This window comes from Panthera uncia (assembly GCF_023721935.1).
Source record: "Panthera uncia isolate 11264 chromosome A1 unlocalized genomic scaffold, Puncia_PCG_1.0 HiC_scaffold_17, whole genome shotgun sequence".
In the NCBI taxonomy this organism is placed as follows: domain Eukaryota; kingdom Metazoa; phylum Chordata; class Mammalia; order Carnivora; family Felidae; genus Panthera; species Panthera uncia.
The window spans coordinates 106,932,036-107,003,944 of record NW_026057577.1 but is presented as its reverse complement, the minus strand read 5'-3'; the positions used below and the strand labels follow the sequence as shown (position 1 = coordinate 107,003,944).

The 71,909-nt window shown below is 47.4% G+C and overlaps 2 long non-coding RNA genes across 3 annotated transcripts in view; one reads left to right on the top strand and one right to left on the bottom strand.

The window, feature by feature from the left end:
* The window catches only part of LOC125934514 (uncharacterized), a 3,936-nt gene extending 675 nt beyond the window's left edge, over positions 1-3,261 (bottom strand). The window contains exons 1-2 of one of the 2 annotated variants that reach the window (XR_007461442.1): positions 2,458-3,261; positions 2,139-2,247 (exon numbers count right to left, since the gene is read on the bottom strand). This is a non-coding gene — a long non-coding RNA (uncharacterized LOC125934514). The remainder of the gene's footprint in view (positions 1-2,138; positions 2,248-2,457) is intronic. The other variant, XR_007461441.1, reaches the window with a different exon arrangement.
* Positions 3,262-13,675: 10,414 nt separating this feature from the next.
* LOC125934513 (uncharacterized) lies at positions 13,676-46,216 on the top strand. Its single transcript, XR_007461440.1, has 6 exons — positions 13,676-14,358; positions 22,920-23,087; positions 36,578-36,725; positions 38,474-38,580; positions 44,970-45,127; positions 45,954-46,216. It is a non-coding gene; the product is annotated as an uncharacterized LOC125934513 (long non-coding RNA).
* Positions 46,217-71,909: the final 25,693 nt, after the last annotated feature.

Genomic DNA, 71,909 nt, shown 5'->3' with positions numbered 1-71,909 from the left:
CAGGGTGATCTTTTCAAAATGTAAATCTCATCGGGCTCTCCCTGGCTCACAAGCCACCAGTGGCTTCCCTTGCAGTTGAGTAAACATCAGGTTCCTTACAAAGGGCCTCTGAGGCCCCATGGAACCTCCCCCTGCCTGACACTGGACCCTCTGCTCCAAGCACCTCATCCTCTAAGACCTGCTTTCCCTCCCGCTCCTCAAGCAAGCCTGCCACGGGGTGCCCCTGACGGTCCCCTCCCTGAGGCCCCCCTAGCCACCCTCCTGGCTCCCATCGGATTTGGGATCATATGTATATTTGTTTGCTTGCCCTTGTCATCTCCATTTCCACTGGGGCGGGGGCGGCGTCTGCTTTCTGCCTCAGCATGCCCCCAGCCCCGGGCATGAGGCTTGCCACGTGGAAGTCTCTGAACAAATATTTCCTCAGTGAACGAACGACTGGCCGTGGGAAGAAATGATATCTGAAAATGGACAGTCAGAACCAGCTGGGGGGTCAGAGAAGGCTTCTGGGGAGACGGCAGTACAGCCAAGTCTTGCTGATTAGGAAGCCTGAACGGCGGAGACAAGAAAAGAGGAAGGACAGTGTTTAGGCTGTTGGGGGGCAGGGGGTGGCAGCGGGCACTGGGGGGGGGCACTTCAGGGAGGGCAGCACAGTGCAGTGGGGAGACTGACGCTCCCAATTCAGCCACCTTGGCCAAGTCACTTCAGCCCTCTGAATCTCAGTTCCTGAAAAATGGAGGTGATGATACCTATTCACAGACAGAGCATGCAAGGAGCAAATTGGGGTACGTGGGTAAGCCCCCAGTCAGAGCTCGGTAGATGGTAAGCATCACAATTACAGATTTTCAGCTCATGGCCATGCCACTCTGAAGAAGGAGGTATCACTGTCGGCATCGTTTTCCCGTAGTAAACTCATTTGATTTGTTTTTAATGCTACATATATTTTCAATGCTGAAAGAATCTCAGGTTTACAGAAAAGTCACAAGTACAACACATGGAAGTTTTCCCCCTGAACCAGTTGAGAAGCAGTTGCTGATAGGATGCCCCCTCTCATCTGAATACTCTTGTGTGTATTTCCAACAAACATGGGCAATCTCCGACCACCCATAATACAGCCATCACTGTTGGGACATTAACGCATCCCTACCATAGAATCCTCAGACCCCATCAGAGATTCTGCCCTGGGCTAGAATCACATGTGGCATTTAATTGTGGAGGCTCCTTGGTCCCCCTCTTCCCCCCCACCCCCGCCCCCCACCACGGATGAGGGTGCTGAGCTCCCAGCTTCCTCTAGGTGGCATACAACTCTCTGAGGAAAGGAGGGAACCCTAGGTGAATTAATTCCAAGAGAAGGAAGGGTGATTTTAGACCGAGTAAGCCCTGTCTGTGGGGTAGAGTCCTCCAAAGGAGTCATCATTGCACCCCTGCTCCCACTAGAGGGGGAACCAGTATTCATTCATTCACTCATTCATTCGTTCATGGGTCAACAGGCATTTCTCAGTGCCTCCTCTGCTGATAGCTAAGGCTCAGCCTTCTGAAGGTCACAGCACAAAGAGCAAGGTCACTGGACTCAGAGGTCAGGACACCGAGGTTCAGGCCCAGCTTTTGCTCCTGATTTGCTGTGGGACTTTGAGCATCCCCCTGGGTTCCAGCAGTTTAAAAAATGCAGGTGTCAGCTTGGCTAGATTAGGGTTCTGTTTCATCACCCCATGCCCATCCCCCTGCATCTTGAACCCATCTCTAAATGCACCTGGCCCTCTGCTCCAGACCCCTCCTCTTTCCCATAAAAAAGCAACCAAGGTGTGGTAAGAAAGACCGCTCACAGGCAGGTGAGAATATAGTTTGAAAGGACCCGGGGGTGTTAGCATGGTGGGGGAGGGGCTAGCACCAAACAGAAAAATCTCTAGCCCCAGGGACGGGGAAGGGGGAGGGAGAAGGAGCTAGAAGGCTGGGGGGCTATCTTCCCCCACCCCTCTCCTAGAGCAGAATGGTGCCTCTGCCCCCGCTCTTCAACTTCTGTCTCCCGTGGCTGACTTAGCAGGGGTGTCTTGCCCACTTGGAAACTACAGCAAGGGGTATGACTGTCTGTTTTCAGATCCCCCCTTGGCCACAAACTGCATCCTCTACAGCAAATGACTTACTTTGCTGTGCCTCAGTTTCTTCATCTGTTAAATGGGTGCCAAACAAAGCCTTTCTCCTAGGGAGATGTAGCCACACTGTTGATTCAAATGCTTCCATACGCTTCTGTTCCTAAGAGCAGGACAGATGGAAGGAAGGTATGAGGAGTCTCAGAACCCTGACTCAAAACGAAGATCCTGTGGGGGAAAGGGGGCCCAAAGGGTGCTTATCACAGATGAGGAGCCTGTTGGTGCTTTCTGTGTCACCTCCACTACTAATTCTTCAGCCACAGACAGCAAACTCCCTGCAGTGTCCAAAGCACTGCCATATCCATGACCTCACCTGGTCTTCATCTCGATGGGCAGGGAAACTGAGGCTGGGGAAAGGAGGTGCGGCATCTGGCTAGCTGCAGAGTCAAGCTGTAGAAGAGAGAATCAGACAGTCCTGGATTTAAATCCTGCTCTGTCATGCTCAAGCTGTGTGACTTCAGGCAAATCACTTTACCTCTCTGAGTTTCAGCTTCTTCATTTATCCAATGGGGATAGCTGAAAATTGTTTTGAGGGTTATATTAAATATGTAGCATGAGAGGTAGGGTTTCATCTTGGTTTTGGTAATTTTCAGAGTGAGACAAACCTTTCCTGGTTCTAAGTGACCATCTTTGGGGAGTAGGATTTTTCTTTTTCTCATCCCACCTGTCTCTTCTCACCGATGTTTTCCCTGGCTCCTCCTCCTCCCCCATTGTCTCAAATCACAGTCTCTTCCTGATGACTTCCTGGTTCAGCTGTAAGCACCATGAAGTCAGGGATCCGGTGTGCCTGTCTTTAGTCCATCTGGGCTGCCGTAACAAAGTTCCGTGGACTGGGTGGCTTATAAACATCAGAAATTTATCTCTCGCAGTTCTGGCGGCCAGAAGTCCAAGGTCAGGTGCCAGCGTGGTCCGCTCTGGTGAGGACGCTCTTCCCAGATGCAGACTGCAGACTGCCAGCTTCTCGTTGTCTCCTCATGTGAGAGGGCTCTCTGGGGTCACTTTTGTAAGAACGCTCATCTCATTCATGAGGGCTCCGCTCTTGCGACCCAATCAGCTCCCCCAAACTCTACCTCCTGATACCATCACCTTGGGGATTAGGATCTCAACATACGGATTTTCGAGGACACAAACATTCTGTCCACAACATTTGCCATTGTGAGCCCAGCAGGTAGCACAGAGCCTTGCCCTGAGTAATGGTGGCATTTCAAGTGCTGGCCTGGCCACGTGCCAGTCCAGGCTCTTCTCCTCACAACCCTCCAAGGCAGAGGCCACTACTCTCACCCCCATCACACCGATGATGGGACTGCAGTTCAGAAAAGGGAAGTAACATGCCCAACAGAGACGGGTCTAGGCTGGGGCAAGAGAGGCACCCAGGGTGCACAAATTTAGGGACGCTCAGTCTCAGGGTCACACCTCCCTCAATTCCGAACGCTAGGCTCTCACTTCATGCTAGCCCTGCTGCACAGGGTCACACAGCTAGGAAGTGGGGATGCAGTGATTCGAACTCAGGCCTGCTTAATTCCAGGCCTCTTAACCACAGTGGGCTCAGCAACTGTTGGCTGTTTACAGAGCACGTGGTGCCTGGGAACACTGGCCACTAGATCCACGTGGCTATTACATGACTGTCAACGATTGCCTTCTAATCCTCAGTCCCTCCTTCTGACATCCAGCTTTAGGTTGCCCCCACCCACGTCCCACCAAAGCCAGCTTCTTGGGACCTTTCCTAGCTAGGCGGGGTGAGCTGTGCTAACCGTTTCCCAAGTTCTGTTACTCAATTTTTATCTTCCCTGCCAGGACCAACTCCCGTGTGCTATTACTGTGGCTGACATCTTGGCCAACTGCCCACACAAGCAGCAGAAACCTTCAGTCCTGCCCCAGAAGGCCCGAGAAATGTCTCTGTGCCCAGAGGTCTTTGAGAAAGCAAACCACTTCAAGGGGAGTTATGAGGGTGAGACTGCCCCCCACCTCCCTGATCCCCACCCACTACCCTGGGCCCTTCATCTGGACAATAACAGCTCCTGTCTCCAGAAACCATTCCCACAGGTCTCAGCTGAGTGGCAGGATTATACTACAGGGTGGCAATTAGCCTGATAAAGCGATGACCTCACCCTCTGCCTCTGGCCAGAGCAGAGAGACCAGCTAGCTGGAGCCTGCCCCTTAGAGGTTCTCCCTCGCCCCCCGCCAACAAACATGGGGACTGCCTTGCTGTACGTAGAGTTGGGGACCCTAGTTCAAGGCCTTGGGCAAGTCTCTTCCCCTGTCCAGGCCTCAGATTGCCCATCTGTGAAATGGAGCATGTTCTGACCTTCATGGGCTTGTGGGAAAGTAATAATAAGTAGACTAATAAGTAGAATAGAATAATAAGTGAGAAATTGCTTTGGCCTGGGACTTCTAACCACAAACAATCCTAGGACTTTTTCTGGAATATTCCTGAAGGAACAAATAAAAGGGCACCTGGCCAGGGAGTGAGAAGGACCTGAATTCTGAGTCCTGGCTCCCGTGTTCACCAGTTATAGGCTCCCAGGCAAGCTACCTCTGTTTCCTCCTCTGTAAGATGTGGCACAATGCCTGTGCCTTCCCCTCCTTGCATGTGGTTATGAGAAACAGGGACACGTGAGGCAGGAGAGCCAGCTGCTTAGGGTAACAGCTTTCAGGTCAAATAGACCTGGCTTCAAGTGCTGCCTCAGCCACTTGTTAGCTGTGTGCCCTTGGGTAAGTTACTTAACCTCTCTGAGCCTCTGTTTCCCAACCATTCAATGGACAGAATAATAGTTCCTACGTATAGGCCTGTCATGAGGATTAAATTAAACAAAGCAAGTAAAGTATTCGGCATGGTGCCCGGAAAATGGTGAAGGGACATGGGGACAGCTGTGTGATCTTGAGCATGTGTGTGACTCTTTCTGAATTTGGTCTCCTCACCTGAGAAGTGACAGCAAGACAGCACAGGCAAAGCTAAGAACAGCACACTAGGTTTCAAGAACATTCCGTGGAATGGCAGAAGGGCTCCAGCCATTCTCAACTCAGAGTCGGGTGTCACTCTGTACCTTGTATCCAAAGGCCTCTGTCCCTTCTCTGCTTAATGTAGAGGCAACGAGTGTCGGCCATGAAGCCAACTTAGCAGCTGTGTGACCCTGGTCAATTTAGTGAACCTCTCTGTGCCTCATTTTCCTCACCTGGAAAATGGGATAATAGTTCTCCCTAACTCACCCAGGTGTTTTGAGGACTAAACACATTAATGTTTTTAAAGCGATTGAAACAGTGCCTGACACCCAGTGTGTGCTCAATACACATTAGCTTGTATTTGTGTTATTTTGAAGTACCTGTTTCCCCCTCATCTCAAGTTGCCTTTGTAGCAGCTGGTGCTCGGCGAATTCCCTAGAAGTGCATGGAGAAGCCGCAGAGGGTCAGGGAGGAGCGTGAAGCCTGGCCCTGACCTTTACATATTCGGTGTCTCTGGCAAGTCCTCTCCCCATTCAGGGCCTGTTTCCTCAAGTGGGAGGATGAGAGGGCGAGACTGAGAACATTCCAGAATTCTAGGTCTCAGGGTGGCTTAGTCCCTGGCGAGGACTCCTGAGGGACTGTTTGCTCACTAGCCTCCAGGAGACCTGGCAGAACTGAGGTTCTTGCCTTGGTGGCCCCTTTGTCTCCTTCACTCCACAGCTCCAGCCCTGAGAGAAAGTGGACCGTGCCTGGGCCATCCCATGGGTGCAAAATCCCTCAAGCTCTCACACAGACAGATACAAACTGCACTTGACACATGGATGGGCGTGCAGGCATGCAGTCAGACAGCGCATGCCCCCCAACACCTCCCTGAGATGGCCACAGACAGGCCAGTCCCCCCCCAACCCCTTGATGTGGAAGGACTTGGCCTGGTGCTTTGCACATAGTGGCCCTAAGCAGATGTTTGTTGACTGACTAAACAAATGAAACCTTCCTGGAGGGGTGCCTGTCCTCAAACAGCCCCAGCCAGACCAGGGTTTCCAAGAGCACAGAATCTCAGCCACCGGAGGTACAGAGGATTTTAGATCGCTCTGGGTGAGCCCATTCTAACTCTGCTAGTTACACATTCACTGAAACATGCCTTAGATAAAATGCTACCAGTGGTTACAATGAAATGACAGAGTAATAGAAATTTTCCTTGGGGCGCCTGGTAGCTCGTTTGGTTGAGAGTCCACCTCTTCTTGATTTCGGCTCAGGCCATGATCTCATGGTTCACGAGTTCGAGTCCCATGTCAGACTCTGCGTTGACAGCATGGAGCCTGCTTGGGATTCTCTCTCCCCTCTCTCTCTCCCCATGCCCACATGCGTGCTCATTCTCTCTCTCTCAAAACAAACAAACAAACAAACAAACAAACATTTTTTAAAAATTCCTGATTTTTAGAAGCTTCGTTTCAAAACAAAACTTGTTTAATTAAAAAAAATCCTTTACATAAAAATTTTGCCAATAATGATACAGATGGAACTCAGACGTGGCTTCACCTCGGATGCCTAGGACTTGGGGCACTGCTGACACACTCACCATCCAGTCTATACCTCTCTTTACCATTTTACGAACAGGGAAGCTGAACTGGGGCTCAGCTCAGGGAAGGGTCTTTCCCAAGATAACATTTATTTGGATTCCCAGAGAACAGGGCTCTTGGTTTTGCCTCTGACTGACCTTGTGACAGTGCAGTTCATCCCTGGCCTCAGATTTCTCAAGTGTAAAATCAGGGAAATTTAGCCCCACACTGCTTGCCTCCCAAGGTGGCTGTGAAGATCTTGAGATGATGGGAGGCAAAGAGTAAGAAAGCACTTTGCAAACAGATTTAGGGCATTGCCTTAGTCAGAGGCAGAGCTGAGTCTAGAACTCAGCTCTCCTAGGCTCCCATTCAGGCCTTGCTCAGGGCAGGACACAGCATGGTGAAGGGAGACTGTAGGTTTGGGAGCCAGGCAGATAGGTGCCTAAGTTCAGTCTCTACCGGTTTCTTCTCTCCTTCAACGTTTTTTGAAAAGTTTATTTATTTATCTGAGAGAGAGTGAGAAGAGGAGGGGCAGAGAGAGAGAGGGAGAGAGAGACGATCCCAGGTGGGCTCTGTGCTGCCAGCACCAAGCCCGATGCGGGGCTCGAATTCACAAACTGAGATCATGACCTGAGCTGCAGCCATGAGTCAGACACTCAACCGACTGAACCACCCAGATGTCCCATAATTCCTTCAACATTTTTTTGAGTACTGAACACTCAAACAGTACTAAATACTAGGAAGACAATGGAGAGCTGAGGGAGGCAGGCATTAGTCAAAAAATTATACAAATAAATGTAATATTAAAAGTGCAGGAAGTGCAACACAGCATAGGTTCACAGTGTGGGAAGGCTATTTGTCAGGTAGGTCAGCACATGCTTCCCCAGGAATGATGCTCAGACTGAGGCTGAAGAAGTAGAGGACATAAAGTGACAAAGAGGCAGGAAAAGCATTGCAGGTAGAGGAAACGACCAGTGCAAAGGCCCTGGGGCAGGAGGGGCAGGTTCACTGGAGCGACTTTAACATGGCTAAAGTATGGAGTCCCAGGTGACGTGTCCTCAGCCAACTGAAGCTGGAAACCTGGCAGAGGCAAGCATGCAACATTCAAGGCCGGTTAGGATTTGGGCCATAATTGTAACAGCAGTGGGAATCCATTAAAGGCTTTTAAGCAGGGAGTGATATCCATTTTGATAAGCTCACTGGCTGCAAGTCAAGTGTGAAAGAAAAGAACATAAGAGAGGACTTCCTTTACAGAAACCAGAACATACAATCAAGTCCCTAAAATAAGATCGTTGTAGTATTGGGAAAGGCACAGGCAAACAGACCCATGGAACGTGACAAATGATCCAGAATTAGATTCCAGGATACAGATGTTAACATTTGACAAAAGAGATACCTCATGTCAGTGGGAAAAGGATAGTTTATTTCCCAAATGGTGCAGGCCCCAAAATACAACGCCCCAGAATAAATAAAAGTGAATCCCCATCTTACACCGTAAAATGCTATATTTCAAAATGGATCAAATATTTAAATGTGAGAGTTAAAATATTGCAAGAGATTCTAGGAGCCTGCATGTGTGAGTAGAGCAGGAGTCAGCAAACTTCTGTCCATGGGCCAAATCCAGCTGGCTGCCTTCTGTTTTGCTTTGCTTTATTTTGTTTTGTTTTGTTTTTCATAACAGCTTTATTGAGATATAATTCACATACCATATAATATACCCGTTTAAAGTGTACAGTTACATGGCTTTTAGTATATTCACATACCTGTGCAACCATCACCAAAGTCAATTCTAGAACATTTTCATAACCTCAAAAAGAAACCCCATACCCATTGGCTATCAACCCCCTATCTCCTATCCTCCCCCTACCCCCTGGCAACCACTGATCTTTCTGTCTCTATGGATTTGCCTCTTCTAGACATTTCACAAAAATACAATCTAACAATAGGTGAGCTTTGGTATCTGGCTTCTTTCACTCATAATGTTTTCAAGGTTTATCCATGTTGTAGCATGTATCGGTATTTCATTCATTTTTATAGGTGTATGGCTATACCACATTTTTTGATCCTTCATCAGTTCCAGTGATCGCCATCCGTTGATCGACATTTGGGTTGTTTCTGCCTTTTGGCTATCGTGATTAGTGATGCTATGAACTCCCTGTACAAGTTTCTGTGTGGACTTATGCTTTCGTCTCTCTTGGGTAGATACCTAGAGTGGGATTGCTAATGCCTATCTTTGTAAATAATGTTTCATTGGAATACTTTTCTTAACATATTGTCTATGGCTGCTTTCTTGCTATAATGGCAGTGTTAAGCATTGCAACAGAGAACATATGCCCTGGGAAGTCTGTCCTTTTACAGAAAAAGTTACCAACTCCTGATACGGAGGCAGAGGAAACCTTACATTTCAAGGCCGAAAGTGAAAAGGATGTTTTGTTTAATGTTTCTTTATTTCTGAGACAGAGAGAGACAAAGCAGGAGTGGGGGAGGGGCAGAGAGAGAGGGAGACACAGAATCAGAAGCAGGCTCCAGGCTCTGAGATGTCAGCACAGAGCCCGACGCGGGGCTCGAACTCACAAACCGTGAGATCATGACCTGAGCTGAAGTCAGTAGCTCAACTGACTGAGCCACCCAGGCGCCCCAGGAAGCTATTTTTTTTCATGTGTGTGTATTCATATAGATTTGCAATCTTTATTTAGTATGGCAAAAGATACTAAAAGTCATTAGGCAAAAAATAGAGCTTGAAAAAAAATAACTCGAGGGGCACCTGGGTGGTTGAATATTCCACTGACTCTTAAGTTCAGCTCATGATGTCACAGTTTGTGAGTTTGAGCCCCATGTCGGGTTCTGTGCTGATGCTGGATGAAATCTATTTCTGATCACTTCAAGGTGTTTATGTAAACTATATGTATATACATATGCATGTGTTATGGGCAAATGCATAAAGAAGTTAACAGGTTTGTAAAACAAAAAGTCAGCAGTAGGACAGACCTGCAGGGGTCACAGAGGTGGCAGGGAGACCAGCTGGGAGCCTGTGGCGTCTTTCCAGGCAAGAGGCAATGGGAGCTCAGGCCAGCGTGGTGGCAGTGGGCATGGAGGGGAAAGAATGGGTTTGAAAAGCACTGCAGATCAAATGGTCTAGATGGGGAATGGTGAGCTTAAATTCCTGTTTCCTCATCTATAAACTGGGTAAAATGATACCCCCTATTTATCAGCATTATGAGGATGATATAAAGTCATATATGAAATGTCCAGTGAAGTGTATGCCCGTCACTGCTTCACCCAGTAAGAGTCCCCCAGGAGCCAGCCACCTAAAGGCCAGAGCCTGCCTGGTGGGGTGTCACCATGACCCCACAGACCACATGCTCTATGCGTTACCCAGTGGAGGCTAAAGTCTGGGACGTTCTGGGCATCAGGGCGAGGTGGGGTTGTTGGAGAAGGTCCAGGGCTGGATGGAAAAGGAGGCTCACATATCTTTGCTGTTACAGTAGAGGTGAAGTGGCTCTCCAGAGGAGAGTCCTCTCCAAGGTCAGAGGCACCTGAAGGCAGGGAATTCAGATCCCAGGGGCCCACGACATAGCCTCTTGTCTCCGTGCCCTGATTTGGGCATTAGAACTGCACCTGTCAGTTCAGTTACTGAGTGCCCACTGTGTGTAAGAAAGTCCCTCAGAGAGTTTTCTTTAACAGAAAAAAAATCGAGGTGAGGAAAAGAGCCCCAGAAATCCATAAATACCAAATAGTGGTGATCAAGCCAAATGAACTGAGCAGATAGTGGGTTATGGGATTCCAAAAGACGGAGAATCCCACTTATATTAAAGAGTGCTCTTAGAAGGCTTTTGGGAGGAAGTGGCTTTTGAAGAAGAGGAGGTTGGAAATGTAGAAGAGGGCAGATTTTTTTTTTTTTTTTGGCAGATTTCTTTTTTAATCTTCCCTTTTATTTTTGAAGGAAATTCTTCCCATTCTTAATGGATCAGCTCAAAAGCTGCCTTCCTGCTTACTGGATCCTGCTGGTTGGAATTATTCATGTTTTCCTAGTGCCCCCATTAACAGAGCTTTCTCAACAACGCAAACTGTGTGCTTTTGGCTAGGCATCTTCCTGTCCAGCTGGGAGGTTTGAGCAGCTTGAGGGCAGGGGCAGTGTCTTCAGTGTTATTTCCCTAGAGCCACGTGGTGCCCCTGCCCTTAGGATTCCAAACACGGTGTTGAATAAGGGAAGCGTAAGCAGTCTTGCAGCTAGTATTCATTTGACCCCCCAAGTTCTTGGAGAAATCCATACTTTCCTCTATTTAAGAACCCAGCAAGCATTTCCCAGTATCTTTATTTCCTAAATCAGACCATGAAAATATGTTTCTGAGAAACAAGGAATAGGAGCCAGTGTATTAAGCCTTTACCAGACATCCGGCACTGTACAAAGTGCTTTACAGATCTCATCCATATAACCCTCAAAGCCGTTCTTTAAGAAGAAGCTTTTGCCTATGCCCATTTCACAACTGAGAAAAAAACTGAGGTAAGTAAGCCCAGAAATTTCTATGGTCATGGCAGAGGTAAGATCAGAACCCCAAACACTTGGGTGCTGTCCCTCACATATATATAGGACTCTGTGTCCGTGCACATGCATGAAGAGTTCCCCAATTTGTAAAATTAGGGATTGGTCTCGATGACCTTGGACAGCAACTTGTGCCCTGAAAAGCCAAGGATTCAATTCCATGAATACAAAGATGGTCACTTAAACTTGACTCTCAGGTGTGATTCCCCACTGGGCAGTTGAGAAAACAGCCTTGGTAAGGCTCTGTGGCTGGCACAAGCCCTCGGGCTTCTTGGTAGTGTGGGGCCAGGTGCAGGACCTGCCTTTTCTGCTCCTTGGCCCATTCTCTTTCCCCCAGTGCTTTGTTTGGCATCTTCCAGCCACCCTTAGTGTGGTCCATGAGATGGCTATGATCTGCTCTTGGGGTCTTGGAGGAGATGTGGGCCATTCTTCATTACATGCATGTATGATCCCTTTTTTTTTTTTTTTTTTTTTTTTTAAATAACACTGAGTGCCATGGGCCAGGCACTGTGCAAAACACTTCACAGGCAGTGTGCTTTACCATTCACTAAAATCCCATGGGGTAGGCATTTATGTTATTCCCAGTGAATACACAGGGTGCTGAGGCTTGGAGGGGTTGAGTGGCTTCCCCAGCTTACTTAAGTAGGGAGAAGAGCTGGGATTTGATCTCAGGTCTGCCTGATCCAGAGATACTCACAGCCACAGCTGGGTCAAGGCCTCCGCTAAGGGTCTGAGTGGTAGAGAGCATGCTTTTGCAAACTCACACTGGGGCCTTGGAATTTAAACATCTATCCTTGTGCCCAAAGCCTTGGGGGTGAGACACTGCTCTTTGTGGCAACTCCAGGTCCTGAGGAGTATTTTATGGGAGGAGGACAGTGAATAGGTGAGTAGAGTAGGAGACAGCAATAGATGTAAAGGTTGCTAGCACTTAATAAATATTCCATTCCTTCCTTCCTTTCTCCCCTCCCTCTTTCCCCTGGATGATTAAGAGCCAGACTTTGAAGTCAGGCTGACCTGACTTAAAATGCTGGTCGAGCAACTGACTAGCTATGTGGTCTTGGACAAGCCACTTAACCTCAGCTTCAGCTCCCTCATCTGCAAAATCGGGACAGTGACAGACACCACCTCATTGTTACGTGAATCGGGAAATCTGAATAATGGGCTTAGCCAAGGGCTGAGTGCAGAGTAAATGCTCATTAAATAGGCAGCTCCCAGTCCAGCCCCTAAATGGCTGCATGACCTTGGGTAAGACCCTTCCTCTATGGGCCTCAACTTCCCAATTTGTATAATAAACATGTTCCACCAGGTCAGTGGTTCCCAAATTGTGGTACACTAGTGGTAAGCTAGATAATTTTATATAACACAAAGTGAACATTTGTTGTTTTACCTTGTGAATATATTTTAATGTAGAAAAGAATTAAACTAAGATACCAAATACCTGATTTCATGGATATTGTCTGGATTGAAGCTAAGTAAAAAAAAAAAAAAAAAAAAAAAAAAGGTACTGATTTAAAGTAAATGCCATTAAATAAATAATAGATCAGGTGGTACCAGGATATGGCAGAAATTGAGAAGGTGGTCCTTGAACAGCTGGGCGTGGGGAAGTCTAAACTAGACGATCTGGCTTTGATTATATGGCTGCCCAGAGAAACTCAGGCTCATGATTGACTTGCCAGAGGGATACCTTTTCCCCCCCTATATTTTTAAGTGGCCAGGTTGCTGTAAGCCCCGTTGCCAGCAGTTTGGGCTAATGCCCTTTCAGTACGCAGCACAAAAATAATATAAATAACTCATCCTAGGACTTCAAACATGCCACCTCAGATGTATGGTGGGAGATTACAGGTTCCCAGGACGCAGCCCCTCCATCATTCCCCTGGCTTAGAAACTTGCTGGAGAGCAGACATCAATGCTTTGGTTTTATGGGCAGCCGGGCCACGTGACTAGGCCCCAAATCCTTTGCTTTATGGGTTGTTTACACATTCCTGGTGAGAAACGGTTTACATTCTGGGCCCTGAGCACACTCCTAAATCAGCTGCCGGGTTCTTGCAGATGGAGGTGAAAGAGACCTGTGTGTCGGTGGGCACCAGGAGGCAGGCTAGAGGAGGCCTGGGGAGGGGGCCCCTCCGCTTCCTGTCTGTGGCACCTGGAACCTATTTCTGAGTCAGTGGGGGGCGCTGTGCAAGGGCCCGAAGTGGGGAGGACCCCGAGGGGGTTCCAGATGCACAGTTACTCCAGGTGTGCTGGGCTCTCACTCCATCCGGGCACTTGGCACGCATTAGCTCACTAGGTTCTCACAGCCCTGGGAGGTAGGAATCCTTCTCGTTTTCAGATGAGGTAGAGGCTCAGAGACGAGAAGTGTCCTGTTCCCTATTACACAGCTGGGGAGTGTCAGGGAAGGATTCAAACCCACTCTGACGGAGGCGAAGGCTGAGGTCTCACCGCCGTACTTTCTTGTCACTAGGGCTCCATAGAAACCATTTGGGCTGGAATTTAGGAGGTGTCTCCTGGCTCGGGGAGGGAGGATTAGGAGATGACAATTTCTGTCTGGGTTTTGCTGCTGACTTAGCTAAGTCACCGTCTGAGAATCCCACGTCACAGAGTTGACCTTATGACCAACGCACAAGATGCCCTGGGAATCATCTGGGCAAGTTCAGGACATCCGGTGGGCCCCTGCTTGCCCCTCCCACTCCACCCCTCTCCTTCCTTCCTCCCTCCTTCCTCTACCTTCTTCCAGGCCCCTTCTCCTATCCCCCTGCACCCTGAAACAGCCCTCAGTGTCTATGGGTTTCTCTTGTATCTACCTCCTTGTGGTTTGTACCCACCGGCCCCCGCTCTGGCGTTGGCAGCTGCATGGGCTGCTCCCAGGAAGGTGCCCGGATGTTGGGGGCGCCTCTCAGCTCCAAGCCTTCTCCAAGCCACCCCAGTGCCTTCAGGAATTCCCCACGTGACGTCATCTCAAGCCTCTTCCTCCTCTTGGCTGCTGCCTTTTGAGCTCAGGGCAGGAAGGTGACCCAAAGCTCAAGAGGGAAGGTAGCTAGCAGCCTGGGTTAAGGAATCTCCTTCTCCCTCTGGATTGAGAGGCAATTAGGTCTTGCCGAAATCCTGCGGGCTCTGTGCTAAGGAAGACGTGGATTACAGTCCCGTCCAACATTGGATCACCTCACTCAAAGCGGTAACATTTCAGCCTCTGCTTTCTCCTTTGTAAAATGGTAGTGATGATTGCAGTAGACAGCTGGGGTTTTTTCCTACCCAGCAGCCTCACCCCCAAACCCGGCCCGGTACCCCCAGTGTCCTGCAGGGCACCACTCCTCTACCACCCTCAGCCCAAGCGGTTTGGCCCAAATTCCACGCTTGACTCAAAAGACTCAGCGGCTCAGCCCTCCCCTTACGCCTCCCTCCGGTGATTGGTCCAGGGATGCGCATGTGGCCCAACTCCAGCCAATCAGAGTCCAGATGGGAGAGACTCCTGCCTTCTCTTTTCAGTAGGTGTAAGGCTGTGAAGGACATGTGATAATCTCTTTTGTTGTCTTGCTACTATGGAGGTAAAGCATGTCTGAGAAGGGAGCACCCCACGTTGCAGAACCAGGCCAGGAGACAGCAGTATTATTTGAGTGCCTTCGTTAAGCCGTGGCTGAACTAGATTCTTTTGACTTTCCAGGTACCAATAAATTCCCTGCGGAAGTTTAATGACAATAAGTGGGGAAGGAGAAACTCAATTGGGTTGCGAAGAGAATGGCCTTGCTTCCTTTGGGGAAGCAGTTGGCCTCCCTGCACGATAGGGTACCGGCCCCTCAAATCCCTTCCTGGAGATACAGGTGGGAAGGTGTCCCCCGACACCAGTGCCCAGCCTCTTAGCACCCTCCGTGCTCACCTCCAGCTCCCCCCACTCTGCTCTCTCTCCGTGGCCCTCTTAGGTGTTAAATGGGGAGAATTTCAGTCCAGAGTGAATGTTTACAGCTTACTTGAAACCCTTAAAAATAAAAATTCATCATAAACTGACAGATCCTTAAATTTAACTGCGCAAACAGTGCCACTATAATATTTAAAGCTCCGCTTGAATGGCCACTCTATCAAAACCACATGGGCTCCCACCTGGCCCTCTCCCTTCCACTGTTGAATTTGAGGAAATGCTGGCAGTATGTTTATTTGGGCTGAAGGCACAGACCCTCCTTGCTTTGGGTTAACCATTTTTACAGGACTGTTCATATTCCATGGTGGACGGCCCTAAGTCTTGGGCCTCAAGGTTCTGAGTTTCTTCCCCTGCATTCATACAGAGGAAGCATAGCAAACAGTTGATGGTGTGGGCTTCAGGCTTGCAGGGTTGGAATCTTGGTTCTGCAGGTGACTAGCTTTGTGACATTCAGAATGATACCTGATGGCTCTGTGCCTTAATTTCTCCGTTAATGGGGAGTGATGACAATTCCTCCTTCTTGTGAAGACTAAATGAGTTAATTTATGTAACACACAATCCTAACTGGAATATAGTATGTCCTCAATAAACATGTTCGTGTGTATGTGACCTCAGATGCAGAGGGTTGAGTTAATACAACTTCTCACCATCCAGTTGATTGCAGATTGCTATCAACTCATCTCACACATAATACTATCCTGAATATAATAGAATATGTTCTTTATGGACTTCACTGGAATCTATAGCTAGGAATAGAATGGCCAGATAATATATATGCGTATGCCCAATTTGACTGACAACTGTAAACTACTAACTCCTATCCTTGGCTAATTTTCTCCTAAGGCTATTTTCTGGTTCATTGTCAAGAGTTCGCTTTTATTCTTGTTAGTTTTGGGCAGTGCAAATTACCTTCCTTCATCTGTCATCCCTTTACTATATCTACATTATTCTCCATTTTAAAAATCTTTAATTTTGATAGATCCAGACCCTTTTACCTTATGTGGAGTGTTTTTTAGCTTTACAGAATTTTTGTTTCGAGTTATGACGTGTGCACGAAAATGCACCGAGTTTAAGTTGGGTGAGTTTGGACAAGTATATTATTCACTGATGTAACACTACCACAGTAAAGATGTAAAACTTTTCCATCACTCAAGTCAGTCTCCTACAAAAGGCAAATGCCTTCCTAATTTTCATCACCACAGATTAGTTTCTCCTGTACTAAAGCTTCATCTAATAAATAGGATCACAGATGTACTTTTATGGCTGCCTTCTTCACTCAGAGCGTTTTTCAGACTCACTTATACCATTGCATGTATCAGTAACTTGCTCTTTTTTATTGCTGGATAGCATACCATTGTAAGAAGTTGTTTATCCATTTGCCTAATTATGGACATTAAGGCTTCTCCATCTTTTGGCTATTGGAATAAAACTGCTGTAAATATTCACACAAATTTATACACATATATAACGCATATTTTCATTTCATTCCTAGGAAAATAATTGCTAGGTTATAGGGTAGATGTATTTTACCTTCAAAAGAAACTGCCAAAGAATTTTCCAAAGTGGTTTTACCATTTTACAGTCCAACCAGAAATGTAAGATCCACATCCTCACCAACGCTTGATGTTGTCTGTGTTTTTAATTTTAGCCATTCTGGTATATAGTGAGTATTTCAGATTGGCTTTAATTTGCTTTTCCCTATATCTTATGATGTCGAGCACCTTTTCATGGGCTTATTGGCCATTTCTATATCCCTTGTAGCGTATCTATACAACTCTTTTGTCTTTTTGTATTAAATTGGGTTGTTCTTTTCATTGTTGAGTTGTTAAGAGTTCCTATATATTCTGGATGCAATTCCTCTGATGTGTGTGTGTGTGTGTGTGTGTGTGTGTGTGTGTGTGTGTATGCATATATATTTTTTCTCTTATCTATGCCTTATCTTTTCATCATTAAATGATGTCTTTTGATGATCAGAAGTTCATTTTTGATGAAGTCTAACTTATCAAATTTTTAACAGACTATTCTTTTAAGAGCAGTTTTTGGTGCATAGCAAAGTTGAGTGGAAATTTACAGAGTTCCCACATAGTCTCTGCCCCAACACATGCATAACCTATTGAGATCTCCCCAAGAAATATTTGTCTACCCCAAGGTTGAAAATTTTCTCCTGTTTGCTTCTGGATGGTTTATGATTTTAACTTTTGCATTTAGATCCTTGATTCTTCTGGACTTGATTTTGGAGTATAGTATGAGGTAGGGATTCAGATTCATTTTCTTTTCACACATACATCTAGTTGTTCTAACACAATTCATTGAAAAGTGGTTTCTTTCCCCCGTTGAATTGCTGTGGAACTTTTGCTGATAATCAACTGACCATATATTTGTGTCAGTTTATTTCCAGACACTATTTTATTTTATTGATGTATATATCTCATCTTAGGCCACTACCACATGGCCTTGATTATTGCAGCTTTATAGTGAGTCTTGAAATCAGGTAGGATAAGTCTTTCAACTTTGTTGCCTTTTTTGAAGATTGATTTGAATATTTAAGGTTGTTTACATTTCCATATAAATTTAAAAATTAAATTGTACTTCAAGAAACTCTTGCTATAGGGGCGCCTGGGTGGCTCAGTCGGTTAAGCGGCCGACTTCAGCTCAGGTCACGATCTCGCGGTCCGTGAGTTCGAGCCCCGCGTCGGGCTTTGGGCTGATGGCTCAGAGCCCAGAGCCTGCTTCCGATTCTGTGTCTCCCTCTCTCTCTGCCCCTCCCCCGTTCATGCTCTGTCTCTCTCTGTCTCAAAAATAAATAAAACGTTAAAAAAAATTAAAAAAAAAAAAGAAACTCTTGCTATAATTTTTTAAACAATTTTTTTAATTGAAGTAAAGTTGACACACAATGTTACATTAGTTTCAGGTGTACAACGTAGTGATTTGACTATTTTACAGGTTATGCTATGCTCACCACAAATGTAGCTACCACCTGTCACCATACAATGCTATTGCAATACCATGGGCCATATTCCCTACATTGTAACTTTCATCCCCGTGACCTATTTATTCCATCACTGGAAGCCTGAACCTCTCACTCCCCTTCACCCGTGTTGCCCACCCTTCTATTCCCTCTGCTTTGGCAACCACCAGTTTGTTCTCTATATTTATAGGTCTGTTTCTGCTTGTTTTGTTTTTTTTAGATTCCAAATATAAGTAAAATCATACGGTATTTGTCTTTGTCTGACTTGTTTCACTTAGCATTTAATACCCTCTGGGTCCATCCCTGTTGTTGCAGACAGCAAGATCTCATTCTTTTTTTTTTTTTATGTCTGAGTAATATTCCATTCTATATATAGAGAATACACACACACACACACACACACACACACACACCACAGTTTTTTTTTTAAAGCCTACTTATTTATTTTGGGGGTGGAGGGAGGGGCAGAGAAAGAGAAGGAGAGAGAGAGAATCCCAAGCAGGCTTCACACTGTCAGTGCAGAGCCCAATGCGGGGCTCAAACTAACAAACCATGAGATCATGAACTGAGCTGAGATCAAGAGTCAGACATTTAACTGACTGAGCCACCGAGGCACCCCCACAGCTTCTTTATCTATTATTCAATCAGTGGATACTTGGGTTGCTCCTGTATCTTGGCTGTTGTAAATAATGCTGCAATAAACATAAGGGTGCATGTATCTTTCAAGTTAGTGTTTACATTTTCTTTGGGTAAATAGTCAGTACTAGAATTACTGGATTGTATGGTATTTCTATTTTTAACTTTTTGAGGAACCTCCATACTATTTTTCCACAGTGGTTGCACCAATTTACATTCCCAACAATAACTCACAAGGCTTCTCCTTTCTCTATGTCCTTGCCAACACTTGTTATTTCTTGTCTTTTTGAAACTAGCCATTCTGACACATGTGAGGTGATATTTCACTGTGGTTTTGATTTGCATTTCCCTGATGACTAGTGATGTTAAGCATCTTTTCATGTGTTGGCCATCTGTATGTCTTCTTTAGAAAAATGTCTATTTACGTCTTCTTCCCATTTTAATAGGATCATTTTGAGGCTTTTGGTGTTGAGTCATGTAAGTTCTTTATATATTTTTAATATTAACCCCTTATCAGATACATCATTTGCAAATACCTTCTCCTATTCAGTAGATTGCTTTTTCATTTTGTTAATGGTTTCCTTCACTGTGCAGAAGCCTTTTATTTTGATGTGATCCCAGTAGTTTATTTTTGCTTTTGTTTCCCTTGCCTGTAGAGACAGATCTAAAAAACGTTGCTAAGGCCAATGGCATATAGATAACTGCCTATGTTTTCTTAAGAGTTTTATGGTTTCAGTTCTCACATATTAGATCTTTAATATTTTGCAGTACTTTTGAATGAGATTATGTTGAATCTATACATAAATTTGGAAAGAATTAATATCTCAACAGTATTGAATCTTCTAATCTATGAACATAGCAAAGAGTTCCGTTTGTTTAGGTCTTTTTAATGTATTTTATCAATATTTTGTAGCTTTTGGTATAGAAGTAGTATACATCTTTTAACAAAATTATTTCTAAGAATTTTATGGATTTTAGAGTTATTGTAATTATATTATTTTTATTTAATTTTTAAACTGTTCAAGCTACCATAGAGATAAAAATTGATAAAAATTTTTTTCAATGTTTATTCATTTTTGAGAGACAGAGAAAGAGCACAATTGGGGGAGGGGCACAGAAAGAAAGGGAGACACAGGATCCGAAGCAGGCTCCAGGCTCTGAACTGTCAGCACAGAGCCCCAAACGGGACTGGAATTCATGAACTGGGAGATCATGCCCTGAGCTGAAGTCAGACACTTAATGGACTGACTGACACCCCTGGGCACCCCTAAAAATTGATTTTTTAAAATATTGACCTTGTGTCCTGAGTTTAGTAGTTTCTATTGTAGATTTCTTAAGTTTTTCCACACACAATCGTATAATCTGTGAAAAAAGACAATTTTAATTCTTTTCCAAGCTGTATTCCTTTCATTAATTTTTCTTTTATCATTGCAGTGACTAAAATAAACACTTCGATGTTGAATAGAAATACTGAAAGGAGACAATATGTTGGCTTCATTCTTAATCACTTCCCAGCGACTGTCGTCTTTGTTACCACTTATGAATGGCATTATATTTTTAAACTGTATTTTCTAGTTGACTATTGCTGGCATGGGGAGATGTTAATTTTTGTAGGTGGAATTGATTTTTCTAAGTCAATAAACATAGTCACTGCAAGGGCGCTTGCAGCCTGTGCCTCCCTCTCCCTCTGTGTCTCCCTCACTCTCTGCCCCTCCCCCACTCACACCCTGTCTCTCAAAAATAAACGCTAAAAAACTTTTTAAAAATACGTAGTCACTACAAATGGTGATAGTTTTATCTTTTCCCTTTCAATCCTTCTTCTCTTAATTCTTCATCTTCTCTTAGAGTTTTGGCCAGTTCCTCCAGTACACATCTAAGAACCACTCTTGTGAAACAGGAAGGATTTGAAGCCGTTTTTATATCTGTTTTTGTTTGTTTATTTCAAGTTCTTATTTAAATTCCAGTTAACCTATAGGGTAACATTAGTTTCAGGTATAATTCAGAGTATAATTTAGTGATTCATCACTTATGTATAACACCCAGTGCTCATCACAACAAGTATCCTCCTTAATACCCATCACCCGTTTAACCCATCCCCCCACCTACCTCCCCAAAGCTGTTTTTATTTCTATTTTTAAATATGAGGAAACTGAGGCCCAGGGAAGTCAAGTTATTTGTCCAAGAACTCATAAATACGTGCTGTTTAAAAAGTATAAATGGGGTGCCTGGGTGGCTCAGTCGGTGAAGCGTTGGACTTTAGCTCAGGTCATGATCTCGCAGTCCGTGAGTTCAAGCCCCACATCCGACTCTCTTCTGTCAGCACAGAGCCAGCTTGGAATCCTCTGTCTCTCTCTCTGACCCTCCCCTGCTTACATTCTCCCTGTCTCTCAAAAATGAACAAACATTAAAAAAAATTAAAAAAAAAAGTATAAATGTAGTTTAAAAAATAAATAGTCCAAATTCCTTGAAGCAAAGTTAGAAAATAGAGACAAAAGGAAATAAAATACACATATAGTGGTCATCCAAAGACTAAGTGCCATTAATATTTTAGATTATAGCTTTTCAGACTGTTGACAATAAAATATATTTTACTTAAACACGATTAGACAGTAATGCTGTTTTGTAATGTGTTTTTCCACTGAGCAATTATCAGAAACATATTTTCAAGTCAATGAATACATTTAATGTTTGCATAGTATTCCATCTGATGGCTGTAACATAGTTTAGATAAACATTCCACAATTAGGGGGAAGGGCGAGACACCTACTTTGGTTTCAGTTTTTCACTCTTATAAACAACACTGCGAAGAATTTCATTGTGACTAAATTTTTACCCCAAATCTAGGATATGTTCTTTAGTACAAATTCTTGAAAGTGGAATTGCTAAGTCAAAGGCCCTTGATGTTCAGGCCCTTGATATCTGTTGGTAACACACGACTTTTAACGGGTATGTAACAGATAATTCCATGTTGACATTTTTTTCCACTTCCCCTCATATAGGATCCACTAATCTTCTCACTGTCTCTACCCATCGTCTCCCATTTTCTAACTGGAAAATCCCAAGCCTGATCTTGCCTCAACCTCATCGTAATCATTCAACAACATCCAATGGTTACGTATTGAATACCTACTATTTTCCAAGTTCTGGAGATACATGCTCATGGAGCCTATGTTCTAGTGGGGAGAGACAGATAATAAACATAACAAATAGGTAGTTTATAGGGCCTGGTCAAAGATGCTGAGTGATTGGGGAAAAGAAGACTAGAGGCAGATGATGGGGACCAGGAGTAGTAGTGAGAGATGGGGAAATAGTTTGCAGTCTTACAAAGGAGGGTCAGAGTAGGTCTCTGAGCAGGATTAGACTTGATTAGAGGTGAAGGAGACAGGAGGAAGAACATTCCACGCGGAGGGATGGGCAAAGGCCCTAAAGCAGGAACTCCCCCTACCTATCAAAGAAGAGTGAAGTCAGAGTGGCTGCAGCAGAGTGAGGAGTGGGAAAAATAGGTCAAGGGGGCATGGGGGGGATGCTAGGTTATACAGGAACTTGTGAGGTTATGTAAAGACTTTGGCCTTTGCTCTTTGAAGATTTTGAGCACAGGAGTGACATGGTGTGACTTTCAATTTATAAGAATCACTCTGATTGTTAAGAACAGACAATAGAAGCTGGAAGACCACCTAGGAATCTCCTGCATTAATCTAGCCGAGGGGTGATAGTGGTTCGGACCAGGGGTGGCCTGTGGAGGTTGGAAGAAATGGTCAGGCTGTGCAGGTCTGAAGGAAAGCCGATATTTACTGTGGAATGCGTGACTATCTTCTGTTGGTCCCTCTGGATTCAGCTTCTGGCTCTCCCCATGGTCCTCTGTGCCCTGAGAGGCTGACCTGTATGAACTGCGTCAAGTCTCGTTGCCTTCTATTTCCCGTTGGATTTGGCTGAAAGGAGTATTGGCTGGGGGTCTGAGGGAAGGAGGAGCGTGAGGCTGGGCATATTTCCTCAAGTCCCTCCTTGCTGGCTTGGCTGCACCTTCTACAAATGGCTGCAGCTCGAAGCAGCTCCCTTTGCCCCCCAGACCTAGGTGGTAACAGCCTGCTTCTCTGCCAGCCCCAGAGTCTTGCACTATGACTGTTGCTTTTCCAACACCCCGCCCATAAATTTATGGATAATCTCTTTCTTAAATTCTCCTCAAAACACCCAATTTAAGTGTGCCATCTGTTTGTTGCAGGGACAGGAGGCAGGTCATGAATGAAAGTGGAGTTGGCTTCAAGACCCAAGGTCCACGAGGTTCTCCCTTTACATACGACTCTGTGCCCCAAACCTGGCCGAGGTGGTTTTGGGGCCTTCATTCTCCTTGGAAGTAACCACATTGCATACAGCTTCAAAAAATTGGAAGGTAACGGTAAAAATGGTCATATTCTCCCACCGGCCCCAGATCTCCAGACAAGGGCTGGTATGGAAAGAGCACTGGACAAGGAATCAAGAGGCTCCCTGGTCTGGTTTCTGTGGATTAACTCCCTGAACAACCATTAACAGGTCACTTGATGACTCAGAGCCTCAGTTTCCTCATCTATAAAATTGGCAATAATGAAACCAAACTCAAAGAATTGTGGGTAAAGATCAAATAACAATGCCTGCCTCAACATCATGTGATCTAGCCTGTGAGCTGGGAGGCAAAAAGCCACAGTTTGTATTCTGACCTTGTGGTTTACAAGCTGCATGACCTTGAGGAAGTTTCCAGCCTCAGTTTTCTCACCTATGAAATGAAAATAGTATTAACATCTCCTGCAGAGCCTGGCAAGTAAGCTTTCAATAAGTGTTACATAGCTGACAAATATTAAATTGTTTCCTTCGCCCCCCCCCCACCATCTGTGAAATGGACTCAAACTTAAAAAAAAATATTTTTAATGTTGATTTATTATTTTGAGACAGAGGGAGAGAGACAGAGCATGAGTGGGGGAGGGGCAGAGAGAGGGAGACACAGAATCTGAAGCAGGCTCCAGGCTCTGAGCTGTCAGCACAGAGCCCAACGCAGGGCTCGAACCCACAGACCATGAGATCATGACCTGAGCTGAAGTCAGACACTTAACCGACTGAGCCACCCAGGCGCCCCTGGACTTGATCTTTTTAGTACATAAGATAACTTTCTTTTACTGATTGTGGTTTTCCCTCCCCATAATATGTGGGCAAGATTCATCCATTTTGACATGTGTGGGTCTTGTTTATTAGTTCTTACTGCTGTATGGCATTACATTGTATGAATTTGCCACAACTTATTCATCCATTCTCTCATGGATGGACATTTCCATTGTTTTCCACCTCAGGGGGGCCATAAATAACGCTGCTCTGAAACCCTGGTGATGGCCTCCTTGTGCCCACATCCAGGTTTCCAAGTCTGAATGAGTGTCTTTGCAGTCCGGCCATATGCGGGTATGAGCCCAGTTGAGAAGGGGGAAGCGGAGGGTGCAGGGAGGGGCTGGCCTGGGGTCAGGATGGGGGTGGGAAGGAGGCATGGGGGAGCTGACTCTTATTTAACAGGTTTTGAAGGCTTTGTAAGTAACAGCTCTTAAAACACAATATTTTGAAGATTTAACTGTAAATGAACAGAGCCATATGGATTACATTTGCCTTAAATTACACAGGATTTAAAGCGGGGCTTAGTGCTCCAGGGCAAAGGTACAGGCGTTTCATGGCTTGCCTCCTTTGCTTGCCAAGGACCTGGATTTCCCCCACCGTCCAGAGCTCTGGCTGTGGAGCAGGGCAAACACTAACTGCCCAGGTGCCCTGGCCACAGTCCGGGATACAACGGAGCCTCAAAGCCTGGGCCCCAGGATGTCCTAGTCCTAGTTCTTGCTCTGCCCCTGCTTTGCTGTGTGGCCTTGGGCCAGAGGCTCTGCTTCTCTGGACTTTAGTTTCCTTCTTTGTAAAATGAGATGTCTAGGAGGTGGTATAACGGTGATTAATCAGAGTGATTAAGATCTGGGTTTGAAACCATCCTTTAACCACTTTCTGGCTGTGAGACCTTGGGCTAATTATTACTCAGCCTTTTTATGCCTCAGTTTCCTCATCTATAAAATGGGAATATTAATAGTATCCACCTCATAGGTGGTTGTGAAAAATAAATTTGCCAGTAGTATACCCGGCTCCTAGGAAGCACTCCGTTTGCACCACTTTTGTTTTGTCTTTATGGTCCTTAGCACAGATGGGTCCAACCCTGATTTTCCCTGTCATTCCCAGGCAGAGGTGATGGGAGTGAGCCTGACAAATGAGACAGGGTTCCATGGTGCCCAACCACTTGCCATTCTTTCCAACATTTCCATTATGTGGCTATTAGTTCATATCACTTTATTTTTTTAAGTTCATTTATTTATTTTGAGGGGGGAGGGGCAGAGAGAGAGAGAGGGAGAGAGAGAATCCCAAGCAGGCTCCACACTGTCCACGCAGAGTCCGACACAGGGCTCGAACTCAAGAATCTCAAGTTCAGGACCTGAGCTGAAATCAGGAGTCGGGTGCTTAACCGACCGAGCCACCCAGGTGCCCCTGTATCACTTTAAATGTGAGTACCTACACATATGCTTATAAGGGGATTGTGCTGAGTCATAATCTCCTTTCTTAACTTTCACCATACCACATATGTGTTTCCATGTCATTAATCTTCATTGGCACCATTTTTCTGTATCTGAACGGGAACACAGTAAACCAACATGTACCAAGCGCTTACCATGCAGCAGCCTCAGTGTTAAATATTTTCCATGCATGTTCGCATTTAATCCTCAAAACAAGAAAATGAATATCGTATTCTGATCATCTCCATTTTACAGCAAAGGAAACTGAGGCTTGGGAGGCTAAATAACTTGCCTAAAATATCACTCAAGCCCGGACCTGCTGACTCAGGAGCGTAAGTGCTGACCTGCTCCCAGGCACTGCCTGCCCTATCAAACTACATCACGAAGTGACTTCAGCTTCCTATTCTTGGACACTTGGATTTTTTTTTTTCTCGCTTTTCACTCTTATCAGTAGTATGTGATAAATATTCTTAAACAAAGATCTTTGCCTACATTGTGCTCACTTTTGGGGGATAAATTCCTTGAAATGGACGGCCCAGTGTTTGGGGCTTTCCTTACAGAGCTGAGGAGATGCAGAAGACTCAGCCTAGTTGGAGGCTCGGAGGCCCAAGGGAGAGGCAGGAAGCCCTGGAGGGGATGGGCCCAGCTGGAAGGCTGGGATGCCTGACTAATCCACAGACCATGCACACTGCTTCGGTTTATCTGAGGCCTGGCTTCCCGTGCTCCTGCAGCTCATCCTGGAACCCCCAGGAATTCAGTTTATTTCCATCCTGGTTTTGCTGACTTTGCTGAAGTCTCTGCTCAGTGGATCAGCTGCGAAACACAGTCACACACACACACACACACACACACACACACACACATGCACGCACAGCCCTCCAGGAATCAGGCAGAAGGGAGACACTCGTGGGGACGAGGCCAAAGAACCTATGAAAAGTGGGCAACCCGAATTTACACAGAAAGAAAATTCCCCAGAAAAAGCTGTTCGCCAGATTTACATAAATCATTTCATCTCTAAACTGAGCTGGGTTAGTTGAACCTTTTCGTAATGGCTTTATTGTTTTTGAAAAAAAAAATTACGTGTTCATTGTTTTTAAAAATTCTTCACCATAGATACAAATACATTTGAAGATATAAAAGCATTTTCATATTCTTCTTTCAGACTGGCTGTATATAAAACAGCTTTTCAAGCGCTTGCTAAAATGCATATTCTGATTCAGGAGTCCTGGGCTGGGCCTGAGAGTCTGCATTTCTAACCTGCTCCCAGGGGAGGCCAGTGCTGCTGGGCCATGGCCAAGACTGTGGGCCCGGAGGAGCATGAGATATGTGTGCTAATACAGAGCCTTCTACCATGGAACTGCCGCTCTCTGGTGACTGCTCAAAATGTTATGTCAGAGGGGCGCCTGGGTGGCGCAGTCGGTTAAGCGTCCGACTTCAGCCAGGTCACGATCTCGCGGTCCGTGAGTTCGAGCCCCGCGTCAGGCTCTGGGCTGATGGCTCGGAGCCTGGAGCCTGTTTCCGATTCTGTGTCTCCCTCTCTCTCTCTGCCCCTCCCCCATTCATGCTCTGTCTCTCTCTCTCTGTCCCAAAAATTTAAAAAAAAAAAAAAAATGTTATGTCAGAGCTACAAGGGATCATCTGATGAGAACTTCTGAAGATAGTGGGGAAACTGAGGCTACTGGGAGAATGAGACAAGCCCAAGGCCAGGGAGCTCGAGCCAGAGCATGACAGAAGGCTTCAGATTCCTTTTGTTTCTACAGAGCCCAGAGCTTAGTCAGCTTTGACTGTGGGACCAGCGAAGGCTCTGAGAATGGCCGAAGGGAACTGTGGCCCCTGTAAGGAACGAGGCCAGCAGGCAGAGCACAGACCCCATGCCAGGTACCATCTGGATGCTTTGCATACATACACTCTCAGAAAATCCCCACTGTGACCTTCGCGGTAGCATTGTCCACTCCATCTTACACAGGGAAACTGAGGCTCAGAGAGCACAGTGGTCTGGGTCTGCCAGAGGTCACACAGCAGGTGAGTGAGGAACTGGCATCAGGTGTGTGTGTATGAGAGAGAAAGAGAGGGAGAGACCCAGCACTGCCTCCCAAAGTCCCCTTTCAGCTCCTACCTTCAGGGTCTCTGTCTTACTGTGCTTGAACAATGGTTCATTTCCCGTCAAGTGAAAACTGGTCTTATTTGTAAGAAACTGTAGGAAATAAATGCAAGAAAGTCATTCAAATCTGGGCCCATCTTAGCACCCTGCAGAGTGCTAGGCCTGCCCTCTTTGTTAAAAGGGGAGGTTAGCAAACGTTAGAGAGGTGTTGGGAACAGGCTAGCACCACACTGAGGCTTTCCTCTGGATGAAGGAGAATAGTTTTGCAGTACAGGAGTCGGCCTTTGGCAGTGTCCTGGGTGGATTCTATCTTTCTTCCATCTCCTGGGCCCACTACAGCACCCTGCTCTATGCTGCCTTTCAGGCCTGAGCCCAGTGGCAGCAGTCAGGACTGGCTTTTGGGACAGGCACCTGGGCCGGGTTTGACATCGTGGGAGGCCTAAGCCTATGACATCTCTACTTAAGTCCTTTGCCTCCCAGGGGGTCCAGGGGCCTGGGAGTCCATGAGCAGGCAGCCTGGAGCCAGGACATGCTCCCTTCCAAAAAAGATGACCCACCAGCCTGTTTGCCTAATGTGACCACTTTGGAAAAATTGTTTGTTTTCATCCTGCTAAAAACAGCTTCAAAGTGACTCCTGTCTAGACTGTGCCAGGATCGATTATCAGATCCTTGACCTGATCCAAACCACAGGGGGCGTAGTCATTTGCTTTAATGCAATTAAAGCAAAATATAATAATGTATCCAGGCCAGGGACCAGAACAAGTCTCCCTGGAAGGTGGGAGGAGAAAGCAGCTCTGGATAATTTCTTCTCAACTCCAAAGTTGCAAGTGTGGACTTTTCCTGCCTTCGTCTCCAAGGCAACCTTGGGCTTTGGACTCTCCCTTGTCCTGCTGAGTGCCACCAGGTGAGGGCAGCCTGGGGGGGAGTGGGGGTTGGAGGAAGCAGGCTTGGGGTGGTATGTGGAGAGGATACTGCAGAGCAGAGTCCAGGAGGAGTGAAGCGGGAGAAGGAAGGGAAAATGAGAAAAAAGATCACAGGAGAGGAGGAAAGAAATGCAGCCAGCTCAGTAATTCCCAGATTCTTTGACAAACCCCCAGTCCCAGGGAGAACAGGGTGAGCCTCGTAGGTCTTCTCAGAGGACAGCAGCAGGTGCAGTGATCTCAATTTCCAGAGGAAGTCACCAGGAAAATGGATTTTCAGTTCTCAGCCACAAGAAGCAGGAAGATCAATCCCAAGGCCTTGGCCTTGTGGTCAGACACGGCCTTGCTGGCCTCACAGCTCTGTCCAACATCCCAGGTTCTGGAGAGGGGCGGGATGACGGCTCACACCTTCGCCCCTGCCTGTTCAGACATCTTTAGGGAATTCTTCAGCCCTTACCACATACACGCGGTCTGGGGGGACCTCCACACTCTGCCCGTAGGGCTGGCGTGACAAAGTCCCGCACACTAGGTGGCTTCAACAGCAGAAGTTTATTCTCTCACAGTTCTGGGGGCTGGGAAACCCAAAATCAGGGTGTTTGTTGTGCAGGAAAGGTGTATTCCAGGCCTCTCTTGTAGGCCTTCTCCCTGTCTGTTCACATCGCGTTCCCTCCATGCGTGTCTCTGTCCAAATTACCCCTTGTAATAAGGCCACCAGTCCTGGATGGGAGCCCACCCTCATGCTCTCATTTTAACTCCCTTACTCCTGTGAGGACACTGTCTCCAAATGTGGTCACGTTCTGAGATACTGGGGGTTAGGATTTCAACGTAGGAATTTGGGGGGTGGGGCACACAGTTCCACCCACAGCACAGTCCATGGGGAGCTCCCCCTGCAGTCCTGGCAGGAGGAAGAGGAGGACGAGGCTCTGGTGAAGGCCAGCTCGCCCTAGCTCCACAACCTTGGGAAACCTATCCATCTTCTTGAGCCACCTCCCTGTGCTCATCTGTGCAGTGGAAGCCGTAATTCCACCCCCACTGGGTGGAAACGTACATGAGCTCCAAGTGCCTTTCTGCTCATGTTTATGTGAATTCCGTAGCTACGAAGCATCCTTGGAAAGCTTGTGTGCTCTCCCTTGCCACACTGAGGTTCCCTGAGAACTGAGAACCGCTTGGCACCCCAGAAAGTATAGCCCTTACACCTTTTCTGACTCCTTCCCCCTCCTCCTGCCGCTGCTCCTGCTTCCTGTTTGATCGATTCCCAAGGCTGTCCTTCTTTTATTGTTATTGGCTACCACTTATTAAAGACTTAACTGTATAGACGTGAGCCAAGTGCTTTACAATTTTATCTCATTTTTTTAAAGTTTATTTATTTATTTTGAGAGAGAGTGTGTGTGTGTTCATGAGCAAGGGGCGGGCAGAGAGAGTAGGAGAGAGAGAGAATCCCAAGCAGGACCCGTGCTGTCAGCACAGAGCCCGACTCGGAACTCAGTCTCACAAACCGTGAGATCATGACCTGAGCTGAAACCATGAGCATTGGATGCTTAACCCACTGAGCCACACAGGCCCCCTAATCTTTATGTCATTTTATCCTCACAATAACCCAATGGGATAGGAACTATGAGTAGCTCCATTTTGCAGATGAATAAACTGAGGTTCTGAGAGTTTGGGTAAGGCCCAGATGACAGACCTAGGACGTTAGTGGGGAAAATCTCAGAAAGGCAGATCTCAGCTCCGCAGAAGGAAGGCCTCTAGAGTCTAAGGAGAAAAGGATTTGAGTAGCTGCAGAGTCAGTGGGTCTCCTGGGCCGCGCGCAGAACCCCCTCTTGAATACCTTGAGGCCTCAGCCGAGGAGAGACCTGAGGGAGAGCTAGAGGCTCTTGCAAACCCTCCGAGGCCAACATGCCTGATGCCCTGCCAGCAACTGCCCAGTATATAGCGGCTCAACACACGCATAATAAATGAGTGATTGTATCCGTCAACTGCAACCATAAAAACAGCCAGTTTTGTTACAAAGTGACCATCTGCCAGGCTTGGGCTAGGCTTTTGACCCACAGTTTCTTATTTCATTTTGTTCCTCCCACTCCCTACGGATAGGTGTGATTACTATCTCAGTTTTACAGCGAAGAAAGCTGAGACCCAGCGAGGTTTGGTAACTGGCCCAAGTCTGCCTGAATCCAGGGTCGGAAGCGCTACACGAGGGGACTCAAACCCTGCCCACAGAAGGGGGCATGTTCATCTAACTGTTCCAACAGCTGTGGGTCCCCAGAAGCCTTCAGCACATAGTGGGTCCTTAATAAATGCTTAATGAATTAATGAACTGATCCATTCATCAAACCTAGCTCACTGAGACATAGCAACCCAACAAACAACAAAATCTCTGGGCCCACAAGATTCCCCGAGCCTAACACTTGGCACATAGTAGGTGCTCAGGAAGTATTTGTGGGATGAATGGCCGTGTGACCCCTAATGTGAGCAACTCTGCACATAAATTTCAGCTCCAGGCACTTTGAAGTTCCCCCAGGGGACAGCTGCTTTTCTTGTTATCGAGCCCCCCCCCAGCCCCACCCCGCCCCTACCCCCCCTGGCCCCCTGGGCCCATCCAGGCCAGGGACCTGGGGCCGCCAGAGTCAAGAGATAAGGATGATGGATGGCCAGTCTCCTGGCTCCACAGAAGCCTGGGGTTTCCTGGGAGCGGGAGACAGTCTAAGGATTCTAAAGCCCCGCGGAATTTGAGTGGAGAGAGCTCGAGGAGGGGGTGGGGGCGGCGTCCGAAGTGTCCCTATCTTTGCGGAGACGCTGGACCCGACAGGAGGTTTCGGCACCCCCTGACTGCCTTGATCTCCTTCCATGTCGACAAGGCTTCCTTTCAGCATGTATTGGACACCAGGGCTCGTCGTTAGGGCTTCCAGTGGGAGGCTGCAGGGTGGTGTCCCCCCCGCTAGCCCATCCTGCCCCCTCCCCTGGGACACCGGCCCGCGATCTGGAGGCAGGACATGCTTGCTTCCCGCTTTGTAATCTGGGCATTAATTGAGTCCTTGGCAAAACAAAACAAAACAAAAAATCACTTAACGTTTTGTATCCCTAAAACTTACACAATGCTGTATGTCAAATATATTCAATAAATTTAAAAGAAAAAGAAATCACCTCTGGACCTATGTTCCCTCGTTTGTAAAATAATCCTCAGGGGAGGTGTTCCCTGCCAGCAATGCTGAGACAGGATCCTAAGTAACTAGGAGGGAACCAGCTGGGGCTCAGGACGCTGGATTCCACCTCGATGAGGCGGCCACCAGCTTGTCCTTGGATCCAGACAGTACCATTCACTGGTTTGTGTAATTTTAAATCCCTGATCCCCGAACCGAGAGGCTTTATAGCTTCAGGTAGATTCTGAAGGCTGAGCATGTTAGATTTTGAAGGAATCTGAGAAACTGAAACTTGTAAATATTTTTTGTCTTTTCCTTCTCTTTGAACTTAAGTTTATTTTAACTTTAAATATATATATAATTATATATGTATATATGTAATATAATTATATATATTATATATTATATATACATATATATGTATTTATATATATGTATATATGTATAATATTATTTATATTTATTATATGTATTATTTATATTTATTATATGTGTGTATATATATATATATATATATTTAACACAATACTTGAGTATATCTTCCTTGTTAAAAAAAAAATACAGATAAAGTGCCCAGACAGGGTACCCTCAATCCTGGATACCCTCAATCCAGCGTACCCTCACTTCTCTTTCCAGAAGCCATCATTTGGGGATGCACCCCCCAAAGCACCCTTAGCACCTTTTCATATATATCTGCTCACCCACAGAAGATGGGCAGAGTTGTCTATACTATAGAGGGTGGGGGTTTGTATACAAGGAATCAGCCCACCCTGGTCTTGATACTTTGCTTCCACCACTCAGCCCTATGGCCTGGAGACCCATCTGTGCTAGGACATACAGATCCATCTCATGTCCCCTAACTGGGATACAGCTCATGACTGGGTGGACCCGCCCTCCAGGTGAGCTCCAGCAAGAAGAGACTTGGTCTGTTTTGTTCACGGATGCTTCCCGTGTCTAAAACAGGGCCTGGCAGTAGTTAATAACTATTCCATGAATGAGTGAAGAGATGAACCAATGAACAATCCAGGGCGTGTAACCCATCCCATACCGGGGGATGTGTCATTGCTTCCAACTTTTCACCAACGCAAACTGCTGCAGTGAGGATCTTCGGACATGGTCCCTGTGTTCACTTTGGAGGAGCAGTCACTTTAGGGGCTCCCAAAGCCCCAAAGACCTTCATACAGTATGACTCCATGCATGAGAACAGGGAGCCCAGAAAGGGCAAACAAGTCACCCCAAGGTCATCTGGCACACTAGGGACTGATTTGAATTTTCTTCCTTCATTGACTCTCTTTGGACCTACACTTTCTCTGTCACCAACCCTTGCTTGTGTGCCTCAGGAGGGTGACTTTAAGGGCCAATGTCTGATTCATGTGGCATGGAGAAGGAAGACCCTCCAGAATCAGAATATTTTTGTCATGGGGCTTTTGTCCGATTATTGAGCTTTTGAAGGATCTGGGGAAATCATGTTTCCTCCCTGAGACTCTGTTTTATTAATATATAAGAGTGATCGAAGATTCTTGTTTAACTCTTTTTTTTTTTAGTGTTTATTTTTGAGAGAGAGACAGACAGACAGAACGTGAGCAGGGGAGGGGCAGAGAGAGAGGGAGACACAGAATCCGAAGCAGGCTCCAGGCTCTGAACTGTCAGCACAGAGCCTGACGCAGGGCTCGAACTGAAGGACCATGAAATCATGACCTGAGCCAAAATCAGACGCCTAACCAACTGAGCCACCCAGGCGCCCCAATTCTTGGTGAAGTCTTGAAGTGAGGACAACAAGAAAGAGTTTGCAAAACAGAGAAGAGACATAGGAATCTGAGAATTGGTTTATAATATGGAATTTTTTTAAACAAATTTTAGGTTAAAAGATATAGAATGTTTCCACTTTTATAAAAAAAAAAGAAAAAGTTGCACATATATATTCAATATATGTACTCTCTATATAATGTACATTGAGAGAGAATAAGTTTGTATTACTGCAGAAAAGGTGACAGCAGTTACCCAGCAAATGTTAATTGTCAGTGCTTTCCTGGGAGTTCAGTATTGCAGAGGAAGAAAGGGGAACCTAGTAATTATTTTCTTACTACACCCCGTTTTGATTTTGTAAAAACTTAACAAACATATATTTATATATTAAATACGTAATCTCAAAAACATCAAAAGTGAAAAGATAAATATTACTATAGGGAAAAAAATCAAAGCAAAGGTCATGAATAATTCACTTGCAAAGAAAAAGGACAAATAGCTAAATAACAACAACAGAAGTCTAACTCTTAGAGTGATCAAATAGGTACAGATTAAAACAACAATGGAGGGGCGCCTGGGTGGCGCAGTCGGTTAAGCGTCCGACTTCAGCCAGGTCACGATCTCGCGGTCCGTGAGTTCGAGCCCCGCGTCAGGCTCTGGGCTGATGGCTCGGAGCCTGGAGCCTGTTTCCGATTCTGTGTCTCCCTCTCTCTCTGCCCCTCCCCCGTTCATGCTCTGTCTCTCTCTGTCCCAAAAATAAATTAAAAAAAAAGAAAAAAAAACGTTGAAAAAAAAAATTAAAAAAAAAAAAAAAACAACAACAATGGAATTCCTTTTGGGGTCTATCAAATTGTAAGAAGTGATATGAAATAAAGACCAAAAGGTCTGCAGTTCTTGCCCTAGAGAGAGGGTAATCGTGATGGGGATTATTAGCAGGAAACGGAGGGGGTCGGGGGGTGGCCGTACCCCTGATGGTGATGACAAGTCCGTCCTGTCCTGCTCCCTGGTGCTCTGAGAGAGCCATCTCCAGGACAAGCAGAGGTGACAGGGCAGAATCCCTGCTTCCTTTGGCTTCTACCTCCTCCCCATCATAGAGACCCAGCGTGGCGTCCACTGGCCCACTGCTGCCCACCAGGGACACTCTACTTTCATCAGACCTAAATCCCCCTTCTTCTGATAAAGAGTCCTGGATCCTGTGACAAAACCAGGAAAGATTGGGAAGGTGCTGGGTGCAGGCAGACCATTTCTTCCTTACTCCCAAAGGAATTGCTAGGTTCAGAAGGGAGTGCCCATTGTGGGGTCAAAGGTCATCTCTGTTCTGCCCCTGCCTCCAAGCAGCCCTGCAGGAAGGCTTTATTTGGGTGGGCTTTTGTGGGACTACAATGCCATACTAGGAAAAGCCATTAGCAATCAGCTGGTGCAATAGCCCAGTTTTATATAAGGGGAAATGGAACACAAGAGGGCTTAGGAGAAATTTAAACCACCCAACTGATGAGATCGAGCTATGCGTATGACCAAGGCCTCTTGACTCCAGGTCCAGTCCCCTTTCTGCTCAGATTCACCGGTTGCCGTATCTTTTTTTTTTTGTATACTGGATCTGTTCTTTAATCTCTGCACATCGAAATCTATGATCTCCCTGGCTATGGCTACAACTCCCGCTTGTTCAGTTTCAGAAGATATACATTCACGATGTAGAGAATATACGTGAGAGGAAAAAAATATTCTGATACAGCTCTCCTAGCATTAATAATAAACTGTAAATATCAACCCTAAGGAATGAAATTAAATCATTTTAAAGAGTAAAAAATTTTAAATAAAACAAAGGCCCCTGATGATATCACAATACACAAATGCAAAGCATGAGGAGTCGTCAGTGTGTTTGGCACAATGCTCTCATCTTTGCTTTACTCAGCACGTCCCCCTGACCGAGAGATCTGCTCACAGAGAGAAGGAAGGGGGGTAGAAGAAACTCCATGCCCTAACTCAACCGCTATCACAGAATTCATGTGAAGTAGTTACTTACCTGCCTAAAAATGAGTATTGGTGTTAAGCAGATTCTCTTTTTAAGTTCTCAGGTAAAGACTTGGGCGCCTGGGTGACTCAGTCCGTTAAGCGTCCGACTTTGGCTCAGGTCATGATCTCATGGTTCGGGGATTCAAGCCCCACATCAGGTTCTGTGCTGACAGCTCGGAGCCTGGAGCCTGCTTCAGATTCTGTGTCTCCCTTTCTGTTCCTCCCCACTCTCACTCTCTCTCTCTCTCAAAAATAAATAAATGTTAAAAAAAAATTAAATGCTCAAGGAAAGACTATGAAATGGTGGTTAAAGGTAGAACTAGGCAAACTTTTTTGGTAAATAGCTAGATAGTAAATATCTTGGGCTTTGTAAGACATATAGTCAGTTTGCAATGACTCTGCCCTTGTAACTTCGAAAGCAGCCACAGACAATGTGTAAACAAATGAGCGTGACTGTGTTCTGATAAAACTTTATTTATAAAAACAGGAAGTGGGTGGAGAGGGTGGGATCTGGCCCAACGGGCTGCAGTTTGCCAAGCCCTGGTTAAGAGTGTGGGCTTGGGAGTTGGACTTGAACTGGAATCCTAATTCTGCTGCTTCTTCATTTGTGAGACCTTGCTCAAATGGCATAATTATTTGAGCCTCATGTGTAGAATGAGGATAATAATTGTGCCTGGTCATAGAATAGCTACTCAGTGGAACACCACTTCTCTCAGGCATGCTGTAGGAGCTCAGTAAGCGGGACCTAAATAGGTAGGACACCACCCGCTCTGCTGGAAGAGGCCTGGGTTCCCATTCTAATTTGACTGCCCCAGCCATTTATCCTTCGTCAGAACCGTCACTTAACATGTCCAAAATACTGTTTCCTCCCCCTGTGAAATGGGAAAGAAACCCCTTTATCACCTGGACTTTTATGTATATTTTCTTACTTAACTCTCAAAACAGCCCTTGTAATTGTTACTGTCCCCATTTTATAGAAAAGGAAGACTGAGTCACAGAGAGGTGAAGGGCCATTCAGGTAGTAAGTTGTAGATATTTCTTTCCACTCAGCCATCTTGCCCCCTCAGAAAACGAGAAGAAGGCTTCATAAAGCGTTCCAGTCCACACAGCTGTGAACTCCTGTGTCACCCAGCTGGTACCTCAATCTCCTCCCTACATCCCTGCCCAGCCTCTGCCTCCACACCACCAGAAGGGGGGAGTTCAGTAGTGCCCTGAACAACGCATTTCCTCCTTGGTCAGCACTGACTGTGGTGAGGTCATGGGTTGAATGAATCTTCACTCCTGTCGCTTCTATCAAGAGTCCATGGGCTCTCCCTGAGGACCCCCCAAACCGTTATCACCCTTTTTCTCCTGGACGCTCAATCAAGATGTGATGACAACTTTTACATCCCCTTACTTCCCAGACCTGTTCTTGCAGTCCAGGGGACATGGCATGGAGGCCCCTGGCCTTCCTGATGCCCCACCCGGGGCCTGCTCTGGTATGTCTATACCCTCGGAAGACTGTGGCGCCCAGAACAGCGTTCCTGCCCAGCGGGCTGAGATGTCACGAAGGTGAGTCAGCTCATTCCCGTGATAACATCTGCACAGCCAGCCTGGGAGGCAGGTGTTTCTTACACCAGAGGGGTGGGTTTGGGACACAGAGGAGCCTCTTCGGTCCTTGCTGAGCCTTCCCCTGGGGCGGAGAGTAGGGGTGGGGAAAAGGAAGACCCCCTTTCCAAGAACAACTTTTAAGAAAGGAGTGTATCAGTGTGACTCTTACAGAAACTGAGTCTTCGGGAACCTGCACGAACAGCTGAGGCAGGAAGGACTGGCTCTGGAGGGGGCAAGGCCATAGTGGAGACAGGCTGTGTGATTTCTGAGGCTGTGAGGTTGAGGGGGGCCTCATGACGCCAGGGTGATGGTTCAGAAGACACCCGTCCTACTGGCTGCTGGACGAGGCCACTGAGCTGGAGCCAGAATACCTGGATTCTATTCCCAACCCCTTTGAAAAATTCCTATGACGTTACACTGAGCACATCTTCTCTCTGGGCCTTGGTTTCCCCTGTGCAGATGACTGCATGGGGCTCCCTCAGCCTCTCCAGGAGACAGTGTGGCATAATGGGGGGAGGTGAGAGCTCTCAGCGTGAGTCCGCATCTGCCTCCCCTAGCTGCTTGACTGTAGGCAAGTCACTTCACCCTGAACCTTGGTTTCGTCATCTATAAAACCGGATAATGGCAAAGGGCCCCATGTGCCTGGTCCTACTCAGTGATCAATAAATGGTGTTCGCTGTGGAGTTTATCTGGGGCCCATCCCCCTCCGTATTCTGAGATTCTACCGGTAGGTGTGGGGGAAATGGGGCACATGAAAATGCTGAATGACCCCCGAGTCCAATGTTGAGGGACACTGGGGCTTTGGCCACCCCTACACATGTCCTGAACATTCCTTCTTTCAGGCCTTTGCCTCCCCTGCTTCCTCCCCATTCCAGAACACCCTTTCCGCTCCCATTCTGCTCTGCCCTCCCTCCAGGGCTCTGCTCAAGGGCCATCTCCCTGCAGAAACCTTCCACGGCCTCTTCCTCCTCTGACACCATACAGCTTCTCTTCGTAAAACCCATGCTTGGCAGCCTTATATTTTTGCATTACCTGATGGGTAATGTGGAGCTGCAGCAGTGGCAGGGGAGGGGGGGAGGGGGTGGGGTCCGACTCTCCCTGAGGCACAGTACCCTAGCACCCATGACACATTTAGGGGCCACAAAAATGTTCTCACGCTTCCTTTTAAAAATCAAGATTAGAAAACAAAACAAAAATTATAATAATGAACATATTAACAGTGAATCCAACCTGAATAATATTCATCTTTATACCAACACGGAGGTATTTTAAAAATACTTTTTGGTGGCGCTTCCTCCACGAAAGGCGCAGGAGGGCAGAGGTACCCAGAGCAGCCCCGGCTGCCAGGCTGTGCAGGCCTCGCTGGGCACCCAGGTCCGGCACAGGTCTCTGCCCGGAAACGTTGGACTGTGAGTTCGGGGGTAGGGGTGAGGTCAGTGCTGCCCACCACCATATCCCTGGTACCTAGCACATGGTAGGTGCTTGATACAATATGTACGGTGGAGGGATGGCAGTGAGAAGGTGTGTGTGTGTGTGTGTGTGTGTGTGTGTGTGTGTGCACGTGCCTGTAACACTCAAGTAAGGGTCTTTCCTGCATACCTCTGCACAATGTGCCTTAGCAGAATCAAACCCAGGCGCTTAGAATCACAGACTCATAGGAAGTGGGAATTTAAAGGGATAATTGATCCATTCCACAAATATTTCTTAAGCACCCACGATGTACAGGCGCTGTGCACAGGACCTTGGAGGACACTACCAGGGGGCCTTACAGAGGCTACTCAGAGCGACTTCCGGGGCTCTAAGAACATCTGAATGTGTAAGTAAAATTTGGAATCCTCACATGTAAAATGTCCTTCCTAGACAGATCTTCTGACATCAGACTGCCAAAAGGCCAGTGTCTCCAAAATAGGAAGAACCACTGTTCAAGCCCAGGATCCAAAAGGCTTTTCACAGTTGGAGGTATCAAGGGCCAAGACAAGGAAATGACTGGTTCAAGGTCACACAACTAGTCAAGGACAGAGGTGGGCCGCTCCCAACCTTGACATCTCCAGAAGACCCTTTCAGCTATTGGCAAGGGGTGGCTGGAGAAGGGGAGCAATGGAGCTGATTCTATGGGTCTCTGAATTCAAGGACCTCCTCTACTGAAGCTCCAAGCCCCCAGCATACACTCGTGCACACACACACACACACACACTCCCAGCTGTCTTTCACAACATCCCCCAGGTTCACCCATCGGAGGCCTGGTGTTGGGCCTGCCTCAAGTCAAATGCAGATAACCTCTCCCAGGGATGTATAAACATCCAGTGGGTGTCCAGGGCAGAAGAATGTGGAAATGGGTTCTTTTCCCTCTGAGCACTGGACATCTTCTGCCAGACTGTGTCGAAGTTACCGTGACCTCTCAGATGTGGGCCTGAGGTTCTTTGATTCCCCATGTCTTGTGGCCCCAGATGTTTTCTCACTGTAAGATGCCATTCTCAGCCTCAACAAAGAAGGTTTCCCAAGGCTGGGATCCCACACTCTCTGCACATGCCTTTATCGGAGCCCCACACTTCCCATGGCTTGCAGCCCATAAGCTAGGCGCTGCCAGCTGTGGGCTCGCCCTTCCTTCTAAAGGGTGTTAATGGTGGTACCTACGGGAGATTTTATGTGGAGACAACTGGTTTGAATTTAGGGGGAGGACACAGGGGAGCTAATTAGAAAGCCTAGTTGTGGTAAATAGATATTTGTTTTATCCCACTTTTTAGAGAACTAAATCTTAGAAAAACACAACCGACCTTGAAATTAAGCAACACCTTTTTTCCCTCAGCTAAAATTTGTTACCAGGTTTTCAAAAAAAGCAACTCTCCAAAAATTTGATCAAAAGAATCAAGCAGTGGGGCGCCTGGGTGGCGCAGTCGGTTAAGCGTCCGACTTCAGCCAGGTCGCGATCTCGCGGTCCGTGAGTTCGAGCCCCGCGTCGGGCTCTGGGCTGATGGCTCAGAGCCTGGAGCCTGCTTCTGATTCTGTGTCTCCCTCTCTCTCTGACCCTCCCCCGTTCATGCTCTGTCTCTCTCTGTCCCAAAAATAAATAAAAAACGTTGAAAAAAAATTAAAAAAAAAAAAAAAAAAGAATCAAGCAGAAATGGGCTGAAGCTCTGTCCAAACCGAGGGACCAGAAAGTGTGGTGGGCGACCCTCCCGGCAACTCCAGGGGCTGTGGGTTTAGTCTCAGCTCCTGGGAGAAGGAGGGGAGGCAGGTACAGGGATGTTGGGGAGAGTTTTGTAGAACCATGCCTGCGCTCTGCCCAGCATTCCTAATAAAGCATTGCAAGCTGTTGCCAACGTTTGGAAAGAGAAAAAAAATGAGCCCACCCCATTTTTATTTAAGTCTTCTGGTTGCTATTTGCCAATTCTACTTCATCTAGGAGAAGGACAGAGATGATTTCTGGATGTGTTTGAAGTGGCCTGGAATCCATTTTTTAGAAATAGAGACTATGTCATTGAATTACATGATACCCCTTGTATGGCCAGCATGCATGTGCACACACACACACACACACACACACACACACACACACAGTCAGCGCTGCTCAAATGACACCCTCCTCACACAGCCTTCTCCTTGGCCCTCCACCCAGACTCTCCTTCTGTTTCCTCAGGACGTGCAGAGAACTTGGCAGGCCCCTCTCTTCCAGAACTTCCTATGTTCAGCCTCACACTAGAATTACTCTTGCAAACGAAAATCTCTTCCAGTTGTCAAGAGAGAATTCAAAGGTTCCCTCACACTAACAACCAAGAATAACAGAATCAAGTTTCTATGAGTCAGAGACACCAATAGAATCTCCTCCCAGGACAGTTGTGAGAACGAAGGGCCTGTAGATTGGCCCCGCACATAGTGGGCACTATAAAATCCATAATGGCGGGAAAGGAAATGCTTGAGGCTGTCACTCCAGCCAATGCATCTTCCCCAGAATAAATCTGAGACTGTAACATATTGGAATATGTACAGTACATAACATATTGTATCTGGGTGACCAATGACATGCCTTTTGCCAACCAACCAAGCAACTCCATAGAAAATGGGACCATAGAAAATGGGAATTAAAAGGATCATTTATTCATTTTTAAATTCAACTCATAGTTAGTAGTTATGTTATTAATCTTATGGTTGGGTCCCAAATCCTAAACCTGTATAGTCATTGACTCATGAATACTTCTTTTTTTTTTCCAATATATGAATTTATTGTCAAATTGGTTTCCATACAACACCCAATGCTCATCCCAAAAGGTGCCCTCCTCAATACCCATCACCCACCCTCCCCTCCCTCCCACCCCCCATCAACCCTCAGTTTGTTCTCAGTTTTCAAGAGTCTCTTATGCTTTGGCTCTCTCCCACTCTAACCTCTTTTTTTTTTTTTCCTTCCCCTCCTCCATGGTCTTCTGTTAAGTTTCTCAGGATCCACATAGGAGTGAAAACATATGGTATCTATCTTTCTCTGTATGGCTTATTTCACTTAGCATCACACTCTCCAGTTCCATCCACGTTGCTACAAAGGGCCATATTTCGTTCTTTCTCATTGCCATGTAGTACTCCATTGTGTATATAAACTACAATTTCTTTATCCATTCATCAGTTGATGGACATTTAGGCTCTTTCCATAATTTGGCTATTGTTGAGAGTGCTGCTATAAACATTGGGGTACAAGTGCCCCTATGCATCAGTACTCCTGTATCCCTTGGGTAAATTCCTAGCAGTGCTATTGCTGGGTCATAGGGTAGGTCTATTTTTAATTTTCTGAGGAACCTCCACACTGCTTTCCAGAGTTACTCATGAATACTTCTGGCGATGGGCCTCCACCACTGACATGGTGTGGAGTCAGAAAGTGCATTCTGGTGTTAGGCTGAAATCTGCATTCCTAAAACATTCATCCACTGGTGACCCACTTCGTTCCTTCAGGAATTGTCAAATCTTCTGCTCCTCTTCCCTGGTGGGCCTTTAAGTCAAGTGAAAACAGCTCTCTCCTGGCCATCTCCACCCTAGCCTCCACCCTGAGGGCTAAAGTGAAACTTCTGGAAAAGACAAGAAAATTCCCGTGTTGTTATAGTTCATATGAACTCTCAGGATGTGTGTGCATCTTATATTTTTATCTGCCAGAAACAGCCCAAGCTATCCCCAAATCCTGAGTCCACAAGCTTCAGTGGCATGTCTGGGCTCCAGTGACACATCCCCCAATGGATGTGGGAAGCCAGAGTCATCAAGTTTGTGTCACCTCCCTATCGACTTGTTCCCTCAAGGCCATGTCCAGATGAGAAAAATCCCCATTTCAGACAAGGGAGAAGGAAAGAATCTAAATGGCATCAGGAGAACTGGGTCCCCACACAAACTGTCACCTCTCTTGGACTCAACTTCCCCATTTGTGTAATGGACCGAGTGATCCCTGAAGGCCTTTCTGGAAGTAAAGTTCGGTCAAAGGAAAGGGATGTGCTACCTCCGAGAAGAGGTGCCTGGTGCTGCTGTCCTGGGCTTCCCATGGCAGCTACATTCTCCATCTGCCAAGTTCTCCTATGCCAGGGAACTGCACCTGCTGCCTGGCAGGTATTCCCCTGCCCTTCACAAGGCTGACTTCTCTCATCCATCAGGCCTCTTCTTAAACGTCACCTTCCCTGAAGGCTTTTCCCGGTCACCTCCAAACAAGCTGGTCTCCCCTCCACCCTCTTCCTCTCCTCCCAGCACTGGTCACCGGTCACCATCACAAATTACTATTCCATTGTGTTTGTCTGTAACGTCAGTCTCTTGGTAACGTCAGCTCCATGAGAACAGAAACCCTGTCTGTTGTGTTTACTGCTGCATCCCTAGTACCCAGCACAGGGCCTGGCATGCAGTAGGGATATCAGTGCATGCTGAATACACAAACAAGTGGGCAAATCAATAAATGGGCCTGGCTGGTGGTGCCCTGTGGACTATTCCCCTCCCATGAACCTCTTCCTGCCCCCCTTCCCTCTTTCTCTGCCTCTCTTCCTTCTTCCTTCCTGCTGTTCCTGCCCTTCTTTTGCCCGCATCTGTCTTTTTTTTTTTTAAGTTTATTTATTTATTTTGAAAGAGAGTGAGCAAGCTGGAGAGGGGCAGAGAGAGGGAGAGAGAGAGAGAATCCCAAGCAGGCTCCACATTGCCAGCGCAGAGCCCTACGTGGGGCTTGAACCCACAAACCGTGAGATCATGACCTAAGCCAAAGTCAGGTCCTTAACCGAAAGAGCCAGCCAGGTGCCCCTAATACACACTTTTTAAAATGAAATGTGGGGGCGCCTGGGTGGCTCAGTCAGTTAAGCGTCCGACTTCGGCTCAGGTCATGATCTCGCAGTCCGTGAGTTCGAGCCCCGTGTCAGGCTCTGTGCTGACAGCTCAGAGCCTGGAGCCTGTTTCAGATTCTGTGTCTCCCTCTCTCTGACCCTCCCCCGTTCATGCTCTGTCTCTCTCTGTCTCAAAAATAAATAAACATTAAAAAAAATTAAAAAATAATAATAAAATGAAATGTGTATTGTTTTTTTGTGTGTGTGTTTATTGCGATAAAATATAGATAACATAACGTTTACCATTTCTAAGTGTAGGATTCAGTGACATTAAGTACGTTTACAGTGTTGTGCAACCATCACCACCATCCATCTGCACAACTTTTCCTCTGTCACTCCAACAGAAACTCTGCCCATTGATCACAATCTCCCCATGTCCCCCTCCTCCAGCCCCTGACAACCACATCCCACTTTTGGTCTCTATGAGTTCGCCTATTCTAGATACCTCATTCTAGTGGCATCATACAACGTTTATCCATTTGTGTCTGGTTTATTTCACTTAGAAAGTGTTTTCAAGGGTGACCCCAATTGTAGCAGGTGTCAGAATTTCGTCCCTTCTTACCATTCATTCCACTCATACCACATGCTGTGTAACCATTCACCTGTTGATGGACACTTGCATTGTTTCCACGCTTTGGCCATTGCATAATACTGCTATGAACATTGGTGTACAAGGATCTGTTTCAGTCCCTGTTTGTAATTATTTTGGGTATATACCTAGGAGTGGAATTGCTGGTAACATCGTAATTCTACATTTAACTTTCTAGAATTGCCAGTTTCCCACAGGGCCTGCACCATTTTACATCTTCACCATCAGGTGCACAGAAGTTACAATCTATCCATCTCCTCACCAACATTTGTTATTTTGGGGGTTGTTTTGCTGTGTTCTTTAATAAGAGTCAAGTGGAATCTCATTGTGGTTTTGATTTGTGTTTCCCTGATGACTAATGATGTCGAGCATCTTTGCACGTGCTTGTTGGCCATTTGTACATCATTTTTGGAGAAGTGCCTGAATAGGTCTTTTGCCCATTTCTTAATTGAGTTGTGTGTGTGTGTGTGTGTGTGTGTGTGTGTGTGTTCTTAATTTGTAGGAGTCCTTTATAAATTCTAGATATTAATTCCTTATCAGATACATGATTTACAAATATTTTCTCCCATCCTATGGGTTTTCTTTCCATCTCTTCATAGTGTACTTTGATGCACAAAAGGTTTTAATTTTGATTAAGTCCAATTTTCATTTTGGTGTATGACCTGTACTTTTGGTGTAGTGTTTAAGAAATCATTGCCATATACAAGGTCATAGAGATGACCTTATATTTTCTTCTTATATTTTCTTCTAAGAGTTTTGTAGTTTTAGCTGTTAAGTGTAAATGTTTGATCCATTTCGAGTTAACTTTTGTACATGGTGTAAAGTCAGGTCCAACTTCATTCTTTTGCATGTGGTTTTCTGGGTTTCCCAGCACCATTTGTTGAAGAGACTGTCCTTTGCCCATTGGATGGTCTTGGTACCCTTGTCAAAAATCAGTCAGCCATATACATGAGGATTTATTTCTGGGATCTAAATTCTCTTCCCTTGGTTTATATGTCTGTCTTTATGCCAGTACCACAACTGTTTTGATCACTATGGTTTTGTAGTACATTCAAAATCAGGAACTGTGAGACCTCCAACTTCGTCCTTCTTTTTCAAGATTGCTTTTGGCTATTTGGGGTCCTTTGCAATTAGTTATGAATTTTAGGCTGGGCTTTTCTATTTCTACAAAAAATCCTATTGGGATTTTGTTAGAGATCGCACTGCATCTGTATGTGTGTGTGTGTGCATTTTTAAGTTATGTGATTGTTACTGTTTCTTTGTTTTATCTCTTTTTACCCTATTTTCTAGATCCAACCATGTCGCTGGGTGAACATTTAGTCTGTCATAACTAACTTCTGCCGAACTCTGTGATTACCCATCCTCTGCCCACGGAGGGACTCAGGCTCCTTCCCATTCTGCACGACCACAACGAAGCTGCATCACACCCTCGGGCAGGCCCCCTGTGGGTGAGAATCCCTGTGACGTGTCCCCAGTGCCGTTATCTGCACAGTAATTGTGATCTGCCAATAGTTAGGGACCCTTCGGTAGGTGCCAGGTGCTGTGTGAGCACTTTATATGGATTCTCTCATTCTGTGATTACAATGACAACTCCATGAAACATGTACTAATATTGTCATTTTACACGTGGGAGAACTACGGCTCAGAGAATCACAGTGAGGACATATTAGATGGAGCCAGATTTTGAAAGCAGGGCAGCCTGGCTGTGGCACCTGTATGCCCCACCATTACATTGCAGGGCCTGTCCCCACCAGGGGACATTGGGGCCCAATTTACAACTCATTTAGCTCCCCCATGTGCTGACTGCATGCCAAGTGCCCAGTGAACACCTGGGCTTGGGGGACTCAGAACCCAAAGAGAGAAAGGGACCACTGAACATCACCATCAACAGCTGGGGGGGAACACAGGCCTGGAACTCGGTGACTTGACCCCTGCTCATTAGGATACTCCACACCAGGGGTCAGGAAAAGGGTCACAGTGTGCACATCTCCCACAGCGAAAGGCCCTTCTGGCAGCCCATAAATCCGGCTGGACCCCGCTTATCCTGTTTACTGGATTAGTGGACTGGGCGTCTCTGTATAAATCATCCAGGGTGATTTACTGGGAGGCCCTGGAAGGTCCAGGACCCTGGGGAGGGGCAGATAAGTGCTGCCTGAGCCCACTGGCCTATCTCCCAGTCCCGGTGAGGGCTGATGACAGGGACCCACTGCTCTACCGCCCCCACCAGGGTGAGTCCCTCCGCATCCATGTGTCAATCTGCCCCTTTTCTTGCAGGCTCCTGGCAGAGTTGAAAGGTTCCAAAGGCAAAGGCACTGGTACTTTTGGGAACGGTCTCCGTCAGAGAATGTAAAGAAGGATGAAGTACAACAGGCAATTTGTGAAAGAACAAAGAAGCGAAACCGTGAGGGAACGGAGGTTGCCATCTTTTTTACATAAAATGAATAGCTAACTTTCCTGGACTGTTTACCCTGTGCCAGACACCCATTCACCTTCTCTTACATCATTTTACCTCACAATAAATGTACGAGTCCATTTTACAGATGAGGCCACTGACGCACAGAGAAGTTAACTGACTTGGCCAGGGCCAAGGTCACACAACATGAGTCCCAGTAAGGAAGATATGATTCAAGGCAGGCAGTCTGCCGCCAGAGCTGCGAACCTCACTTCACCATTGCCCCCTCCGTTCATTCAGCGGAGACACGGATATGGGTTAGGGTTTGACCAAGCAGTAAGTGGAGCAGAATTCAAGAGATGGGCTTTGCAGGTGGCAAGGCCAGGATTTAGGTCTCGGTTCTGCCACTTACTAGCTTATGACACGGACCAGTCACTTAACTCTCTGCGCTTCAGCTTCCTTGTCTATAAAATGGGGGTAGTGATAGCACCTCCCTCATAAGAGGGCAGGTCCCCTTCTGTGTATTTTGAGTAATATTTTTTTTTATTTTTTAATATATGAAATTTACTGTCAAATTGGTTTCCATACAACACCCAGTGTTGAGTAATATTTTAAAAATATGCTTGGCATGGGACGGCTGGCTGGCTCAGTTAGTAGAGCATCTGACTCTTGATTCCAGGGTCGTGGGTTCAAGCCTCACGTTGGGTGTGGAGCCTACTTAATATATACATGCTTGGTACAATGCTAAGCATGTAGTGAAGCAGTCAATAACTGCTAGGCTATTACTATTGTTGTTTGTTTATGTTCACCATGATCTTAAGAAGCTCATGAGCCGATGGCGGAGACCCAAACTTACACAAGGAACTTCAGAGAGGTTGGAGCATAATACAGAATGAAGGTCCAAACCAGAAGGGGTAGTTAATTCTAAGAGGAAGGACCAGAAACCTCATGGAGAAGGTGGCTAAACCTGAGCTGTGAAACACAAGCAAGACTTCCTAAAACTCTGAAGGTGAGGAAACACTGAGAGAGCTTCCTTAGCAAAAGTACATGATGAGTGATGGAGGACATGCAATCACCTGCCATCCCATGCTCTGAACATTTCTCCCCTTTGGCTATGATCTCCATATCAGTTGAGATGGTGTATAAGTCTTCATCAAGTCTTCTCCATGCCTCCCGATAACAAATCACAACAGATTTCCAGTACATGATGGATGGATGGATGGATGGATGGTGGATGGATGGATGGCAGATGGATGATGGATAGATGGATGGATGATGGATAGATGGATGGATGGATAAAATGGATGGACAGGAAATAGGAGAGTGGATGGATGGATGCATGCGTGGATGAGAATGTGGTTGAAGGTCAGGTGCAAGAATGGCAGCTGCCTCATGAGTTCCCAACTCAGGGCCTTGCCCTTAGGGTTCTCTCTGCCTGTATTATTCTCCAAGATATTCCCTTGGCTTAGCTCTCATTTCATTTTAGGCTATGGTCAAATGCTACTTTCTCAGGAAAGCCTCCTTTGACCATCTAATCTAAAATAAAACCCACTTTGACTCTTGCCTTCCTATATTTTAAATAGCGTTTCTCACTCCCTAGCATACTAGATAATTTGCTTGCATCAAGTGTAAGCTCCAGGGTATGAGATGCTTTCTCTGCTTTGCTCACTCCTCTGTCGACAGCACCTAGTATATGGCCTGGCACACAGTCAGCATCCAGTAAACATTTGTTGAAGGAGCTGAAGGTTTAATAAGCAGCTAGGAAGGAAGGGGGAGGTCCAGTCTTGGAAATATCTGAACCTCTTTGCAATGGTTGAAAAAGTGCTCTGTAAATGATAATGCTGATACTTTCTTTCGTTGGTTCCACAATGAGAGTGAAGTTCTTCCCATGAGCATCTCACTCTCCTGTCTACTCTGAGATATCCACTGTTGACAACTTGGGGCTAGAATTGTAAACCCCACTTTGATGGATGAGGAGATGGAAGCTCAAAAAAGCTAAGAGACTTTCCCAGGATCATACAACTACTCAACAGCAGAGCCAAATGTTTTATCCGTTCCTCCTCAGGTATCTATTATGTACCAACTGTGTGGACCATGGGACATTCTTTCTTGGGGCTGCAGTTCCCTCTACCCCAGGTCCACCCTGGGCAGGGCCAAGTGGTGTGGTCTCAGGGGACCAAATCACAAGCACTACAAGCAGAAACACTTTCCTTGTGAACCCACATCCTGGTTAAGCCTGCTCAGCCCACATGGCTCCCGGGCAACCAAGATGGGGAAGGATGCCACTCTGGGCTGACTGGAATGTTCTCAGCCCTTCAGCTGGTCTCTCTCGGCTGCCCAGACGTCCTGTTTCTCCTCTCTTGCTGACCCAGTTACCCAGTGTGAATAGGAACGTTCCATTCATACCTTAACTGATACTCAAAGTAACCCATGACCTATCATCATCCCCATTGAATGAGGGATGGAAATGAGGTCTGGGGCACTTAAGTGGCTTGCTCAAGGCTACAAGGCTAACAAGCAAAAGCTGTGACCTGAACTCTGAGTCTGTGTCCCTCTGATTCAGGGGCCCATGTTCCTACCTTGCCCCTCCTGCACCCCATCCCCAGACCCCCTCCCTTCAACTCTGCCTCTGCCACTGCCCACACCTCTCTTCAAGAGTCTCTACTTCATGCCGCCATCTCCTTTCCACTGTGCCCCTCACCCACCTACCCCTTCTCCCTCTCCCTCTGCGAGTTTCTTCCCCCACATCCACAAACATTCTCAAGTCTCCCCCATTTTCAAAAGAAGGTCCACCCCAGTTCTTTTTCTCCTTCAGGCTACCACTTCCTCTTTCTCCTTAATTTCATCCACAAACTTCTGGGGGGAAAATTATTTTATGTGTCCTTTCCAGCCAGTACTCCCCACAAATGACGTAGTCATTAGACAGACTCAGATCTCAGTGCTCAATCTGCCACTGGGTTATAGCTTGACCTTGATTAAATCACATGTCTCTCAGCTTCCTCATCTGTAAAACAGGAATATTGATACTCTTCTCTCCTAGGCTCTTTGTGATCCTGAGATAAGATAAAGAATCTAAGTTACCTTGTCATTGTCCCTGTTCACCCAGCCCTCCCACAGTCTTGGCATGTGTAGACATAACATAAAATAGCTGGTGGGTGAGAAATTGAATGAGTTAACATCCTTCATGTGGGGCCTTGCCTCCCCATCACCCTTTCCTGCCTGGGCCTTGGTGCCTATGATGGCTTTGTGTGTGTGTGTGTGTGTGTGTGTGTGCATGTGTGGTAAAATATACATAACATAAAATTAACCATTTTAAGCATTTTTAAGTGTACAGTGAGTGACATCACACTTTGATGCAAACTACCATCCATCTCCAGAACTTTTTCATTATCCTAAACTGAAACTCTGCACCCATTAAACACTAACTCCCCCATTCCTCTCTCCCCTCAGCCCCTGGTAACCACCATTCTGCTTTCTTTCTCTGTGAATTTGGCTCTTATAGGTACCTCTGGTAAGTGGAGCCATACAAACATTTGCCCTCTGTGATGGATAATTTGATGTGTCATCTTCGCTAGTCTATGGTGCCCACTTGCTTGGTCCCATAGCAGCCCAGATGTTGCTGTGAAAGTATTCTTTAGATGTGATTAACATTTAAATCGGTAGACTTTGAGCAAAGCAGATTGCTCTCCATAATGTGGGCGGACCTCATCCAACGTTTGAAGACCTTAAAAGGAAAGACTGAGTTTCCCTGGATAAAAAGAAATTTTGCCTCCAGACCGCAACAGAGAAATTCTACTTACGTTTCCAGCCTTTCGTACTCAAGACTGCAACATCAACCCTTACCTGAGTGCCAGCCTGCTGGCTTCCCTTACAGATTTCAGGTTTACCAGCCCCTACAATCACATGACCATGAACCCTCAATTTCAATCTCTATCTCTCATATATATATATATATATATATAGTGTGTGTGTGTGTGTGTGTGTCCTATTGGTTCTGTTTCTCTGGAGAATCTTGGCTGATACATTAGCCCTGATCCCTCTACATAAACCTTATTCCCATCTTCTCATCAGCCCAGATATCACCTCCTCTAGGAAGCCTTCTGGAGCATTCTCACATGGGACACTTGTGCATTTAGGTGGCCACCTGCATGAAAGAGACCTGAGCAGACAGCTGGATGCAGGCAAAGTTCCTGGCTCCTCCATTCCTTCACTTTGACCCAAGGGGTCTTGGTTCCCCAGCTGGAAGCTTCCAGGGCACACCAAGGATTTCTGTCGGGTCTGGGATCTGACAGCAGGACACCCACGACTGCTCTCCGGCTTCCTGGTGCCCAGTGGAGGCTGTGACAAGGATGAGGAGGACAAGACTGCCGCTTAGGACCCCAGCCCCCAGCCCCCAGAGGCTGTACTACAAAGTGGTTGGGAGCCAGGTTTGGAAGGAAAGTCTGCTTGGTTTTGAATCCCATCTCTGCCACTTACCAGTCATTGTCACCTCAGGAAAGCCAATACCCTCTGTCAGACTTTCTCTTCTTCACAACGAGAATAATAACGCTTATCTCTGAGGGTACCAGGAGGATTAGGTGAGGTAACACAAAGCACCTGCACAGGGTAATCACTCTATAAATGACAGGTACTATTATTGTTATTGATGCTATTTTCATTGTTAACCATGTGGCTTCAGGCAAACGGCATAAACTCTCTTGGCCCCATTTCCCGGTCTCTAAACTGAGGAGAAAAATAACAAGAAACGCTTCACGGAGTGGCTCTGGGCACGAAATGAGATAAAACATGTAGAGCGACCCTCTGTACACAACAGCTATTATTAGGCAACAATATTTAGTAGTATTATTGTTGTTATTATTATTATACGGGCCCGCCCACAGAGGTAGCCCCTGGATCCCTCCGCCTAGGAGGGATCTGAGAACCTGGGTGGAGGAAAAGCCCCGCTCAGAGCCCCCTCCCCGCGCCCCCGCCCCTCAGGCCCCTTTGAAGTCCCCAGGGGCCCCCGGGGCCCCGTGATAAATGTCCCAGCCCTATAGGTTATGACTTGCTGCCAGATTTGACGTTAACCATCATGCCCTGGCTGGGTGTTTGAAGAAAGTGGCTAAATGCTGCTGGGGCTGATGGGGGAGATAGCCGCCGAGGCCCCGTCTTTGAAAGCCGGCCGCCCGGGCGAGAGCTGGCGAGGAGGCCGGCTCCGCTGCAGCTGTTTAGTCTACCAATCACCGTGGTGACAGCGAGTCTGTGCGGCCGCGGGGAGGGCCGCGCGGGGCGGGAGGGGCGCCTGCGGCCGCTGGGGCGTTCCCGTCGCTTTCTTTCTTTTCCTGGGGGTGTATGTGTGCATGCGCTCGGTGCTCGGTTCACACCTTTGCGGTGAGCAGGGAGAAGGCTGCAGGGGACAAAGAGCGGGAATGGAAGGCCAGCCCCCCGCCCCCAACGGGGGGGGGGGCTCGCTGCTGCCTCGCCTCCCCTTGTTTCCCCTAAAACAGAAGCGCGTTTCACGAAGAGGTTCATATCCCAGGCTTCAGAGTCAGCCGGGCGCTGCCTCTTCTTGCAGGGTGTCCTTGGGAAAGATCCTTGACCTCCCCAGCCTCGGTTTCCTCATCTGTAAAATGGGGGTGAGTAACGGCACCTCCCTCATAGGGTTCCGCGACGCTGAATATGTGTGAAGCGTCTTGCACAGAACCAGGTACACAAGCGAAGGCTGGGCAGATGGAAGCTGATCCCCAACGGTGGTTGGGGGTGCATAAAAAGAAGAGCCACCTTTGCTGTGGGGCTCCCAATGTGTCCCCAGACTCCTCATCCCAACTTCTGGTTCACTCCACCCTTCTCCGTTCATTTGTTCTTTCAAACAACTTGTCTCCAAGGCAGAGAAGCATCATAATTAAAAATAATCGCTACCATTAGGGAGCCCTTACTCTCGGCCAGGCACCGTGCGGAGCACTTTACAGGTCCCAGCTGACCCGGGAGGAAAGCGGTGCCATGGAACCCTTTCACACGGTGCAAACCCAGGCTCAGTGAGAAGCCCCTGGCTTAGTGAGCAGCAAGAAAAAACACCAGCCCAGTTGTCTCTTGGGTCACAAGTGGCGCTGCAGACGGGGTGCTGGAGGACAGAGGTGTGGGTTCTTAGGCCACTCGATAGCCAGAAATGTCCCTCATCTGTAAATCGGGAATAACGACACCTGACTTATAGGGTTGGTGGGAGTTTTAGGTAAGATAACAGTGAACGGTGCCTGGCGCTTAGCAAGGTCTTAATAAATGGTAGCCCGTGTGATTTTTGAGCACCTCCTCTGCCCCAGCCTGTGCTAGGAACTGGAGACCCAAAGCTCATCACTTCAAAGCACCTGACACACCAGGTGTCAGGACACACCAGGTCGCCCTTCGGCGACAAACAACCCAGTGCTTAGCGCAACCAAGGCTTAGTTCACACTCATGCTACGTGCCCAACACAGGTGAGCAGGAGTTTCTGTTCCGCCAGGCACTCGGGGACAGCAGCTGGTGGCCCCTCCACTTACACATGCGTTTCCAAGGTCACTGGCAAGGTGAACAGAATACGGTGAATCACACACTGGCTCGTAAAGTTTGTATCACCAACATTTTATTGGCCACTGTAAATCACTTGGTGATGCCTAACCTCAAAGAGAAGTATACCCTTATCATGGGTTAGAAAGAGGGAGAAAACGACCACCACAAGTCCCATAGTCCAGGAGGGGAGGAAAATATGTAAACAGCTATCCTGATGGAGTTATGTCCTCACTAAGCACTGTGTCAACACAGAGGTCAGGGGAGGCTACATGGCAGAAGTAAGCTAAGAGCCCAAGCCTGGCTTTTAGACCAGTCGATGGTTCTTCCACTGGGGGCAAGGTTCCACCGTTGGCTTTCAAGGATCCAGGAATCGCCTGAAACTGCAAAATCTTAGAGGTAGTTGGGTTTGTACATTTTTATGGGAAGAACATCTTAACTTTCATGATCTGAGACTCTGGCCACCAGATGATATCTGTGCCTTTCTCCTGACATCAGCCCCTTCTATTACAGTGTATCTTAAAGTGCAGTGTTTAAGCCACTGCGGCACACAGTCTGGGAAGTTGTAAGATATGCATAGTCCCAGGACCAGCCCTGAATCAGAATCTCTGGGAGTAAGGCTGGGCAATCTGAATTTTAACGAGTTCTCAGGTAACCCTGCTGCGCCCCCAAACTTGGAGAATGAAGCAAGTGAATGAGGCTGTGAGTGAAGCGTGGTGAGTGAACACACAAGACCCTCTGTGGCCAGAGAGTGCTTTACAGTTTGCACAGTGCGGCCACGCACTGTACCTAGTTCGACTGGCACAGCAAAAGGGTGGAGAGAAGGCACCAGGCTCTCTGGCACAGAGGAGGGGTTCAGTGTCACTGACAGAGACAGGAAATGCAGGGGCAGCAAAAAAAAAAAGAAGAAAGAAAGAAAGAAAGAAAGAAAGAAAGGCTTAAAAATATGCACTCTGGAATCAGACATCCCTGGGTTCAAGTCTCATCCTTGCCAGTTACCAGCTGGGTGACCTCTGACAAGTTCCCTACCCTCTCTGGGCCCACCTACTTCATCTGGCCCCGGAATGACGGTCTCAGCTCCTTCACAGCACTGTGCACACAGCCCAGGCGCTCTAAAGGATCGCCAGAGAATAATAACTGTTTTAATGATTTCTGTGCTAGTTCTCAGGAACTCCCATCTTGAGGGGAGCAGAAGGAAAACCTGAGGCGGTTCCACTCTTGAGTTCTAGAGGGTGAAATCAAGGCCAGGCACAGCCCCTCAGCCTCCTGTCCTAGACACCTGTGCACGCACACACACTCGCCCTTTTTGTCCTTGATACCGCTGTTGAAGCCCTGTCTGGCATAGTAGTTAGACACCCCCCCCACCCCCGACCCAGGGCTCAGGGCCAAGGGTCAGATCAGTGTTTCCCAGCCTCGTCTGTGCCAAAGAAGAACCTAGCAAGTGTGTTCAAGATACAGATTCCCGGCCCCACCCCTGGCGGTTCTGATTCTATGGCTTGGGGCCCCAGAAACTGCAGTTTAACATGTTCCTGGGGATTCTGACTCTCAGCCAGGTCCTTGAGACGATGCTCGGAACTCCAGTTGGTTCAGAACATGCAGGTTTGGAATGTCTGATAGGGAGATGGAGGTCCTGGCTCACACAGGACCCTGTGCCCGGCAGGAATACAGCCCCAAGATGAACCCTCTCCTCCCCAGCAAGCTACCTGCCCACCCATCTCCAGGATGCCCTGTGCTACCCTTCCCCTTGCAGCTTGGGGCAGGGAGAAGGGGCGACTGTATCTTTAGGTGACTTGGGTGGGGGAAAGAGCCCTGGACTGGAGTCAGGAAACACAGCAGGGGAGACTCCTTGGCTCACCCCATAACCTTCAGGCACTCAGAGCCTCAGCGTCTGATCTGTCTGTGGGGCTCACTCCCCTGACTGAAGGAGATAAGAGGAGAAGCTTTGGCCTCCGGGCGCTACCCTGCACAGCACCCCTTCTGAAGCCCTGCACCTAACTTTGTTTCCTCGTCTTTAAGTAGGGCCCCATAAAATCCACTCTGGGCCCTGGCCAAGATAGTGGCTATGAAAGTGCCAAATGAGGGACAGACCCAGCAGCGGCTCTCACCCAGGAAACTCAGCACCTTAAAAAGGGGAGAGATAAGGACTCCTAGGTTGCTCCCGGAGCACCCCCTCCTCTGCCTGCTTTGATTTCTCCACTTCTCTCCTAGCCAGAGACCTGCCTGGGAGTTTATCAGCAGGGAGTGGCAGGGCCTGCTAATCACAGGCTGCTCTGGGCCAGGGGATTAACTCTGCAGACCTGAGCTGGCCCGGGTCAGGGGCCCTGGCTACCAGCTGTGCCCCAAGGGTTCTCAGCTTCAGATTGTTTATGGGGAGGAGGAGGGGGGGAGGTTATGGGACCCTGAGGGAGGAACCCTCCGCAAACTTGCAACAGAACCACAGCAGCAGAGAGATTAAAATTAAATGGAGCACCTCACTCTCCTGCTTAGGACCCTCCAGGGGGCTTCCTCTCTGTGCAGAATAAACTCCAAACCCATGCCCCGCCCACAAGGCCCTCCTGGCCTCTCTGAACTCAGCCCTGGCTCTGGGGCGCTCCAGCCATGCCTGCCTTCTCTCCCTCCTGGACCACCACCCCCTCCCCAGCTTATTCTCGCTCTGGGACTCTGGACTGGGCTCTTCCTGTGTCTGGAACCCCATTCCCAGATCTTCAAAAGGCTCTCCCTCCAGGTGTCATCTCAAATGGCTTATCACAGAGAGGACTTTCCCCCCTGCCTTCCTGAGGGAGGGCCGTCCCTTCCCACTGTCACATTATCCCTCTGCTTTATTTTTCAATCAGAGGCTGAAATTCATATCTGTTTTCTGCTTATTTTCTGCCTCTGCCAAGAGAGGAGGTGAACTGAGAGCCTCTGCCCAGTGCTTAGGGGGAGCCACCTACTGGGGGCTCTGAACAGTTTGCAGAATGAGGGCTATAGACCTGTCAAGCCACTGTCCTGGGTTCTGGGCAGGGACTGGGGATGGGGATGGGGGCGGGGGGGGCGTGCCAGGAGCCCTGCTCTGAGCCCATGTGCTTCCCATCGTGGGAGAGCGAACTGAACGGGTGTATTTAAAAAGGCAAGCAACACCTGCCGGTTTCAGGTGCAAACCTGGAGGCTGGGTTGGAGGAGGTGGTTCCATACCTCACCAAGTGGTAGGAAGGATGCCTGGGGAGCTTGTTGCAAAGATGGCTACCTGGACTTCGCCTCCAGGAGCAGGTAGGATGGGAAGGATTCTTGGGCCCCCGTGGTCAGAGAAGGCTTCCCAGAGGGGCCATGCTGTGAACAGGTACATCTAGGGTTGGGGAGGAGAGGGGCAAAGGGAAGGCTGGGCACCTCCTCTTGCGCCCAAGTGTGAGACCCCAAGGTGGAATATGGTAAGACTTGGGGAGGCCCTGGAGAAAGGGGAAGAAGGGCAGGGCTTCAGACCCCCTGCTGCTCCTCCCAGCCACTCTCCTCCTCCCAGGATATCCACCACCTCCTGCCACAGAGGCAGTTCTACCCCTCAGCTCACATCACCTGGCATCGGAGCCAGCAACCCATCCCGGCAAGAACTGGGCCAACTCTCAACCCCTGCTTCCCCCACCCGGTACAGTGAGGTGCTTGGTGTGAGAGCACTGCTTGGCCCCCTGAACTGGGCGGGGGACCATGGTCCTGCCACATGGAAAGTTTGGTGGCCACAGGAAAGTACTTAAAAAGAATCTCTGAGCCTCAGTTTCCTTATCTGTAAAATGGGAGGGTTAAACATGCTAATGCGTGAAAGGCACCCAGACCACCGTCTGGCACACAGCAAGTGCTTAATAACTGCAGTAAATGTTTTTGCGGCCCTTTCCCCAGAGCCCAAAGCCTTGGGCCCCCGGCGCGGGCCGCCCGCCTAACCCTGGCCTCTAGCGCCACCAACCGGCCAAGTGGCAGAGTGGCGGACTCAGGGGCCGCGAGTGCACGTGTCCGATCTGCCCCCACTCCCTGAGGGACGCGGGCGGGCCCCTCCCTCCGCGGGCCTCCCCTGCCTCATCAGTTAAAAGGTGGTGTCCTTTGGCGCTCACGTCAGCTTGGTTTGGGCTTGCAGAGAGTCTTCGGGGCGGGGAGTGGGGGTGGGGGATGCTCTCCTGGAGGGACTGGCTCGGCCCGAGTTCAGAAGACAGGTGCCCAGAGCGGACGGGGGCCGCTGCTCCGGCCGGTCACGCCCCTTCCACCGCGGGCGAGCTGCTGGACGCGGTCCGCTGGGGTTTCCGACAGGTTCCAGGCTCGCCCCGCGCCCCCAGCCGCTGCACCCCGGGAGCAAGGGAGAGCGCGTGCGCCACACCCCCGCTGCGCCCATGACGCGCACAGGGTTCCAGAGCCAGACACACGCACCCACGACGTTAATTTTGGTTTTTTTCCGGCTTGATTTGTTTAAGGTCTGCCCGCTGAACACTTCTCCCCGGAGTGTCGGCTCCCGCAGGGCGGACAAGGTCCTCAGCTCTCGTGTCAGCCGGTATCACCAGGCAGGGGGCTGGCACGCAGCTCTCCAGGGCTACTTGGTGAGTTAGTAAATAGAACGACGCTCACGACGCACACAATCACGCCCAATCTCAGTCACGCTCTCCACCGGCGCGCACACGCACACACACACACACACACACACACACACACATACACACACACACACACACACACTCGCTCCAGCGAACGCGCGTGCACCCTTGGCGTGCAGCGAGAGCATCTGGCGCCCTGCCAGCCTCCCCGCACCTCCCTCCTCTGCTTCCTGTACTAAGGGCTCCATCCAGCCCTCTTGAGGCCATCAGGGGAGGGAGTCCGGAGGGGTCCCAGTGACCCACAGGGAGATGCAAAGATTTTATGAATCTGCTGGCTGTAAATTCCCACCACCTATACCCACCCCACCTCCCTTCTCACTTGAGAGAGAGTATTTCCCCACCCTCTGCTCGCCCTCCAAAGTTCTCCTCCAAGTAATGAGGGCCATTCAGATGGGACCGTTCCCCCAGCCATCACACACACCATACCACCACGGCCATTTAGACTGATAGGCTGGAGTCCCACCTCTGTGCTGATCAGGTGGGTAGCAAGTGGCCTTGGCCACTTGGACAAGTGACTTGACCTCAGTGACTTCCTCAGGGAAACGTGACTAATAATAGGACTTCTCATGGGTTTAAGTGACAGTGAAAAGAGATAATGCAGTATAAGTCCCTCAATGCCTAGCACCTGCAAAATGCTCAGAAAATGGAGTTATAGTTATTCTTATTATAGGGCCCTTAATATGATTAGTCTTAGAACTGCCATTTAGACTTAAAATAGCAGAACTAGACAGGCTCTGACAGAACCCCTACTGCAATGGTTTCATTGCAAGCTGGAGACAAAGAAGCCTGGAGAGGGGAAGGGGCTTGCTCAAAATCACTCTGCCAGTCAGTTGTAGAACCATGTCAAGAATTCCGATGTCTCAGGCAAAGCGTTCTTAGACAAGACACCAAAAACACAATCCACAAAAGACAAAAGATAAACTGGACTTTGTTGAAATTAAGAACTTCTGTACTTTGAAAGACATTGTTAAGAAACTGAAAAAATAAACCACAAATCGTATACCTGATAAATCACTAGTATTCAACATAAAGAATTTGCAAAATTCAATAGTAAGAAAGCCTAATGTTAAAACGGGCAAAAGGCTAGAAGAGACACTTCACCACGGAAGATATATGCATGGCAAATAAGAATGAAAAGATGCTTGTATTTAGTCAGTAAGGAAATGAAAATTAAAAGTATAATGAGCTCCTACTACACACTTATTAGAATGGCTAAAATTGAGAGGGAAAGCTGACAATACCTCGTGCTGATGAGGATATGAAGTGACTGGAACTCTCATACATCAGTGGTGGGAATGCAAAAGATGCAACCACTTCGGAATATAGTTTCACAATTATAAAGTTAAGCATACACTTATAAAACCCGGCAATCTCGTTTCTAAGCCTTTATTTACCAATGAGATGAAGATTCATGTGCGTGCAAAAATCTGTACATAAGTGTTTGCAATAACTTAATCATCGTATAAACTGAAAACCCAAATGTCCACTGGTGAAGAGATGAAAATATAGCACAAGCTTACTCCCTCCCAGGAAATGCTGTTTCTAAGTATTAAGTGCCATTTGATCTGACCAGGATCCCCTGGTGGAAAAAAAGGTGTGCAGAACTTGAAAAATATTGTTTTAAATAAAACCACAGTGTAGGTCATAATATCAATATCTCCAAAACAATATCAGTCCCTCCAGAACAATTTCCTAGTGGTTCTGTGAAAGTCACCTGCAGAATTTGAAAAAAAAAAAAAAACCAACAACAAATTTTAGGGTGACTTCTGGAATGGTACTTAGGAATCTTTGAGGGTTTTAACTTTTTTGTTGTGATGTACAATATACATCCTGAAAAGCGCATAAAAAGGGATCATACAGCTCAAGTAGTTTCCGTAAAATGAATATGCCTGTGTGCCTAGCCGCCCCGTGAGGAAGCAGAACAGTGCCTATACCCCCAAATTTCCCTTACCCCCTTCGGGATCACACCACCCTCCCTCTTCCCCCAGAAGTCATGCTAACCTCTCTGCCTTCTTCTTTTTTTTTTTTTTAATTCATTTTTGAGAGACAGAGACACAGAGCGCGAATGGGGGAGGGGCAGAGAGAGGGAGAGAGGGAGACACAGAATCTGAAGCAGGCTCTAGGCTCTGAGCTGTAAGCACAGAGCCCAACGTGGGGGATGTGGGCTTGAGTTCATGGAGTAGACTGCGAGATAGTGACCTGCACTGAAGGAAGTCAGATGTTTAACCGACTGAGCCACGCAGGTGCCCCAACCACTCTGCCTTCTAACACTAGTTGTGCCTGGCTGGGGACTTGATGTTCATGAAATAATAATGCATGAACTTGTGTTTGCTTCTTGCTTCCCTTGTTGAACAACATGCTTTAAAGACTGATCCTTGTCATTGTACGGAACATTTTTAAAGTCAGCTCTGCTGATTCTTAAGCTCATCCAGGTTCGAAAATCTTTTCCAAGAAAGCTGAGACTCAGAGAGGGAGAGGAATTCATGGAAGGTCATACAGGCAGTCGGTGGAAAAACTGTGATGGGCTCATCTGACACACATCCTGAGCTTTTTGCATGTCCCTACATCTGTTATCTATGGTGCTGGGGACAGAATTTTGGTTTGTTAATCACATTTAGATGGCAAACAATGTGATAGGATATCACCATTTTTCCTACCCTGGGCAACTTCCACAGGAAACCACCCAGCACCCTGGAGGAAAGCCTGCCACTTGAGCTTGAGTAAGAGACGTGACCACTCTATGCCTCAACTTCCCCAGATGTGAAATGGAGATAGAAATACCAGTACCTAATTCACAAGATTGTCAAGAGAGCTGAGACAGAGCATGGAATAGTGTCTCCTCAAATGGCCTCAATAACTTAATGGTAGCTATTTTTATTATTTCTCCTTACTCCCCAGTGGCTCACACTGAACCAATACTCAGGGTGACAGCAGCCGCTTGGATAAAACCATGGCAAATTCCCTCACAGTGTCAATGGGACACAGGGGCATCATGGTAGAAAGTTCAGTAGAGAAAGCATGTTTAGGAAGGGCACGCAGGGTGGTCCAGGGGCTCCATTTTAGCCACTGACTGCCTTGTAGCCTTTGGCAAGTTTCTTCCTCTCTCTGGACTCCAGTTTCCACCTACTTAAAATGATGGTATGGAACTAAATGGTGTCCAGGTATCAGAGCGGAGAGCTCAAGTTGGTGTATCTACTGGTGCCCCTCCTTGTCTCTCCCTGAGTAACATCCTCCTGCCCATGGCCTCTGCGCCTCACCAGAGTAAGGGACCCCACCAAGATACTGTGACCTGGAGAAATGCACATGTACCCTATATCACTGGCCATGGGACTTCTTGTGCCAAGGCTCCCTGAGGCGTCTTCCTAGATCCCTAGAAGTCTCTACCCCCCAGGCTAAGAACCTCCAATCTCTCCTACCCTTGAGTTCCAGACCCTTTTCTCCCAATGGTTCACAAGCACTTAAAAAAAATGCAGTTTTATGGAAACAGAATTCACATAAAGTGTACCATTGAGTGCGTGTTAGCATATTATGATAGCTGCACAGCCATCACCACTATCTAATTCCAGAACATTCTTATCACCTTAGCAGTCACTCCCCATTTCCCCCCTCACCTGGACAACCATTAATTCTGTCTTTATGGATTTGCCTGTTCCAGACATTTGATATAAATGGAACCATACAACATGACTCTTTGTGTCTGGCTTCTTTCATTTATCATAATGTTTTCAAGGCTCATCGTGTTATAGCCTGTATTGGTACAAAGCTTCTTTTTATTGCTGAATAATAGTCCATTGTATGGCTGTACGTCATAATATTTATCTGCTTGTCCACTGATGGATATTTGAGTTGCCTCCACCTTTTGATTATTGTGAATAATGCTGCTGTGAACATGGGTATACAAATATCTGTTGGAGTCCCTGCTTTCACTTCTTCTGGGTATCTACCCAGAAATAGAATTGCTTTATCCTATGGTAATTCTATGTTTAAATTTTTGAGGATCCATCAAGTTTTTCCACAGAGGCTGCACCACTTCTCATTCCCATCAGCACTATTAGAGGGTTCTAGTTTCTCCACACCCTCTCCAACACTTGTTTTTTTTTTTTTATTTATATTTTTTAATGCTTATTTTTGAGAAAGAGACAGAGCATGAGTTGTGGAGGAACAGAGAGAGAGGGAGACACAGAATCTGAAGCAGGCTCCAGGCTCTGAGCTGTCAGCACAGAGCCCTACGTGGGGCTCGAACTCACGAATGGTGAGATCATGACCTGAGCCAAAGTTGGAGGCTTAACTGCCTGAGCCACCTGGGGTGCCCCGTTTTTTTTAATGTTTATTTACTTATTTTGAGAGAGATAGAGACAGCACCAGTGGGAGAGGGAGGGAGAGAGAGAGAGAGAGAGAGAGAGAGAGAGAATCCCAAGGAGGCTCTGCATCATCAGCCCACGTCTGATGCAGGGCTCGAACCCATGAACTGAGAGATTGTGACCTGAGCCAAAATCAAGGGTCAGGACCCCCTCCAACACTTGTCTTTGATTACAGTCATCCTACTGTGTGGGAAGTGAAATCTCATTTGCATTGTTTTGATTTGCATTTCCTGGTGACTAAATGATGTTGAGCATCTTTTCATGTGTTTATTGGTCATTTGCATGTTTTGTTTTGTTTTTCTGGGGAAGTGTCTATCTTTATCCCAGTACCACACTCCTTTTACTATAGCTAGTAAATTTTAAAATCAGCAAGTATGAATCCTCCAACTTTGTACTTTTCAAGATTGTTTTGGCTGTTCTGGGTCCCTAATGTTTCCATATGAATTTTAAGGTCAACTTGTCAATTTCTGAAAAGACTCCAGCTTTGACTTTGTAGGAATTGCATTGAATTTGTAGATAGATTTTGTAGGAATTGCATCAAATTTGCAAATAATTTGGGAGCGTATTACCCACAAACATAGGATGTCTTTCCACTTCGGTCTTCAATTTCTTTCAATGATGTTTTACATTTTTGTTAAATTTATTCCTGGTATTTTATTCTTTATGATGCCTTTGTAAGCAGAGTTGTTTTTCTTAATCTCCTTTTCATCTTTTCCATGCCAGTGTATAGAAATACAATTGAATTTTTTGTGTTGAAAAAAAAATGTATCTGAAGAACCTTTCAAAATGCTTGTTCACAGGCCCACCTCTATAGAGGCTGTAGCGAGGTCTGGAAATCTGCATTTATTTAGATGTTTGTTTGTTTATTTTTAGAGAGAGAAGAAACATGTGCACACATGCGTGAGCAAGGGAGGACAGAGAGAGAGGGAGGGAGAGAATCCCAAGCAGACTCCACACTGTCAGCATGTGGGGCTCAAACTGAACCATGAGATCATGACCTGAGCCAAAATCAAGAGTCGAATGCTTAACCAACTGAGTCACCAGGCACCCCTGGAAATCTGTAATTTTTTTTTAATTTTATTTTTTATTTTTTAAAATTTACATCCAAATTAGTTAGCATACTGCAACAATGATTTGAGGAGTAGATTCTTTAGTGCCCCTTACCCATTTAGCTCATCCCCCCTTCCACCACCCCTCCAGCAACCCTCAGTTTGTTCTCCATATTTATGAGTCTCTTCTGTTTTGTCCCCCTCCATGATTTTATATTATTTTTGTTTCCCTTCCCTTATGTTCATCTGTTTTGTCTCTTAAAGTCCTCAGATGAGTGAAGTCATATGATGTTTATCTTTCTCTGACTAATTTCACTTAGCATAATACCCTCTAGTTCCATCCACATAGTTGCAAATAGCAAGATTTCAGTCTTTTTGGTTGCCAAGTAATACTCCATTGTGTGTGTGTGTCCCTACATCCATACATCCATCATCCATTTTCTTTATCCATTCATCCATCGATGGACATTTGGGCTCTTTCCATACTTTGGCTATTGTTGATAGTGCTGCTATAAACATGAGGGTGCATGTGTCCCTTCGAAACAGCACACCTGTATCCCGTGGATAAATGCCTAGTAGTACAAATGCTGGGTCGTAGGGTAGTTCTATTTTTAGTTTTTTGACAATGGAAATCTGTAATTTTAACCTTCTATTTGGCGTCATTTTTCCCCCAAAGTGTTTCAGTGCATTTAGATTACAATATTTTGTTTTACATAAGTGCTATCATACTGTGTATATTGTTCTGCAACTTGATTTTTCTCCAATAGCATACTTAGGAGATCATCTGCACATCCATACACACACATTCTGTTTAATTGCTGCACAGCATGACAGAGTGTGGCCATCTCCCAGCTGACTTCACCACCCCTCTCTTCATGACTGTTTCCTTTTCACAACTGTCTTTCATGTCTCCATCTTTCTTACTACATTGTCTCACTACATTATTCAGTTCTTCAAACAGAATACACAGGCTCTAGAGTCAGACTACCTGGGTTTAAACTGCAGTTCTGCCCTTCACCAGTCATGCAACCCTGGGCAAGTTCCCACTTCTCTGTCTTCTGTAAGGTGGGGGCAATGGTAATTGAGGCCGATGTGAGTTTCAACACAGAGCTCACTTAGCTCAGGCACCTGGTACACAGTAGGTGCTCAAGAAATATTGGTTGGATGTATCAGCAGATGAATAGTTTGCCCACAAGCCCCTTTGTATCCCCTAGAACATAATGCCCCTAAAAAATAAAGAAAAGTGCCATAGTTAGCAGAGGTTAGGAAATGGCTGCTTTAGAATGTTTATGTTTCCCACAGGCTAGGGACATAAGAAACTGGATTTGGAGGCAGATCCTTGTGGTCACCATGCAGATCTGTTAAGCAGGACTTGCCATGGGCTATTGTAGTGCCTCTAGCACAGTCATGGGGACTTCTATTAGGGAGCCAGGGTTTGCCTAGTAGCAAAAGGTCCAGCTTTGGAATCAGACAAATTCGAGACAGAACTGGATTCAAGTCTTGATTCTATAACCTGCTAGTTGCATTGACCTTGGGGAAGTCACTTAATCTCCCTGAACTTCAGTTTCTTCAACTGTAGAATGGGAAAGTGATGCTGCTTATTTGGGAAGACAGTATGAGGGTCACTGTAAAGAGTTTGCCTTGGTGCCTGGTGTATGATGATGCTCCTCACATGTTGGTCCTCTGGACCTAGCTGTGCCTGAAGCTATTGCCCAGCCTCCACCACCACCACTCCCTGGCTTTTCAGTGCACTATAATGATGCTCACTTTGTTGGTCCTCTGGACCTAGCTGTGCCTGAAGTTATGGTCCGCCCTCCACCACCACCACTCCCCGGCTTTTCAGTGAACTGAGCCAATAAATAATTTTTGCTTAAGCCCATAACAGTTGGGTTTCTGTCCTTCACAGCTCAAAGAATTGGGCTAATTCACAGAGTGAACTTTGTTATAAAGCTCCATGCTCTGACCCACTATCCAACTCCCAGTTTACATGTGACCTGAATAGAACAAATAACCATATGTATATAGACAGTCACTTTAGGATAAAATGAGTTCAGTGTTTCACCTTTCCCATCTCGTTCTCCCTTTTTTAAGTCCCATTTCACATGGTCTCGGGAAGTAGAATTTAATCCAGCTAATCACGGTTAAAGACATAGTCTTTCATCCTGGCCCTTGGGGAGCCCTTCACGAGCCCTTCTCCACAAGCATCCTCCCCAATTCCCTCTGACTGAGGATGCAGTCTCTCTATCTGCATCATGGGAGGCAGGGAAAGGATAACTCTGGAGCCATCAGTGCTTTGTTTAAAACCCAGTTCTGGGGGCACCTGGGTGGCTCAATGGGTTAAGCATCGGACTCTTGATTTCAGCTCAGGTCATGATCTCACAGTTGGTGAGTTCGAGCCCCGCATCGGACTCTATGCTGACAGTGCAGAGCCTGCTTAAGATTCTCTCTCTCTCCCTGTTTCTCTGCTCCTCCCCTGCTTGCTCTCTCTCTCTCCCTCTCTCTCTCTCAATTATTAAACTTCAAAAAATAAAACCTAGTTCTATTGCTTCCTAGTTGTGTAACCTTGGGCAGGTTACTTGCTCCCCTGCTTTCTTGGCACTTCAACTACAAGGAAGAAGGAAGGAAGGAAGGAAGGAAGGAAGGAAGGAAGGAAGGGGGAAGGAAGGAGGTGGGAGGGGGCAGGGAAAGGGAGGAAGGAATGAAGGAGGAAGGAAGAAAAGGAAGGGAGGGTGAAGGGAGGAAGGAAGGGAGAAAGGAATGAAGGAGGAAGGAGGAAGGAAGAAAAGGAAGGAAGGATGAAGGGAGGAAGGAAGGAAGGAGGAAGGAAGGAAGGAGGAAGGAAGAAAAGGAAGGAAGGATGAAGGGAGGAAGGAAGGAAGGAAGGAGGAAGGAAGGAAGAGGGAGGAAGGAAGGAAGAGGGAGGAAGGAAGGGAGGAAGGAAGGAAATAGAGACAACAATATCTACCTCAGGGGAATCTGACATAAAATATACAAAACACTAACACAAAGCCTGGCACACAGTAAGACTAAAGACAGGGTAGTCATTGTTAATAGTAACAAAACATTTAGCCCAGTGCCTGGTGTAAAGCAGTCAAGCACTCAATAAATATCTGTCGAAATGAGTTAGATTCAAATCAGTGTCATGACGATTGAGGGAGGGAGGAAAGGAAACTGTGGTATATTTTAAGGGCTTTTAAAAACATTAAAAATAATAATAATAAATCAATAAATAAAATAAAAACATTTAAGAGAAATTAATAAGCGTGGCAAGTAGACCTTGTTTGGCACTTCATTTGCATAAGCCAACTGTAAATACATTTCTTGAATATTGGGATAATTTTAATTTTGGCGAGTGTAATAATCGCTTTGTGATTACAGAAGAAATTGTTTCTCTGTTTTATGAGACGCATACTGAGGCATCTAGAAGCGAGAGACACGACTCCTGAGATCTGCTATACGACACTCTGCACAGAAGACGGTAAAGGAGGAGAAGAATGAGAGATGGATACGTGTGGACAGTTGTTGAAGCTGAGTGATGGCACACGGGGGCCGACCGCACTCTCTGCTTTTGTGTAGGGTTTGGAAATGTTCACAAGTGAAAACAAATAGGGGGCATTGACTTTGAGCCCCCCGAGAGAAAGGTGAGCTCTACTCCTTGTCCAGGAACTCAGGCGTCATGCAGTAGGAGCACTAAGACATAGGCTTCAGGCAAGGTGAATGCTGTAAACCCCAAAATGGGGGGTACCAGGGACAAGGGGCGCTCAGCCACGCCCCTCCTGGGAGCCTGCGTTCCTGGTGGGAACGTTTCCCATCTGAGAGCCACACAGGCTGATGGAAGACCCCCACAGACTCTCTGCCCCACCCACTCTCACACGCACAAAATTGGCCCAAGGACTAAGGGGGAACCAGAGCTGGTTTTGATGATACCCCTAATTAAATGAGGGCTGGTTTGGGTTAAACTTCCTAAGTAAGTTGTTATTCAGTCATTATTGTGAAGCTGTTGTTACGATGGCATCTAGAATTTGCAGTCATGTCAGCACCACCTGATGTTTGAGAAGTTCACCTCGGGCACACTTGTGGGTCACTGGGGTCCCTGAGCTGCCCCCTGCCCAGAGGGCTCCTGGCTAGATCTTGAGGAAAAAACATAGCACTGGGTGGGGAGTCAGAGTCCAAGCCCCAGTCCTGACTTTGCAGCCTACTTGTGAGTGGCAAGATGAAGCACTCAGTGTAGAGATAGAGGGGGGGCCTGTGGGGTTCCAAAGACCAGGCACAGAGCAGGTGCCAACCATTGGGAGCAACCTGAGGTCCAGGCACCTCCGCTAACTAGCTCGGTGACCCTTGGCCACATACTTTGTCTGTCTGAGCCCCAGTTTCCTAGTTTATCAGATCGAGAGGCAGATCTCTCTGGGTCTGACTCAATGCCACTTCCAGAAAGGAAGTGTTCTCTGTTGTGCCCCAGTGCCTCCCCAGCTTGCAATCACACCTGTTGACTTGCTTATTTCCTGTGTCCCTTCCCAAGCCCACGCCCCAGCTGTAAGCTCCAGGTGGTCGTGTTCTGTTTAATTTACCATCCTATCACCAGCTCCCAGCCCAGCGCCTGACGTAACGGACCCCCAAGTAAGTATAGACTGGAGGGATGCATGAAAAGGGCTTAGCCCCTGGTCTGATACATACTGTGTGCTCAATAAATTACAGCTATTCTTAGTAGTCGTCGTAGTAGTATAGCTAGTATAATTCCTGAGCTTCCGTTTCTTTCCTATAACATGAAGAAGCTCATATTTACGGCCCCAGAAGTATTCTGAGGACTGACAGGGTTAGTGTTTGGAAGGATTTCGATTAGGCAGGGCTAATGCAATGAACTGCTAGCAAAAATCATCTGGAATGTAAAGCAAATGCCAGGGAGCTGCCAGACCTGAGGGAAGCGACGCTAAAATGGGTGCAGGGACACGGGCGACTGTGTTCAGCAGGGTTGACATGTCTGTGAGATGGCAGGCACGATCTTTCCTTCCTTTGATTTTCAGTCTTGATACAAATGTTAAGACTTTTACGCTGTTGGAGAGCAAATAAAAGTGACGTATAGTACAGAATTTTCAGTTGTCTTTTAACCCTTCCAGAACGTGTCTAACAGTTGTGGTTTCCCCTTCCAGAACACAACTTGGAGACAACTTGGGGAAGAACAAGGAAATGAAGGGGAGACCTCAGCTTTGCTTATGGGGACAGCTGTTCACTGCTGGGGAAGGTACAGGAGACAAGGTATTCCCAAGGTCCCAGGAGACAAAGGTCATTGGGAGTTGTGGAAAAAACTGCTCACGTCCTACCTCCATTATCTGTTCTCTGAACTGAATTTCCTGATCTCCTTTGCAGACCGAGAAGACCAACAAGATTAAAGCAAAAGTCACTGGGTAGGAAGGACTTCCAAGCTTGAAAGACAACTGAGTAGGATGAGAAGTGTGCCTTTTACCCTTTTTCTTGTATAGAACTCCAGAACTCAGATGTGATGGCTAGAGTTCCAACAGCCATCTTGGACCATGAGGTTACCTCAAGGAAGGAAGCCTAAAGATTGTTTTGGTGGAGCAAAACAATCCTAGGTTATTGATGATATTCTGGAATAGCCACCTCCGTCATAGGCTGCCTAGCTCTAGCATGTCATTATATGAGAAATTTAAAAATTGAGTCAGATTTTTGTAATCAGAAACTCAGCACAGTTATTTACAGGCTGAGAAATGATGGAGGAAAGGGCCTACCACAGCACCCAACATGTAGTGAGTAAATGGATGAAATAATTAGTGAGTAAGCTGGGAAAGGAAGGTTGGAGGGAGGGAGGAGGAAGGAAGGAAGAGAAAGGCAGAAGGAGAAAGGAAGGGAGGCAAAAAGGAAGGGAGGAAGAAAGGGAGCCAGTCTGTGATGGCAAAAGAGCATCTCTCTGATCTAGAAACGGTTTGAGGGTTTGAAACGAGAGATCTTTTTGGCAAATTCAAGCCAAGACCCTCTACATGCCTACCCCGTAGAGCACCCTCTTGGGAGAAGCCAGTGGAGCCATTTTGTCAAAGGGAGTCAGAACCCCCTTCCCCGGGTTCAGACTCCCTCAGACTCTAGTGGACGTTGAAGAAAGACCTGGGCCCCAGGTTCATGTCTGCTGCAAAGGACTCCACACACATCTCCTTCCCTAGATCGGCTAGTTTCTGCATCTGGACAGTAAGACAGCTGCTCCGGAAGGGTCTATCCAGCTGTGACTCACTCAGTATTCTGTCTTTACACTTGCCCTCTCCCCAGATGGCCTTTCTTATGATCATTGTAACCACTGTATGCTGAGTATCCTCCTTTTCTCCTTTATTCCTCAGGACAGCACAAGAAAAGCTCAGTATTATTATATAAGACAGGTTATACCTTCTGGGGCTACACAAACCAAGGAGTGTAGAGCCAGCTTGTGTACCCTTGTGGGTATGACCCCAAAACTGTGCTGTCAGCTCTGCATTTCATTCCCTTTCAGAACTTTCTCTTCACCGTGTCCCTGAGTTGAGACCCCAACAAGAGGAGGAAGCTGGGTGGGATTCGGGGATAAGTTGAGGGTCCTCTGTGCCCCCACCACACCCCTAGCCCCTTCCCATCTCTGGCTCCAGTGTGGAGAGGCAGCCAGCCGCTCAGCCCAACCCAGGCACCTCTGGGAAGACACAAATAAAAATAAAACAGTAATAACTCGGGCCCCAGCAGGTGCATAGGCAACAGCTTCAGCCAATTAACATTCCTTCGGGGTTTGGGGAGGGCCCCCCCTTCAGCAGCACCTCATAAATGTCAGGAGGGGCTTGGGAGTGGCCAGGGTTTCTCCCAGGCCTGGGTGAGGGCAACACCCTGAGCCAGGCCTACGCCTTCTCGGTGGCGTAGAGATGGGTGGGCACAGCCTTCCAGGTGCTGAAAGAAAACTAGAGTGAACTCCCTGTCTGGGAGTGCTAATCAACATCCCAAGGTCAGGGAGAGATTTATGGTGATAACTGGAGAAGCTGCCCGATTTCGTCCTGGAGTATGCTAAGCCTTTTCCAGCCAGGAAAGAGGGGACAGGCACAAAGGCAGCCCCTCCCCAGCTTGATTCCCTTTGTACACAGATAAGAGATGACAAAGTCTTGTCCGATCTCCTCACATCGCTCATCGCACCCATTTCACAGGTACAGAGAGTGAGGCCCAGAGACTGGACATGACTTGCTCAAGATGTCAGAAAGCCAGTATGAATGACAGGGAGCACACCATCCTCTGTGCCCTCCTCCCTGTACTCCAAATGTCCTACCCACACACCCCAGCCTGTGGAGGGGATCTCCCCAGCTCCCACTTCTCCCTCAGAGCTCAGCTTCCCTGCTGCCCCCCGCAGGAGCTGGACTTTCTGATACCTTCTCATGCGTCTCCACATTTTTCCTTCAGAGCACATTTTGTATTGTATATTGGTTACTTTCTGACTCCCCCACTAGGTTCTAAGTTTCCAAGGCAGGGGCGGGGTCTGCTCTGCTCACTGTTGAGTGCCCAGCATAGGGCCTTGTGAATGGATGAGTTAACAAGTAGATGAATGTCCCATCTCTGCTTGAAGGCTCCCAGGTCCCTGGTGGGACAGAGGGTTTCCCAGGGCCCCTATTTGGGTCCTTGAGGGCAGTGCTTCTAACAGGCAAGGATCCCAAATGTGCTGGCACATCAGAACCTCCTCGGGCAGCTTGTGGCCACAGCCGGAAATCCGGAAGGAGGAGTGCTGAGAAGCTGCATGCTAGCAGGCGCCTTGAGAGAGTCCCATGATCCCGCGCAGATCGCTTCACCATTCTGAGCCTTGCTTTCCTCATTTGAGAAATGGGAGGAAATAGACCCCAAAGGGCTGCTGACAGGAGTTAAGTGGGGCTTTGTAAAGGGCTACAAAGTCACACACGGGGGACTGCTATCGTGCACACCAACTCCACCACTGTCATCGTCATTGGTAGTTTGGGACAGGATCAAGGAGGCCCTGAATGCCTGGGTGAGGGATGTGAGATTTAATGTCAGAAACATGTGTTGATTCATTCATTTATTCAACTCGTAGTTACTGTGTTCCCACCATGCTCCAGACCCCAGTGCTGGGCACTAGGGAAACAGACACTGCCTCTGCCCAGGGATGTCTCCTGCCCAGACCAGGGGCCCCGGCGCTCACAGGGCCAGGCAGCTCCTGTGGGTGGGTGTCCAGGGCTGGGCGGCCCACAGCAAACCAGCAGCCAGAGTCCACACCTGCGACAGGCAGCCTCTGCTCAGCCCCACCTGGAGGAAGTCAGGCCAATGGAGGCAGAACCTTGAGTCTTTCACAAGAAGCTGGGAATTTGGAGGTAACTCTCCTTATTTTTAAATGTCGGCCTCTAATTCAGAAAATCAGTTTAAGCTGGGAGCTGAAGCACCGAGAAAGAACTACTCATGGCTGGAGGAGGAAGCCCGTCAGCCTGGGGAGGGGTGGGGGTGACCCCACCGAGGGGTGACCTGGCCCAGGTTCCCGGGTTTCGCTCATAATGGCAGGGACACAGGTTCTGGCCGTCCTCCCCCTTCCCTCCCTGAACAGATGCCCCCTGGGAGAAGGAGCCAGCTCAACACCGAGTCCAAGGAGGCACCACAGCTGCTTCCAGGGCTGATCACCCAGGTAAGCAGCAACTCCGGGGGGTGAAAGTTTGAGAGGCTCTCCCAGGGAGGCAGAGACAGAGAACCACCAGGGGGCCAGACCAAAACAAGTCCCACAGCAAGGAACTGCCAGGCTGGGGGAGAACCAGCCTGCAGGCTCCCTGCCCAGAGCTATTTCCGCTCTCCCAGGACACCTCTCAGAGGACTTGCTGCTGCTCTCTGTCCCCTTAAGGGGAGGGTAGGGGAGGGGGTGGGGCTGGGTTCGTCCCCCAGGCCCGGGATCAGAGGGCCGGCAAGCTGGAGAGGTGGAGGACAGAGATGGGATCTGATCTTATTTCGTACTTCCCCTCCCCAACAGACACACACCCATAGTCTCAGCACGGAGCTGGGCACGTGCAAAAAGTGTAAATTAAATGTGTGATGACAAACCATACTCTCTAAGACAGGGGAAGCTCCACCATGCTTGGTAGGTGGAGTTCTGTATCTCCCCTGTCCCTGCACCTCCACTTTGGGGAGCCCTGGAAAGTGGGGGGGGGGATTTCTCAGAGCCGGTGTGTTGGGAGCGCCACGATCACCGTGACCTCAGTTGTTTGCGGGCTGGTGACACCTGCTGTACCAGTTCCGAGCGCTCGCGGCCGAGAGCGGGGCGCGCTAACAAATCCCGCCACGAGGGGGCGATAAATCCCAAAGCC